At 31.1% G+C, this 72089-nt stretch overlaps 1 protein-coding gene across 2 annotated transcripts; it reads left to right on the top strand.

The window, feature by feature from the left end:
• Positions 1 to 28515: 28515 nt before the first annotated feature.
• On the top strand, positions 28516 to 57844 carry NST1_4 (Stress response protein nst1; the record flags this gene model as incomplete). 2 transcript variants are annotated; one of them, XM_051214613.1, is made up of 4 exons in its annotated part: positions 28516 to 29807; positions 51139 to 51241; positions 52672 to 53931; positions 55915 to 57844. In XM_051214613.1, the coding sequence occupies exons 1-4, from the start codon at positions 28918 to 28920 to the stop codon at positions 56857 to 56859; spliced, it is 3198 nt and encodes a 1065-aa protein (XP_051067796.1). In that variant the 5' UTR covers positions 28516 to 28917. The 2 variants fall into 2 exon arrangements, with proteins under 2 accessions (XP_051067796.1, XP_035585560.1); XM_035730887.2 differs by having other exon boundaries at positions 52669 to 53931; positions 55915 to 56859.
• Between the last annotated feature and the right edge of the window lie 14245 nt (positions 57845 to 72089).

Genomic DNA, 72089 nt, shown 5'->3' with positions numbered 1-72089 from the left:
TGTTTCAAGAAACATTTGTTGAGGAAAAATGTTACATTTTTAACTTGGTACAGTTTGTAATATGATACAGTGTATTTGCAAATGTTATATGTTACTGCAATTGTCATAAACAACATTGGCCAAATAACTTTACTTTATTGGTTTTTTGCCTGAACCGGATACAGATATACATAATTAAATCAATAGTACTAAAGTCCGTTCAGACTATAGAGTTTTACATGACGTTTCTTAATGTATTGGGTTTATTTGATCTTAAATGTTAGTCTGTATTTGTTTTTTAAGTTACGCTTGGTGGTTTTATTGAATTTTTGCTGTCCAAGACTTCATCAGCATCGTTTCTAGCACATTTTTTTTATTTGGCACCATTAGATTAGACTTTAAAATATCTTAACACATCTTAATAAATTAATTTGGAATTATTTTATTTTTTTATGAGTTCTAACTGGATCATGTTTGTTCTTGTCCACTTTGAAACTGATGACCAACTCTAAATCCAATGAATAAATTTACTGTTTAAAAATTAACGCAATTTTTTAATTTTTAAGTACTAACAGGTTTCAGGTATCGGGTGTAAAACGAAGAACTTGCCAATTAAAGTTAACTTATGCCTTATTGTCAAAGTTATTTTTATAGATGACTCATAAGAATTGTGAAATTTTTATTATTATTGTATTTATTATAAAGTACTTGCTTGAAGTGTATAGTCTATTGATAGAGAACATATTTCCATAGTTTACGCCATGGACTAACTATAGCTGGATAACGGTTAATGGCTAATAGCCATTCATTTAATGTCAACTCTATAGTCTGGATGTTGAGCGTTCACGTAGGTGGCCTGAATGTCATTCGTTCGAATTATGGGGCGATCGCGAATGAGTACTGCTAAGTAGTCCCATACTAGGACAAAACATCTATTCAGTGCTTCATAGTTTTCAATACTTATCTGTAAGGTTATTTTGTGATGTGAACTAAAAATTTCAATAAACAAGACAAACCACACATTCTCTGGTATAAAATTAATAAACATATTTAACAGAATGTCTGTTTTATACTATTTAATAAGTTCACTAATGAATGTCTATAAAGTGTAATTTAAACTAAATCACATTATACTTCAATTACTTAAACAAGTGCTGAATATTCTGAGAATAATTTCTAATTTAAGTTGAAGTAATCAAGGGATTTAAATGGATAAAATTTATTCAATTTGAAGCAGTTTTAGCATTTAAAATAATGAAAGAGACCCATTGTGTCTGTAAAAAAAATAAGTGCAGTTTAGGTACCAAAGTTTTTTCGATGGTTTCATTTACTCAATCCATATAATCGTACAGTTAATTTATTCGCTAAATAGAGTGGTCAGTAGTGCTCATTCATGACCTCTCACGACGTATGCCAGCTCACCGGATTAGAGGTTAAGTGTCCATGCGCAAGGGTGACAGATCGTTAGTTCGATTTCCGGTTTCGGGGTCTTGGGTGCTCGCTGCTAATGGTTCCCATACTAGAAGGAAGTATAGTGGTGTTAAACAATTAAAAAATACCTAATGTGGTACTGTGTTATGAACTGTTTACGAAAATTAGTTATCGACAGGAAATTAGTTAATAATCGGCTTGTTTAGAATGGTAAGGTGAAGATAGTTGTCCTTTTGATAGATATTAAGAACAGAATGATTAAAAGTTTCAATGACTAATTCAGAGTTTTTAAAAATAATTAAAAAGATGTGGGGAAAACGATGGAAGATAGGAAGGAAGAATGATTGAGTGTTTGAACAAACTGGTTTTTGTACACAAGGTTCAGTCTTGAATCAGTGGTTAGCTATGACGTCATTCGCATACCTATTAAGCCTACTTTTCTGACTATATGGATGATTTAAACAAGAAGATTTCGAAGTACGGTGACCAAAATTGACTTAATGTTCCAAGCTCGAGATTTTGACTGACTTTTGTATTTCGTTAGGTAATCAGTGAGAGTAATGTTTGAAGATACCCTTCAAAAGTGCTCGTTTAGTAAGGTCAAATAACCTTCTCCATATGAACAGGTAAATCTGTAGGCGTACATTGATTTAATCCAAATCGAGATTTCATCCTTCAACAACTACGAATTATAGCCTGAACAGAGAAGATAATATGAAATTAATGGGAATAAAATATTTTTCTCGGAGACCTCGAAAATTAGTTTTCCAGTGTTTCTGCTGCAGCATCTCCTTTAAAATTAATGTTTACAAGTAGAGTCCTTTTTATGAAACAGACACACTTTCATGCTGCTGCTTCGGCCTCAGGTCATTTTGGGCCAATCTAGGTGTATATACATTGTTAATCATTATATACCGAGGTTTATTAAGTCCTATATTAACTGTATCCTCAGTAGAAATTCGTCTAGTCGTCATGCATAAAGATAGATTAGTTTACTTGTTCGCTTCAGCGGGACACAAATTTGAAAATTCGTGTACCAGCCGTTCTATGCTGGCTTCCTATATATTGATATTTCTAGTCAACTATCAGATCTTCTTTTTACTAAAACACTTAAGAAGTGGAATTCCGAATGCGACTATGATTCCACTGTGAACTTAATTGATTAATAGATTTTTAACTTGTCCAGGATGTCGCTGAAACTGATTTTTTATTAAACATGACGAATCTATCATCGAAATATCTCTTGGATAAACAGAAACCGTCAAATGTTGGTTCAAGAATACTGTTTGCGTGTTTGACAATGAGAGAGTTGGCTGAAAGTGGACCAGGTGGTGACCCCATTGCTACGCCGTCCGTTTGTCCATAGATCTCTTCATTTAATTTAAATTTGAAGTCGAAAGTACTTCAAAGTGGTACTTTCAAATGGCGTATGGGAACACCAACATCAATTTCATTGTTTCCATTATGATCATACAGCAGTCTGATTATTTCCGTGAAAGGTACATTTGTAAAATTAGAAGTAATATCTAATGGGCTTATCTTCCTTTTTATGTTAACATCTGATATAGAATCAATAAAATGAAACAAATCTGTAGTGACGTACTTATTGAGTTGATTTTTTATTAGCCATATAATTTTAGCTAGCCATTCGGCATTAGCATGATATGCCAAGTTTTTCGTACCTAATATAAAGCGTTGAAGAGCGTCTTTTATGTGTAGTTTAAAGAGGCCATATAATCATGGAACAACGGATCCAGTTGTGCTAAGACTCCAATAATAATCGATTCATCTCTCATCTTCTTAAGGATTTTAATTAATTTCTACTCAACTTGTTCAGTAACATTTTTGGAGTTTTTTCTTGAAGGAATTATTCGGTATTAAATAAAATAAATGATGCTTTTAAAATACAGTCCTTTTGATTCGTCATAAAAATACCAGTGCCTTTATCTAGACGACTTAAGACTATATCTTCGTTTCACAATGGATCGAACAGCTGATATTTATGTTTCTTTAGTTATTAACCCTATATTAATTACAATTATTCACAATAATTGTTTTAAGTTATTTAAATTCTTTGTTGTATACAGAGATAAAGTATTTTGTCTGATGAATCAGGTTTTCAAACTGGATTTTAGTGCTAAATTCATTGATATTTAACGAAGTATTTTGAACCTAGTGACAATGCTTGTTACTGAATTATCAATAAAGTGATATTATAATGATTAAAGACACACTTATCAGGTTTCAAACTCTTCAGCAACTTAAAATTCATGTCTTCTAAACGTTTCTTTGATACTATATTTACGTATTCTTTAAATCAGTTACGTTCATCTTCTGTTATTTCATTTAACAGATACGATCTTAGCGAAATATTTCATTTAATTTCTGATAATGTTTACTTGATTTTATCTAGGCAGTTCACTATAAGATGTTTCGAAGGACGATGATTAGAGTAGTAAGTATTCGACGAAGAAATTTCTAGCATGGTCTTGCATTTTTTCATTTGTCTATACAGCTTTTGAAAATGTGTTTCTGTAATTTGCCAAGGCAAGCTTGACAGAAGATTGTAGAAAACTATTAAATCCCTTTACCATCACAGGATCCTTGGATATTTCCGAATAACGAAAGAGACTTATTATATCACTGAAGAAGAATAAAGAGTAAATAAAATAATTATAACTGCGATTGTGCAGCATAAGTGAAATGTTGAAATGAAGTGTGGTAAAAGTTGATACTCAGAAATGATCTATTTCTTATTAGAATACGGCCTGTGTTATTTTGCAATACATATTGGTGATTAACATTAATCAATTTCTTGAAATAAAATTTGCGTTCAGAAAGTGTAATAATCAGTACATATTCGTAACTTCTTTTGTTCAGTATTGTAAACAACTTTTCCTCCTCTCCTTCTCTGTAATAAGTGTTGTTTGAATCTCTGGACGCTTTACAAATATAATTTCTTTTTGTGACTTCTTCTATACTCTTAGTGTTCAACTATTTTGAAACTGCCCAATAAAGCTGAACAATCAGCTTCTAGAGATTGTTATTCCTCCACTTATGCAGTACTATTGTTGACTGTCACATAAAACACTTTGTTGCTTATTTTATATGGTAATGGTTCATAGGTTTTGCTGGTTAAAGAAAAAAAAGTTTCATAACATTCACTTATACTTGATATATCCAGCCAGTGTATATCGTATCTTTTCTGTGAATATAAAAATTGATGGAACAAATTTAGTATGAGTAATATTGTTTAGAAGCTTCCCATTATATTTTACAGTATTTACTGTTTAACACGAGACAATACAATAGACCACTGCTTAATTTGATTTCAAGTTGAAGTGGCTAAAAGTTTACTCCATCCTACATGGACTGCTTCCTTCCTGATACCAATATTCACAACACCTTTATGTTATGGATCAGAATCCGTTTTTGTTAAATTTATCAGCCTTGTTAGAACTGCAGTCACATGTATTCTAAACTAGTCAATAATATAGGATATTGACATTAAATCGGAATTTTTTAGTGACATAGTAAATTATTTACTCGATGCATGGGTAATTAGGTAATTCAAAAAGGTACACGTATTGCAATTTATTATCGCATTTCTTTTCTGAATCTAGGGTATATGATAAATATTTTAGGTTATGTAATTTCAACTATTCATTGATCGGACACATAATTTTGAATCGAAAATTGGATTAGCCAAACACAAATGATAACTGTGTCAAATGTTAATTATTACCAAATTATGAAGTATCTAGTAATCTTCATAATTACTTTATAATTGACCCAATGAATTGATCAATGTTTTTGCATGCATTCAGGCTTATCTGTATATCAGTGTAGAATAACTTATCTTGTGATAATCGATCATTGTCGATCTTTTATACATTTTAAACAACCTAAAACCTTTTTATCACTTAAACAATCGACAATATTCCGTTATGCAATCCTTCCCCATACTTACTTACTTACTTACGCCTGTTACTCCCAATGGAGCATAGGCCGCTGACCAGCATTCTCCAACCCACTCTGTTCTGGGCCTTCTTTTCTAGTTCCATCCAATTCTTGTTCATTTTTCTCATGTCTATTTCCATTTCTCGGCGTAATGTGTGCTTTGGTCCTCCTCTTTTCCTTTGACCTTCAGGATTCCATGTGAGGGCTTGTCTTGTGACGCAGTTGGGTGCTTTCCTCAATGTGTGTCCTATCCACTTCCAGCGCTTCTTCCTGATTTCTTCCTCCGCTGGGATCTGGTTTGTTCTCTCCCATAGTACGTTGTTGCTAATAGTGTCCGGCCAATGGATCTGAAGTATTTTGCGTAGACAATTGTTGATAAACACCTGTATTTTCTGGATGATGGCTTTTGTAGTTCTCCAGGTGTCTGCCCCATACAGTAGAACTGTCTTGACATTTGTATTGAAAATCCTGACCTTGGTGTTGGTTGACAGACAGTTGTTTTGAGTTCCAGATGTTCCTCAGTTGTAAATATGCTGCTCTTGCTTTGCCGATCCGCGCCTTCACATCTGCATCAGATCCACCCTGTTCATCAATGATGCTGCCCAAATACGTAAAGGTTTTTACATCTTCCAAATCTTCTCCGTCAGTTGTGATTGGATCGGTGGATGTTGTGTTGTATCGGAGAACCTTGCTTTTCCCTTTGTGTATATTGAGACCTACTGCTGCTGAGGCTGCTGCTACACTGGTCGTTTTCTCATGCATTTGTTGTTGCGATTGCAATAGGAGAGCCAGGTCATCTGTGAAGTCTAGATCATCTAACTGCATCTTAGATGTCCACTGTATCCCGTGTTTCCTTTCAGATGTTGACGTCTTCATGATCCAGTCGATCACCAGGAGAAAGAGAAAGGGTGAGAGTAAGCAACCTTGCCTAACACCGGTCTTCACTTCGAACGACTTTGTCAACTGTCCTCCATGCACAATTTTGCAGTGTAATCCATCATATGAGTTCTGTATGATATTGACTATCTTCTGAGGCACGCCGTAGTGTCGAAGAAGTTTCCTTCCCCATACATTTGGAATATTTACAAACTAACCTAGTGAAATAGGATTATTTGTGTTACTAGATATGAGAGCTTATATTTTTGTCTTTTATTTAAAGTGTCAACTGGGATTCGGACAGCCACTTTCCTTCTTCACAATAATAAAGTTTTCGATCATAATTTATCGAGTTATTAACTAAGTAATGAATAAATTTTATTTTTTTATCTAAGTAGATGAACTTAGAAGCAATATTTGGACGAATTGAACAATACTGTTAATCTTTTTATCTAATTATTAGACATTTTGTACTAAATCTTCTCGTAATCTATGGATTACCCTCAGAAAAATTATTATCTAATTCATTTGAAACGTCATTTTATTCTGATCTAATTTTAATTATCGAATTATCTTGCATTTACGCTAATGTATTGCCGTTTGCTATCTATTGTAATTGCACCGAAAATGCTCATAGTTCTAAGTTAATGTCTTCTCTCTTTTAAACTCTTACATGCATATTTTTGTCTTTACAGCCACGACAATAACGTACTTCTAGGTTGAATGCAAAGCGACCAATTACTGGACGTCACACCTAATTTGGGCAGATACAGAAAATACGATTTACAAGTTATCAGTATTAAATCGATTACAAAATCGATAGTTAAATCACTAAGTTTGGTGCCATTTAAAACTCATTTTTGTTCTCAGAGAACAAAACTGCACCAAGATTTCTGGACCTAACTCTGTTGCTATTACTGACATATTTAAAAAGAAACTGATAAAGTTCTAAGCTTTACCATCCCATCTCACTTTTGGCTTGTAAATATTTCTGTCATTTAACATTTAAAGTTAAATTGACATCAACAAATAAACTCCGAAAGTGCTATTGATTAGGCTATAAACACTTTCTTCTATATTAGATGTAGAATTTGATGTTCTAAACAAATTATCCGATATTCTATCAATTCAACCTATTTTTGTTATATCTATCTCATATTATTATACACTTTTGTCTATTGAATGAAGTATATGTTCATTTGATTAAACATTGTCATTGTAAACTCTGTTACAAATTCTATTCCTTTCATTCATACCATCATTAGTTATATCTTCTACCTAATTGATTTTACATATATTTCATATATTTTTAAACATCATCAACGTTTGGACACAATCAGACACAAAACCAAACATATACAGGTTGGATTTTTCGGGATAAAATTAACAGTATGGTCTTTGCAGTTGTATCAACTTAAGTTTGTTAATAAATATGCATTTATTCACTAAATATTCATAAAATTCATTCAGATCATGTCAACAAACTGGATATCTCCATTTAAGTTTTAGAAAAACTACATACTGAATAAGTAAATAATTTCAATGGTTGAGACCACGAGTCAAATGAAGCTCGACCACCATGGAAAACCTGGAAGCACTGGACGGCCGTTTCGTCCTAGTATGGGACTCCTCAGCAATGCTCATCCGTGATCGTGTGACCAATGGAGTTCAACCGGGTTTGTCGTGATATAGTAACTCACTGATGACAATTGTGGATGTATCGCTCAATTTAGTGGATTAGTTGAAGTTAGATATTAACACTGTTGGATGCGAGCTCAGTGGTCTAGTTGGTTAAGCACCTGGCGCGAAACTGATAGGTCCCGGGTTCGAGTCCCGCGAGGCGGGGTCGGGAATGCGCACCACTGAGGGGTCCCACAATAGGACGACAAGGCTAGTGCTTTCGCGTTTTCCATGACGTTCTAGATTCAACTGACTCACGATCTCAACTATTGAAATTACTATAATATCCACAAAACCCTTTCTGATATTAAATAAGTAATTCTTTATCGACTTATAATCATGGTCCTACAATGAAATATTTATAGTCGGTATAATAGGAAGTAAAACCAATATCAAGCAAATAATACGAATCAACAAACGATCATTTATGTATGACATCATGGAGTTGCATTAACTTCATCATTATTTAACTATTTATAATTGTTTTCAATTTCTAAAATAATTAGTTTGAACAGAAAATCACTTGAAAGAAGTGAGAGAGAGCGTTTTGCTAGAGGTTCAAACAATGAGGTATAAAGAATTAATAATTATTAAGAAGAACTTGTAAGTTCTTTAGTTCTCGTGTGCAAATATTATCTCACATAGAATGAAAATCAGGACAAGCATCAGGCCTTGTGAAGAACTTCAGACCAATTGGTCAGAATCCAGTGATTCTTATTTTCGATTTTTATTGGTAAACCATATAGTGTGGTTACCATAAAATATTTCTGATCATTTCTTCATCACTATCTTCATGTTAAGATATTATCATATACATTCTAACTTCACGTATCATTACCAAGGTTTGACTTGATAATTTTAAATATATTGAGCATTGAGTAGATTGTTCTGAATAAAAATAATATATTTGTAATAGCCCTATGAGTATAAAATTCAAGTTCATAAATTTGCTGACGTTTTGTAACATAGTGTAAGCCACTTCCTCTTCATCATCTTCATCACCGTCATTGTCAAAATAACACGAAAAGGCTTTTCCAACTATAAAGAATTGTGAATAGCTAAAGCTTTTCATATATTATTTAATCTTAATGTCCTCAATAGAAAAGAAGGCCTCACAATCCATCCGACCATCTGTCCGAGCTATCATGACTGATTATATTCACATTTCACACCATTATCGTACATAAAAATTCAACTCTATCCTTTCGCACCTCAAATATTACATTGTTTTTATCTTTTACAATACATACACACATATATACAAACATGCCTCATATAAATCACCTTAATCGAAATGACAATGACTTAGTCAAAAATTTTTTTGATTGATCGCATCCAAAATTCTTGCTTTATTGCTTTGTACAATTTAAACTTGAATTTATCTCACTTAATTATTCATTCTCTGAAGAAGTGACCTACACTAAATCACCAAACGTCAGAAAGTTCATTGTTTTTATACTCATTGGGATAATACAAATATATTATTCTTATTTATTCTAACTTCAAGTTAATACCTATAGTATAATTGTCCTAAATCACATTATATATATATATATATATATATATATATATATATATATATATAATCAATCAATATCTAAGAGTGAAAAAGTATTTCAGATCTAGATATATCACATATTGGCTTAAAATCATCATTCCATTTGGATTATTTATTAAAATTTATTCTATTGTGAATTATCCTTTCTTTTTTAAAAAAAAAGAGAAATTATTTTCATTCACTTGGTATTGTTTGGCTTGCATTTTAACATTGAGGTTTAAGACTGCATTTGATCAGTCTGTTATTGGCATATGTGCATATTGTGCATATGCCTCGAGACGCGCGCACTGGATTCCACTGCTAGCCACTATCCATCATTGTTTACAAAAAGCTTGTGAATTAAGGCAATATTGAGGCATACGCACAGTATGCACATGTGCCAGTAACAGACTGATCAAATGCAGTATTGGACCTCAATGGTAAGATACAAGCCAAACAATACGAAGTGAATTTAAATTCACCCCATAGCACAAGCAAGTGGCTATCAAGACTCAGTAGCTGAGTGGATAACGCGATGGCGTTTGAAGCGAATAGTACTAGGTTCAAGTAACAGAGTGAACATCAACTCTGAGATGCAGGTACATCCAGCTGATGAGTCCCGAATAGGACGAAACGTGCGTACTTGGATTCCACTGCTAGCCACTATCCATCATTGCTTACAAAAAGAAACTACTTACATTCACCAAATCATTATTTTGTTAAAATTAACTTTTCTTCAAAAAGAAATTGATCCATGACATTTTAAAATCATTTGCCGTCTACTTCAAAAGGTTCACAAAATTTTTCGTTTAAAATTATTAGTGATGTTTTTTTTGCTTATCCTAATATTTTTTTATTCCCACAAGATAAAGTATTACATTTCATTCGAGAAAAACAAAATAAAAACACCGAAATATTCCAAAATCTAGAGGAAATAAAAATAAGCAGAACATCTTATTTGTTATAGGCTAACTAATTGATAGAATGAAGATGTTTTCTTTTTCTGTACATTTAATAATTTCATTCTATGGTACAGTGAATAGAGGAACATAAGAAGTAAGTATAAATTAAAAGTCGAAGTACGAACATGTACAAACTATTACCGTTTGATAAAAAAAGTGGTTTGTTTTTCTTTAATTATCCGTCTAGACATAATTTATTATCCAGTTTCACGTAACAAAAAGGAAAGCATATGAAAGTATAATAATGGATTTATATAAAAGTAAACATTTAGTTCCTGATGACGTCATTCTCATAAAGGAGACTGAAGCCGTACAAATTCATTGTTTTTCTCTTTCTTCATTGAAATGCTTTGAGATGTTGAGGGAAAGCTAAATATTAGTTCCATGATTTGAGATGAACGATTTGTGAAATAATTAGTTTGGAAAAGAAATCGTGTTGAAAGACCGTCACGAAGTAATACAATAGTTCATATATATATATAAAGTTGGCAAATAAGCCTTTATGTATCCTGAAGAAGTGGCTCACACTGGGTCAGGAAACGTCAGATAATTTAATTCTTCTACTCATTGAGATATTACAACTATAATAATTTATTTACAACAATCTATCCAATGCTCAATTTATTCGAAATTATCATTCAAACCTTGGTATTTATACCTACATTTTGTAAATAGCTTTAATTCATAGACATCATTAGCCGCGGATTGACACGGATTATATTATTATTGAAACTGGGTAGCATTAGATTAATGGAGTTCAGTTTTTTTGTGAGTGGTATATTCATTGTGATCGGATTAACATGAAGCTAAATTTAGAATTGACTGGATTTGAAAATCTTGCTGATTAAAACTTGATGGCTTTGAGATTAATCCTTGATGAGGTTATATTTGCGTACAGCTGAGGAACTCTATTTGAAAACAAAACTTTTAAAAAATGTCTTCTCGTTCCTAATTATACTACAGCTAGGTTCAATCTGTGACAAACATTATCTGTAAAGTTTATCGTGTGGTCAGAGAATTTAATATAATATATGCGACTGTGTAGCCTCGAAAACAAATTCATTGTAAAGGAATCTCTCGTTATTTTTATGTAGCTTTTCGAGTTTATTCAAATCAATAACGTTTCGAAAAAATGATTGTTGACCATTAAACTTTGAAAACAATTTTCGGTCTACAATAACTTTATAATGTTATTTTTCTATCATTAAATGGAGAAAACTGATAGATCGAATGACTCCAGATGTTTCATTCATAAAAACAAATAACTAGTGTTCCTAGGTGAAATAACAATAGAGGTGGAATAATCGTATGTTAATTTAAACCTTTGAATAACTGATCATCATTATCATTATCACTGTCATCGATGATCAGAGAGAATTTAAAACTCAGTGTTGAAACTTTTGGTTGACATTTTCTCATTCTAATTTGATTTTAGAAACAGCATTAATTAATCAATAAACTTCTATTATAAATGAAGTGTTCAGTTAGTTTTATTAAAGAAAGATAACACCTTTTTTATGAAGAGCTTTAAAAATATTGTCACCTGTTCATAACACCACATTTAAGACAGATTTCCTTTTTCACAGTCGTAATCAAAATTTATTGTGTATTGATTACGCTTATTACCATCTAAACAAAGTTTCGATAATCTCCTGAATTATGAAAATTCCCAAAACTACTTTTTTTTACGAATAATTGACTTTGTTTACTATATTTGTGTACAAATCAATTTATACGCGGATCACAATTTGTAAATTACCACTGCTTATACGAAAAGATTATAACTTTTATTTCCCACTAGCTTTAAGACTGACAAATTCATTCTAACTGCCGTTGAAACTTCGGGTGTTTTAACGAAACGTTTATCAAAATTAAGTCATGATTTAAATTATTTAATTTTCAGTAGTTTTTTATACCGATCCCAGAGTGTCATTTAATGATTTTCGTCTCACCCTCTTTGACTGACTGCAGTTCGTAAAGAAACTGAGCATACCAGTACGCATGGATCAATAAACGTTTGTGGAAAGTAAATTGGTCATACATCGCACTCAACAAATCAGTATATTCAGTTTACTTTGTCGCGACCAGTTATGAACTAAATTTTTACCAAACATTTATTATCGATGAACAATTTGTTTGAAAAATATGAAATATATCATTTACGCAATTATAATACATTCAACGTTTCGGTATTATTAAGTGAATCAAATGTATTAAATAAGTAACATGACTGAAAGAATTGATAACAAAATCGATTAGGTGAATGTTTCGTTTCCATTTGATGAATTGTCCGTAATGCCAAATAATTGATTAGTTTCACTGAAATCACGAACCGATCTATGTTAAACAATCATTGAAAACCCGGAAGTACCAAACGATCGCTTCATCTTAGTTTGAACTGTTCATTTGTGCGCAAAAGTATTCAGAACCTCACACTGGCAATTATCATGTGTTCACTAGTGACTAACTTTGCGAGGAAATTCATTGAGTTCTAGTAAGAAGCCATGAGCAGTGGAGCTAAAGTGTGTCTGGTGTGAGAGAGGTATCCACCGAAGACAATAGATGATCATGCAGTATAGTAGATAATGTACACTGCTGAAGAGTTCCATACTAGGACGAAACGATGATCCAGAGCTTTCAGATTTTTAATGGTTGCTGAGGTTAGACCGATTCAACAATCTCTACAACCCCACAATAAGAGTTGATTAATTTTTGGATGTCCTCTATTTATATTCGTTTAGAAAACTGATTAATATTTAGTTCGGTTTTAACACCATCAATCCAAAACCAATCAAAATTATATATTCAGAAAAATCATAAAACAGAGAAAGAGAGTCCATCATTCAACTGTTGTTTGAAATTTCTGACTACCCAATAATTGTTTACATAGCTTCATACAGTTGATAAAGTAGGAACCTAATCTCCGATTTCGTAAACATATCGTTATCAATATAAATAGACCTGTTAGTCTAGCCGGTAAGAAGACATCGTGTGTTACAAATATTTATTGATATATCTAAAAATTCACATAATTCTGTTACACATTTATTTTGATGAGTTATTTACAAAATATTTCATCTTATTTCGCTTTTTTCGAGAAGCAAATGTAAAGCTCAATAAACTTTTAGCTTGTATTAACTGGTTTGACGTTTTTTATAGTCAAGTGAATATAACGTCAAAATGTCACATGTGATAGTACTTTGGTTTCTCATAACTCAAGTAGGATCGAGACAGTAGCAATAAAAATAGGCTATATCACATGGAAATTTCTTCCAAATTGAATGCTACTAACATCTGATTTTATACCCGTGGATACGGTCACTTTATAAATCATGACTTTGGAGATGCATATTATGAAATACTTAAAATGAATTCTAGTCATCATAATATTGACTTTAAGACAAAATTTATGATCAAAAACAGATAAATAAGTTCCATAAAGTTTTTAAAGTAGACCTGCCGCAGAGATTGAATGCAAACAGCCATCTGAGTGTTTGATATAATCAAATAGATTTTTTAACAATTTTGCGGCGAAAATATAATACATTTCACAAGAAGTTGAAAAAACGCAGCTATTTTTCTCTGTGAACATCTTTTGCCACAAGCCTCCAACCACTGATGCCACAAGTAATGATTAGACAAGTGTTTCGTCCTGTGACTCTTCAGTAGTCCTTATAGAAATTTTTTCTCAAGATAAACCTAATACTACGAAGATCTACAGTAATTATGACACCTGTACATACTTCATCAAGATCCAAACGTTTAAAATTTCAATTTTGTTCAGTTTTCATTACGCCCAGATCATTATATGAAGTCATCAGTAATAGCTATCTCATTCCCAAATTTGATAGCTCCATTACATTGTAAAAAAGTTGATTATGGAGCCACTAACTAGTAAGTACTTTCATATAACTTATTAAAATGTTTTACGGTATTTATTTATATGAACACATAAACATTGGTACAAGGAGGCACCAAATACATATGCACCACACGATAACAATGACGCCAGTAGCAGTTATCATTGATTTATGTGAGGTCGGTGATACTTTCCGGGTGCCCAAAGCGAAGTGCGATTTTCTGAAGGAGTAACATCCGGAGCCTTTGACCTAAAGGTCTGATTCACAAGAAAGTGGAGCAACACTAGGAGATGCAGTCCCATGGTAGCCGGTGACCAACTATAGGTTCATACTCCATATGTTCCTTCAGGATCCTGAAATCCATGTGCACCATTGGTTTGAAATAAGGGTTTTCCAACTCCTCTAGGTAGATCCTCCATATACACCAACCCGGTTAAAGTGTCGGACACTCTCTTTTTGTCCTCCCAATTTCGTTGTCACAACCCCGCCACGAGAAGCAATGAGTAGGACTGTCCTGGAAGTGGCTGTATACGCATGGCCATGTGAGAGAATTTCGAGATGGAGAGCGGACTCTCACTACCCTCGACCGTACCAGGGCATTTAGGGGAAAAGCCAAAGCTACTACCGCGCTTGGGTGGGCATGAACCATCAACCTTTATGGAGAGAATTGTGAACATTTTTTTTCTATAAACTTATAGAAATGAAGTTAAAAAAACTTTTGATCATTGTCTACCAAAAGGTTTTTCATATTTTCAAATTTGAAATGATCTGTACTTTTATGAACTTCAGTTTTATTAAGCTTTATTTAAACTTATTAAATTATTTAACAAATACATCACATAAATTATTTAAAATGAATAAAATTTCTAATCGATATCCAATAAATTAACTAGAAGAATATTTTTGAAACTAACTCTACAAACTATTGAAAAATTTTATAATTTCAATAGTTGAGATCATGAGTCAATTGAACCTAGACCACTATGGAAAACTTGGAAGCACTGGACGTCTGTTTCGTCCTGTTGTGAGACTCCTCAGCAGTGCGTATCCAGGTTTTCTATGGTGGTCTATCTTCAATTAACTCATGATCTAAACTATTGAAATTACCATAATATCCACAAAAGCGCCTTCAAATATATAACTGTCATTTCCTATTTCTGTTTAAGAAATATTTTAAAAGCTAATATAGAATGGATCGAAAATTGAAATATTTACACTTCAATCTTAGATTATACCCAAGGGGTAACGGTTTTTTAAATTACTGTAGTAAACAGGAAGGCGAGTGGGGACAATCGAATGTATTTGACACTAAATTACAGTGCATCTCAATAAAATCTGGGAACCATATAGTAAATAGTTAATTTGCAAAATATCAATCCAACTTCACTGTTTCTGTTGAAAACATCAATCCATTGTCTCAGATTTCATTCTTCATGTGTTTTCATACCAAATGCGTCCCGTTACCGTTCTTCCCTCATCGACCTTCTACTGAAATACATTCTATGCCTGACCACCGGTTTATACTATATGTGTGGATATAAGTAACCCACACCACAGTACCATTTCTTGAAAATTAAGTTAATAAGTATATCATAATTGGATTTATATTTGACTTATTTTATAAGATTTTATGCAATTAAGATTACTGAAAGTTTTAATAAGTCTCATCAATTTAAATCTCTTTTATATTCTATTATTTTTTAAAGATTTATTGGTGTATTCTTTTTTTCAAGTAGCGTTAATTCTTTTTATTCAGTTCTGTGAAAATTACAAATGTTAGCCCTATGAAGTATGCTCTTTCCAAACGTATATTCTAACACTGTATTTGCTTAAACATGGCAATGTAGAATTCATAACAAATTTTTGATTAAATATCTGGTTTGTTCTTTACGAGGATATTCATTTGTGGTATATGCGGTGATATGATCCTGACTTAAGATAAAATAGTTTTTGAATGTTACATGACTCGGAATTATTGTTTAGTCTTTATCACCAATTAGTTACTAGTCAAATAACACCAACTATGCAGAAAACTACTAAAATAAATAATATCCTATAAAGTTACAAATATAGGTTAATAAGCAAAGATGGATAGTTGGATGTACCTACATCTCAAGGTTAATGTTCACTCTTAGATGCAAGTACATCCAGCTGACGAGTCCCAAATAGAACGAAATGCGCGTCTTGCATTCCACTGCTAGCTACTATCCATCTTTGCTTATAAAGCTTGTGACTTAAGGCAATATCGATGCAGTCCGCACAGGATGCACATATGCCACATATGCAGTCCTAAATAACAATGGGAAGATACAAGTAAGAAACACCAAGTGAATATAGTCAGGTTACTTTATAAAAAATAAGATGATTTAAGTAATTCAATGTAATCTGTTTCCAGTGTATATAATAATAAATAGTGTTTTTAAAATAAATGAAACTAAGAAGCAAAATCAAATAATGCAAATTCACCGTGAGTTTACCTTAGAACTGTGATGTAAATATGATTACTTTATAAAAACAGGTCAATGTGTTCATAAACTTCTTTCGACTACATAACATTGCGCCCTTATTTAGTAGAGTTTTGATTTGTAATGTTTATTGTCTGTGTTTGAAATATATGTTAAAAGTAATTTATTAAGTTACTGGGAACTTCCTGTTTCTATTCGAGTATGTAAGGTTATAATGGGTTGAAAACTGGGATTTAAGAATAAAGCTTTATGTATTTGGTTCTATTGTTCGGACGTTTAATTATCGAAACAGTGAGGTGATTAAAGTCAAGAACATCATTTAGCTAGATAAGAAAATACTTATAAAACACGAAAAATAAGCAATGAATAATGATCTCAATTATATTTTCTCGAAGTTTTTCTATAACACACAGTAAGATTTATATAACGGGTTAAAGTGAAAAAATTAGACCCATTGGAACAATACAACAGGTGATTATGTTGTAGATTACTTTGCTAATAACAGATATACGAAACTTAGTAGCGTGAATGTCTTAATGATAAAACAAAAAAGAAAAAAAGCGTATGGCAAAAGTAATGCGTATTTAGTTGAGTTGTAGAGACTAGTTTAATGTAAATATAAATTGCATCGCGAAATGACTTCAGCTATATCGCCCGTCTATGTGGATAATTTAAGTTTAAAAAAGTAATAAAAGATCTAGGTGCGGGGCAGTAAAAAACAAAGAAGCGTGACTGAGAAAACTGCTTTGTAAGCTTTCCTTAGTCAAGGAAAATAAAAAGCTGTTTCAAGCTTCTTTTGAACTCGAAAACTAGGAATGATGACTTGAGTTCTTATGGATCCGCTGTTTGACGTATACTAGTCCTAAATGGGTACGGAAAATGATGGAATAAAATAAATGACACCAATTATCATTCTATTAGTTTTTCTGAATGTTCTCTATATAATGTACATAATTGCTATCAGTGACCCACAAATTTTCTTTCCTGGTATAACATTTCACATATCACTATATAAATATAACTTGATACTATCAATTAGCTTATGAGGGATCTAAATGAAACAATAATAATACGAATGATATTTACCCACATGTTTTGGTAATATTCACAATTGTAATTAATCACTGGTCAAGATCCAATTTAGAAATTCAATCCTTTTATTTCCTTCTTCAATTAATTACAACTTGCAGACTATTGTTTTAATGTGTCAATATTTTTGCCTATTCTATAGATTTATAAATTTTAATACATTGTGCTATTTTGTTTACTCCCTGTGAAATCGTTAATGTCTTTTAATTGAATATGTAGTTTATCATTTATACACAACTCAGACTAAGGTATGTTCATTTAAAATAATCAAGTATCTTCGTAAGAAATCATCCATGATATATTATTTGTTCAGCTTGCTGTTGAGCAGTATTATTTTACCATAAACAGTATCATGAAGAGTGATAACATTTGAAAGACTACCAAAACTAGGGATCACAAAATGAATTCTTAATCTTTTAAAACAGAAAAACAAGTTTTTTAAGGATGAAGACAACTGTATAGCCATTCACCTGATAAACTGGAGTCCTAATCTTATTCAGGTAGTAAATGTAGAGCTACTATTCTACCAATGAACGTTTATTTTCAGTCTTAAAGTATACACCACTGAAAAATCATACATTAATATAAAACAGTATATCATCTCCCTAGTTTTTTAATGATTTTTTCAAAATTAATGAAGGCTACGCAGAAGATTAATTCATTTCTAAGTACCAAAATAATCTTAATGATCAAAAGATTATTAATATTAACGCATAGTTTTCAAATATTATTAAAGCCTATCATTCAAGAAACAACATTTAATCAATAAGTTGAGTGGGTCATTGACTTCAGCGAAATATATAAGACAATCAGTATAGTGTTATATCTTGTGACCGCCTATTAGAGAGCAGTGACTTATCGATCGGATCAATGACACGTAAAACCGTATGAGCAGCCTAGAGTTCTAATTGGTCCCGCTTTCCACCTAGCCCAGCCAGTTAAGTTCAGAACGCAAGTCTCAGCCTCTGCAATATGAATCATGTATTTCAAACATACTCTGTTTATATACCATTCAAGCAGACCACATCGTATCATAAAATAGTAAATAACATTTGTACAATATTTGGCCAACAGGAAAATGACACGTGAAATAAATATTGACCAACAGGAAAATCATACTATTTCAAGTCCAAGGATAGCATTAGACTTAACAAGATAATTTTTGGGATATTTTTCTGAATATCCCAACATATAGACACTATTTAATAAAATATATTGTGAATTCTCTTAAATTATCTTATTATAATTGATAAAACTGTTCAATAGAAGTGAACATAGTAAAGTGTGTTATTTCTATAATTATTTTTTTAATGATTAAGTTTAGATTATGTAGTTTATTGTGTTTATATAATCCTGACTATACAATTTCTTTTGACTTATCAATTGTTGTCAAGTCTTTTATTATAAATAAATTATATGCAATTAAATACAAGTATATTATCAGAATGGGTTTTGTGGAGAGTTTTAGAAATTTCACAGGTTGAAATCATGAGTCAGTTGAAGCTAGACCACCATTGAAAACCTGGAAGCACTGGATGCCGGCTCAGTGGTTTAGTGGTTAAGTGCTCGCGCGCGAAGCCAGTAGGTCCTGGGTTCGAGCCCCGCGCGGCGCGGGATCGTGGATGCGCACCGCTGAGGAGTCCCATACCAGGACGAAACGGCCGTCTGGTGCTTCCAGGTTTTCAATGGTGGTCTAGCTTCAACTGACTCACGATTTCAACCTGTGACAAGTATATTACTTAAATTCATGTTAAAATTGTCTATATTATACTCTAAACAAAATTAACAAACTTTTGTGTGTGAAAGCTATTTATTTTACTTTTACCATCATATAAGTTATGTATTACAAAGATAAAAATGTACTCGTAACAACTTGTTTAGCTCCATAAATATTTTGACTTAAAAAACGTTTTGTAACATGATGATATGTCTAGTATAGTAAGAGTATGATGAACTCAATAAAAATGTTAGTGATTGTATTGTAAGTATTATGATATATAACATAACTAAAATATTTGAACAAAAACTCTTCTTTTCTTAACTATAGGACTTTATATTTCATCTAGTTTTGAAGATATCGAAAAATTATTTACAATATTTAATGATGAACATTATTGAACTGGAATATTGTAGTATCAAATAAATCTTACCAGCTAATATAATAATGACATGATTCAATGGAATATTCTGTTTGATAACCATAACTAGAACTAAAGGAATTGATATTATCAATAAGAACATATCGTACTGATAAAATACAAATTAGTAAATAAAACAATGACACTAGCTTCAATCACACAGCTGAAAAGGTATTAAATAAGAAACATAAAAGTAATATTTAATGGAAAAAAAACCTACTTCTTATATAAACATTTTTAACTAATCAAGAATTGTAGGAACAAAATATCAACATGATTTAATTTCACTTATTAAGGTTTGAATTTTCTTGTTGGTGATGTGATCCACCACAATAGATCAATCTCTTTTCAATTGGGTGCATTCTGAGCAGATTACATAGTTATTACTATTAAATCACATGGGTTTTTAAGTTAAATTTTAATAATGACTATTAGCGGAATCCAGGAAGCTTGGCTTGTCGGCAAACATATTGTATTCTGCCTTAAGACACGATCATAAGTTTACTGAATAAAGTTAGTAGTTTATTCAATTTCGTTTAGCAGAATTATAAACAGCTCAATTTGACTATTCATAAAATATATCTTCAATAAGTAAAAGATAGGGTAGATAAATTTCTATTTTCTCGGCTAACAGCCATTACTTATAAACGAATCTTAAATTTTTGGTCTATTTAGGTAATTTCGGCATCAAAACTTTTCAGATGCCTCCAAATATCAATAACATTTATTCGGTAATTTAGCGCTAACAATTTATTTTAACTGTTGACATTTATGTTTTTAACAATCAGTGATAAACATTATTAATAAAGTATTCAGACTAAAAATCATTAGAAGCTTACTGGTTTATATAAAATATGTATTTTAACCGACTTTTAATGTAAAATTTCATTGATAAAGACTATGATTAATTGGTTAATGATAGAAAAACACAATGAATTTTCATCATTTTGTAATGATTACGATGAATTCAGTTTACTCAATAAATTGATTGCTACGCTTATTTTGAATTATATATTTTAGGATTCTGATATTTACCAATATACTGATTAGGATCTCTGTTACTTTCATGTAGAAGTAACCATGATATCATGAATAGACAAAAATATTAATTCTGGACATCTGTATTATTCTATACATCGCAACTTCATTCTGAGTAAAGAATGTTTGCACAGTGGTATAGCATATTTCCACTCTTATTGTTTATATGTTTGTGATCGGTTAAAAAAGATCAGAATAATATAACTATAAATTGTCAAGTTATTAGTTAACTGATAACTACTAGGATTTTTATTTGTCTATACAGGCATTTCAATCCCAATCGTTAAGCATCAAACTTTAGGAATTTATACGTTAAACTGTTATTGACTAAAATATTAATTAAAAAGTGTTTTATCTCTCAAACAATTAATAATTTACCTATTGAGAAATTGTTTTCCAAAAAAAGAAACATAGATATACCACAAGAACCCTTAGCTAACTAAGAACATTTTAGTATATGAACAAGTAATTATACGATGACTTAGATGTCAGTAATGGTCACCATTAACCATCGTACATAGTAATAATATATTTTCGTATATATAAATGTAACACTGTAATCATAAACTAGGAAGGTGCTATAACCAGTGATTAACAGACATGTTAACAACATAAATACTTACTGAATAATTGACTTTTATTGGTTGTTTGAATCTTTCGATTGATGCATAGGACTGCAATTGATAAGTCTCTTATTGACAAGATGTGCATGCTGTGCAAACTGCTACGATATTGCCTTAAAGTCACAAGTATTATGAGCAAAAGTAGTACATCCAGCTGAGTCTAAAATAGAACAAAAACTGTACAATATTATCTGTAGATGAATTTAAAATATTTATACATCAGTTTACATTGATATATAAGATTTGTATTATTAATCTTATCAACAGAATACTAAACCCAATGATTAGAAGAAACTTGATTTATTCAAAAATAGTATACACTTTGTCCCTTAACTTGACTGAAATAATAACATGAAAGAATAATTGAAATTATCCACTAGCTAACTATATCTTAGATGATTAGAACCATACAATTAATGCAAAACTTGCCAACTATAAATAACATGACGGTAATAAGGTATTACATTTGTGAGTAGATAAATAATTCAATAGTTTTTCTTCTTAGTTTAAATATGCTTCTAGGAAATTATAAGTTTCAAAAGACAATAAAATTTATGTCTCTAATAATATAGAAAAGTAAAATTTTCTATTCAGTAGTTGTTATAACTTGTGACCTGTGTGCCCTGTTAATGTATAACGTAACGATACCGCCAATTAGAAAGCAGTAACTTATCGATCGGACCAATGACGCGTAAAACCCGTGCCAGCAGTCTAGAGTCCTTATCGGTTCTACTTCCTGCCTAGCCCAGCCAGTTAAGTCCAGAACACAAATCTCAGCCCCTGCGATATGAATCGTTTATTTCAAGCATACTGGGTTTACATACCAACCAGACAGACCACATCGTACCAATAAATTAAGAAACAACATTTATACAAGATTTGGCCAAATCTGGCTGTGAATGTGGGAGATAGTAATTAATAGACAGGGCATAATTCAACAATGGTAAATCGTATAATAATAGTTCATAGGTCAAAATAAGGCTCATAATAACAGGGACATGAATATCAACAGTTTAGTTATTTCATAATTTTACAATAAAAGTATACGCATAGTATTGGTCCGTAAATGGATCCCAAAAGTTACTAGTCATTATGTTTATTGGGGCATAACAGTAGTATGTAGTGTTGCGTCATACTTTAATTATTGAAAGGTTTTGAAAGATTTAACTTCATGAAAATAATTCATTATTGATGTGTTATTTAATAATTTAGTGTCTTACCATAAACTACACATATTTTGTTGAGAAATGTACCATTTCTTTTCGTTTTCTCAACGAATTTAATAATTATTTGTGGACTTTATAAATGAAACGAGATAAATGAGAATTATAGGTTTTGTTTTTCTTTACTAAATCAGTAATATCTTAAAATATATATAAAAATATAATGAAATAATTCTGACTATACATTTTTTTTCGTCTGCTAACAGTTTCTTTCATATATATATAATAGAGAAATAATACTTTATATTCGTCACGTGTAACCTGAAAAGCGTTTACATCATCTTATTTCTGTTCTATTTCATAAGCGTAACATGACGAATTTCTATGCAACTTATAGATGAAATTAGGTATTATTTTAAAAATGGTGATCTCTTATAAACTGATAATACATATTATTAGAACGAGTATTGTTAATGAATAAACTAAAATTAGGGATATGAATTACTGGATGCTTACTTAATGATCCAAGAGTGACGCTCTCTCTTCTCTATGAGCCCTGAAAATCCAGAGTTTAATGTTTTACAGAATGATGATAAATTACATTATGGGTCGAAATAATCATCCATTCAATCCTACATGCAAGTTATCTTTAAATATGTAACAGGTATACATCAATTTTACGGAATAATTGACACCTTATACAATAGATATCATTCAGTAAAGGTTATAGACATAAAACTTAATAATCCGTTGATCATAGTCATCGTAAAATGTAAATAGCAAAATTTTTAAAAATGACCCATTAGTTGAATTCAAATTCATATGATCATACGATAAGATTAATTGATGTTTTAACATCTTAGAAACTGATCGGTTCTTTTACAACTGTTTAGATTTGTTCATTTTTTAGATAAGAAGTAAGTGAAATGCTTAAAATTTCGTACTATAAAGTGCTGGTAATAAAAGTAAGCAAGAAATCAAAAAAATTCCAGTTAAACAGATTGATAACCATGATAGAGTAAACTAATACAAATGAAGCTGTCAATACATTTCATATAAATTATTCTATGCACTTGTTATTAAATTAAAATAAATTCTACATTCTACAGTCAGTTTGTAGAACATAAGTGAATGTAAATATAGGGCTAATAATAAATAAACAAGATAAAAGAAATACATGAAGTGAACAAATGTCTGAATACAAGAAAAATGTTCCCCATAATTGATTTCTTTTATTAACGTCATTGAAATTAAGTAAATAAGTGTCTGATTTTGTTTGTCAATATATTTAGTCTCCATATATTTACACTATACACCTACATATCATTTGATGCCTATTGTCTTTAAGATAAGAATGTTCTGAAATAATTAATCTCATCAAAATCTTTTCACTTATAAATTATATAAAACCTATCGTTGTTCATTGATAAGTTTCAAACATGACTAATGATATAAATTTTATCAATCAGTCCTGCACTAGTCAAGTTAGATGATGATAGCAAGCATTCATTCAAATTGAGACTAGTCAGGATTTAATTACACCTTAGTGTTGGTGTTTACACTGAAAAATAAGTTCAGTACCTTTTGATTAAAACACCCAAAATACTGTCTAATAATAGACACTGTCCAGTTTTACTAAGAACTTACGATATTATAAGGTCAATCTTAACAGGATGTATATATGTCACAATCGACTTATCGTCTCCAGGCTTTAACAACATAAACGGTCATGACTAGGTTCATTCAACATATTTTCCTCAGATTTGCAAGGAATTTCGTCAAAAATAAGTGAATCATTAGGAAAAACCATATCTGGTACAATAACATGAGAAATCTGGTAAGTTGGTTGGTTAGAAACTGTTGTCCTGCAAAGATTATAAGTCTCACTTAACTCTGAACTGCTATATGACTCTACGCTGTCTTTTGAAATCGTTGATAAAGATAAATGATCATTATAAGTGCTCAACTTAATAAAATCAGAATTACAAGACTTAATATTACTTGCAGCAAGATGAACAGTAGTATTACAAACTGACTGAATACGTCCAATATCACCACATTTAAAGCATTTAGAATTACGAAGTGCACATGAATTACATGGATGAGACTTGCCACAGGACAAACATTGATCAAATTTGTGCCCATCTTCGTGAACTGTATCGCAACTCCTCAATGAATTGTTATCTGCATAACCTTAAGTATGCACTGGATTGGGATGACGTGACGTAGTAGAATTTTTGATGTCCTGATGAATCATTTTACGAAATTTCCCTTCTTTACTGCAATCAAAATTTGTATATTTAACATAGTCTGGCAGTAGATCCTTGAGAGTTGTATAAGAAAGCGAAATGTGCTTCTCCGGTAAAGCCAGAGTTTTTAATAAGCTGTATGCTTCTTTTCCGATGAATGTGAGGAAATGTGCTACAATATTAACATCCTCATCATCTTCCTTGGTCATAGCTCAAATTTCGAACCTTTCAAAGTAATCCTCAAAAGCATCAAAATCTGAATGTATATCCAACCGTTCTATCGAAGGCTCAATCGTGACGCCAATGTGATATTTATAAGTATTTGAATTATAGTATGAACTAAGAACCCCAGAAATAACGTAATCGGATCAAGAAGTACTAGATAACCACAAACGAATGTACTGTATTTAGAATTCCAAATCCATCATTCAACAAGTACAAAGGTATCATTAGTTCATTCAAACACCACAATGTTGTATAAATTGCTTTTTGTGTGTGACGTATTTATTAATGATGATGTGCTTCATAATTAAAAAAATTATGGATGTGAAGTAAAGCGAATTACTTAATCTCCTATGGTATTGAAACATAGTTTGCAAGTGTACCGAGTTGTGGATACAATTTTAAGTGTTTTATTCAATAAATATATGTATTGATTTATGTTCTCATGAATAATATAAATAAATATATAACAAATTAGTTATGTCAGACTACACAAGTTTCACCTTCCATACAGTATCATGATTGATTAGTACATAATATGTTAACTTAAGCTGCATAATAAAGGTGAATTCTTGTAAAAACAAAGTTTAAATACTGTAGAAGGACAGTTAATATGAACAAAACTAATTTACGAAAATTCGTGAGTTGTAGCCAGTAGTCTGCGAATACTATTACACCCTAACCCTGAACCACTATATATATCAAGACAAGCTTGATTCCTTCAGTCGAAGTTATCAACTTCAGAGAATTCATAGTTTAAGGTAACCATTATGAAATGCCGTTCTAAGAAATCTGTGTACTTTTGAAAATGTTTGAATACTACTATTATTTTTCCTTAAGTTTTAAATATGATCATGTCGCAGAAAGTTTACTCATACATTTTCGCTGGTGAATTTGTTTTGTTGAAATCATAACTATTCAAATTATTCAGTCATGAAACAATCTAACACATGTGTGATGAAGGACCGATCATCTTATTTGTCGTTGTTCTGTACTCTGTTTTTGTTCTTTCTCTCTACTTGTAAATGATTACAATTACCCTAAAACGACACTGGAATCTCTCGTCGACATATTATACATCATGACATCTCAATTCTCGTATTAAGAAAATAATGTTTCCCAACTACTTCTTGACATTATGATATTCCTTATGACGAATGTCATTTCGAAACAGTTTATGGACCACGCAGTTTCAAGCAATCTACGCTTACACGTTTGTCTATTACGCGTTACATTCCTTTTATCGGGTCTGTAAATAGGATGGATTCTGGAATTATGTTCATACTAAAATTTACTAATTTATCTGTTTATAATTCCTACTATTTAACATTTTATTATTTAATAGTTGAATTCATGACTCAATTGAAGCTAGACCACCATGGAAAACCTGAAGCATTGGACGGCTGTTTCGTCCTAGTATGGGACTCATCGTGTTCAGGAATAGGAAGCTCGATATTACCGGCATCCCAGAGTTGATGTTCACTCTGAGATTCGAACCTACCACTTTTCACATCAAACTCCACCGTTTTATCCACTTAACTACTCAGTTCAGATTACCACTGTCTTTTGAAGTTAGAGGAATTTTAAATTTAAATCACACATATTGGTTGATTGGATCTTCACAATGATTTTGTAGACTGCAATTGATAGAGTCCTGGAATAGGCATCAACTCTGAGATTCAGGTATATCCAGCTTCCGAGTTGTAAATAGGACGAGACACATGTCCTGAATTCCATTGGTAACCACCATCCATCTCTGTTTAAAATGTTTCTGACTTAGTGGTAATCGCCACAGGATTCACATTCGCCAATAAGAAACTGATCGATTGAATTCTCAACCATCAACCGAAAGATCTAAACAAGCAATATATATGAATTTTCACAAATATTTGTCCATCACATTCTTAAGTCAGTACTTTAATTATTGATTGGATAAATAAAGTAAATCATTTTTTTGAAAGTCAGATGTTTTGGTGACTTAAATTTCTATTTAGGAATTCTAAATGTTGTAGGATATTAATCTGAATATTAGGAATGTGTAATTTGATTTAACATATTTGTGTTGTGAAAACTGGCTATCTGGCTGTCGATGAACTCTTATTTTAATTCATAAAAATAATTTACAAATATACAATTTTTTAATACATTCTGATGTTTTTCGTCTTAGCATTAATTATCTGTATTGTTCCTTCATCGGTTTTCCGAAGGTCATCTTTGTCATTAAAAAGGTATCTGATTTCAATCGGGAACGTATCAATGAACTACGTTGTTACGAAAAATGAAGTGAATTTGGTCTAATATAGAGTAATGACAATCACATAGATATCAACAAGAAATACTTTTTACACTGTTAACAGGTCGACCATATCGATGTAATTTCGTGGATGCGCACCGCTGAGGAGTCCCACAGTAGGAAGAAACGGCCGTCCAGTCCTACCAAGTTTTTCATGTTGATCTAGCTTTAGCCGTTTCATGAACTCAACTAATAAATTTATATGTTAAATATCTAGTACCCAACATAATGTGATCCAGAAAACGAATGTTCCAAGTATTTGTTGACATGTTAAGCGGATTTTCCTTGCCTAAGTGGTGTAGGTTTAGCACCAATACGTCTATACATTATAGAAAAAACATGAATACGGATAAAACGACATCATTACCTTTATTCCAATTATTCAACCTAGTGGTTAATTAAAACCGAAGATCAGGCTATTGGTCTTATATACTTTTGGGTGGTAAAAACGACACCTGTTTTTTCCATCTTTTGATGATCAGTTTTAGAAATTCAAAGGTTTAACTTCTGACAAGGTCGATTTTGTGAATGCTCATTTTGTGTACTTTCATGCTACGCCTTAGAAGAGGGGAGAAATAATTAACGTGCCATAGTGGTTCGCCTAATCATATATTAACAATCTGGATTCTTAATGGAAAAAAAACTGAAGGCTTGGTGGTCAAATGCATTTAATACACAGATGATAAATCGATTGAGGAAAGAGACAATTAATAACTTTTGTCCAGGGTGTTTATACCGGACATACAGAAATTCGAATTGCTTAAAACATTGGCTCGTATAGTGATTGAATGTCTATTTTCATGTCTGTTTATCACTAACCGTCTATCGGCCTAACACGTCTTTACATTAATGTCTGTCTGTACAAATAACTAAATGTACAAAACACACTCGGTGCATAATGTGACTGTCCTACTAAATGTGCATAAAAAGTAAGCATAAAAACAGATGATGAACAAGAGGGGAGGATGAGAGAAAGCAGAAAACCTAACAATCGATGGACAGACAGGAATGTTATTCCCAAAAACACATATATGCTTACAAATTAATATTAATCACTACACTTAAAACGTAGTTTTCTAAAGCAGCAATAATAGCAAATATTGCAGAAGCAAAAACCGTGGAAGACCTTTGCTTTTAGCAATCTTTCGTGGATTGTTTTAAAGAACTTTCGAATATCTTGTTTCACAATCAGTAATACGCTTACAATAACAAAAAATAATAAGTCGTATCTTTATCGGAATTCGTGAAACCAGAACATTTCATTTTCTTTGAAGATTTACTTAACAATTGGTAAACACTTAAAAGAAAAAAATTTCGTAGAGAGCAATTAGTAATATTGTTATTGCTTTCCTATGAATATATTATTCCCTTATTCTATATCAATCCCATTGCTTTCAAATTTTTATGATCATATCATGTCACAACAGAATGTTAACAATTTATCATCACCATATTCTTCTACACCCTCTGCATCATCACCATCATCATCATCATCGGCAATGCTAGCGACCAATTCAACAACATTACCACGTTCATATAATTTAGCTATGGAAATTTTACATACATTAGCTGCACGACAATATAATCAACAGTTGTTAACATCTGATCAGAAAAATTCAATAAACAATAAAATTTCACAAAAATTACCATTTGAATCATTACCACTGAATTTACAAAATTTATCACTTTATTTATTAAATATGACTAATTCTTCATTGAATCCCATTCAAATGAATAATAATAATAATAATAGTAACAATAATAGTAATGATTTTTCAAATCATATCCAATCTACATTAAATAATGATTGGAATAAATGTAATGAAACATTGCCTACTACATGTCGTCAATCTAGAACTGTTATGAATACAATCGATGATGCATTATATACATCAAAAGATAATAATCTTTTAAATTCATACGAAAGATTAGCTGCATGGTCTTCTACACTTTCTAATGCATCACCATGTGCTATTGCAGCATTTCAAAATGCTTTAGCTCAATTAACACTAATGGGTTTATCGTCTTCGTCAACTGCGACAACAACATCTACAACAGTAACCAGTACAAATACTGTAGACTCACAAAATTTATTAGTAGATAAAATATCAAATTTAAATGAATCTGTAAATTCAGTGTTAAATTTATCTAATGATGAAGTAAATAATCATTATTGTAAAAATAATAACTGTGATATACCATTATCCACATCGAATTCAACTGTAATAAATCAAGCAACTATGTAAGTTTTTCTTTACTTGTGAATACAAATGAATTGTATTTTGTAACAATTGTATAAGAATTTCCTATAAACCGATGTATTTTATAAATTATTCATATATGATTCGTTACATGAGGCTTTATTCATGGATTAATATTATTTGAGTGCCATTAACAAATGGTTTGCTTCTATCATAGTGCTCCTACAGCCCTGTTCATCCTTGACCATGCAATAATCGAGTTTTTGACATCAAAGTCATGAATTCTACCTGAATTTTGTGCTGATGATGTCGTTCAGAAGAACGATGGAAGCTCTACGACCAAACTATCCAGCTCAGAGAACGAAATTCCATCAAAATCATGCGATGATCTCCTAGTCTTCAAACTAACAAGCTTAAATCCAGCGGTTCAGATTCTCAATATAATCCTGTCTAGCTAATTCTAATTAATACGCTTGTTTCTTTGTTATCAAAGAGTACAATTATTCCATCTTATAGACAAGAAGTCACTCAGATATATTCAGACACTTTACTTCGACTTATTGTTTTAGTATCTAGTTCACTCGGCTAACTTCTGTAGTTATCATCAGTTACTGTAGAAAAAAATAACAAATATTTCATAAGTAGTCTGATATTTATCTATTGTTAACAGAGTTTCTAATGTTTTAATGTAAATATACTCATATTAAAGACAAAAATATCTAAAACCTAAGCCAAACATACAATTATTCCGTATAGATTATGCGACGTACTTAAGTCAGAATTTTACCGGAGCATATTTGTATACAATATTTTTTTTAAATGACGAAATTTAACCTTGTAAAAAATGACAAAAATCTCTATAAGATTTAACATAACGGTAACGTATACGCATGCACCAGTGGTGTGAGTAAAAGTCACATTCCACAACCATGATAACAATCATTGGACAAGCTCACCTGATGTTAAAAATTTGACAGATTTCTGTTTTTTTCGTATTCTTTCGTAAAGTTCAGAAAATTACGACTCATAATAACAAACATTATTATTATTATTACTTAAATATGTCTGTCCCATTACAATTATTAAATATAAGTGTTGTGTTGGTGTTTACAGAAGTCGTTGCATTCCAGTTCCTCTTTATGAAATTCACTCGATGAATTCTAGTTGTAACACTACCTTGCAAACAAGTCCAGTACATTAAATCTGTACTTGGTGCATGAATTATATTATTTACTGTTTATATTATTTTTCGTTAAATTAGTTATAATAATAATATAATAATATGAAATAACTCAATTGTAACGGAAATTAAGAACTGGTTGGTAAAAGATTTTCAACATATCACTCTTATAGTACTCTAAAATGATGATTTCTCTTGAATAGACTGACATGATTTATTAATTGAAAGTTATTAATGGTAATAAAGAAATATCAGTTTCTTGATTTCATAAAATATCTTTGTATGACGCATTGGATGTATTGAAAGGCCTCTAATGATTATAGTTTCCTATATGAGCTGAATTCTCGTTGTTAGTCTAACTTCATTAAGATTAAATACTTACTTGAATCATATCAGCAAGAAGAAGGTTTATCAGTATATAAAATTCCTTTATACTCAAATTACCTAAAGTATCATAACTTGGGAAGGTTTAATTCAATCAATTTACTGTTTTTAATCCTAGTTTATAGTTATTAAATAAGGTATATACTTAACTGACTGTAAGAACTCTAAGTTTCACTACATACGTAAGATTTTATTAAATTGACTGAATTTTGATAAACAGTCATAAGTTATTTAGTTACTTCTTTAGACAACAATTCACTTCAGTTTTAACAGAAAATTTGTATTTCTAACTTACACTTGACATGACTAAGATTGTAACACATAAACTTATATTTGCTAAATGAGCAAAGTACTCTTTAAAACTAGTCAATTTATTCGTTTTAATATTTTTTAAAATTTTTTAAATGCTTTGATGATCTTCATGTTCATGAATCGAAATCTTCTTTTATTGATTACCAAAAATAAAGATGAAAAAATCTGGTTCATTTAACAGATTTGTATAAATATATAGTGTGCAGAACAAAAAATGAAACACAATTAATTAATTAACAATCTTTTGTGACATATATATATATTCCCCACAATATACACCCTCGCCGTATATACACGCACTTCTGATTATGACTTAATTCACATTCATTGTTATTACGTCTAAACATTAAGAAAAATATTATTTGCATGGAATGATGTTAATTTGAAAAATAATATTTTTATCATCTATGTATAAATGTCATAACATCTGCCTATTTACTTGTCTATTCTATTCATTTCATACCGCTGATTGTTATCAATCGTTTGTAAACATCATTTATTGTTAGTCACCTTTTCAGAAAAAATTCTGACCTCTGTATATATATATATATATATATATATATATATATATATATATATATTTAGTGAACAGGATGTGACAAGAAATTTTTTCAAACATCTCAATCAGATTTTGTAATGGCAAAGTATTTTCATTGAGTATGTTTATCTCATTTTATATAAAAGTAAACTTGTATAAATTTTCTCGCATTCATTATCTCTAGTAATTCGTAAAGTCGACATATATACAGATATATAGATATGGAAGCGGTTACCAAGACAACATGTATACACAGATAAATTTTGAACTTCACGTTTTTCATTTAGACCATTTTTTGCTACATCACTTATTTTATTTTAGTGAATTCATAAGACGATTATGGTCCATTATCAAAAATGTGATTTAAAATAATTACTGTGTATCTGTATGACATATCCTTTCATATAATAACCCTTTATTTATGCATGGAAATAATGAAGTTTCATAATTTGTCAGAGTGAATCAGTAGGGCAAGTAGTTATTACTTAATAATGTGGAGTTTTGGTGCATTCGTGTAAGGTCCTACCTTTTAATCTCCGGGTCACAAATATGAATCTTTTTTCTATGAGACTAGTTTAAAACCTGATTAGTATACATTTTTCCTAGATAAAGTTTTTATGTGAGCCAAGCACACGAAATAATTATTAGTTACTGTGCTACATTTTTGGTTAAGCAAGATCACTATAGTTTATAAAAAAAATATGCTAAAATATAAACCATCCAAGAATCGTGACAATTCATTTTCAATAAAATAAATGCTATTGAACTACACTAGGAAAATTTTAAAATGTCTGACAGACTAATTCAAAGGTACAAACAGTTATAGGCTACAAAGACGGTTATAGTGGTGAATATAAAGCATTTTTGAAGTATATTTCATGCTAGGTGACACTCATCATCAAGGTGGTTTGAAATCTTGAAGAAACTAGTATACGCCGTGAAATTCGAATGACAGTCTTTAAAATCTAGAAGGCTGTTTTACAAGTGATCAATATGAATTGAGTACTCGTTCAGCTAGCCATGTAGTAACACTTAGTTAGTAATTCTAAGTTTTTCTTGGTGAGATAAGATTTATTAGTTCAAAGATTATGCCAAGCTTACTTAAAAATATATATCCTTTTAATTTCAATAATGAAATTCGACATCTATATTCAACATCTTGCGACGGCTTATTTGTGATACTGTTGAAAACCAAGAACCACTAGCTAACAGCTTCCTTATAATATGGAACTTCACGAAATTACTTACACAGGACCATAAAAGGAGCCAAACCCAAGGCCTTCAATTCTCTCAGCCAGTACACAGCTGTTAGGTCAACATGTTGGCGTTCAGTGATCCTGCTCACTAGAAAGAAACAGCTCTTTAGTAATCCTAATTTTTCAATGGCACTTCAAAATGGTCAAACTATGCTGAATGTCATCATTAGAGAGATTAGGTCAACGTTTTGCCTTCACAATATCTAGTCAATAAGTTTTAAGAATTTAAAAGACGTTATTCTGTGGATCTATTCATTTCATTTCTTGAACTATATATATATATATATATATATATATATATATATATATTGACGAAACATGACTGATCGACAAACCAATCTTAAATACTGGTTGAGAATTAAATTATAAATTATAAATCAGGAGGACAAACAATAATCAATAAAGTATAGTAAATAGTTTGTCATTTCATTAAAAACGTAGTACAAAACTTCATTATTTACAAAGAAAGATTTTAACATTCGCGCTGGTTAACATATTGATCCGTTACATACATATTTATTGATTACCAATATTTTTGATTATAGGAAAAAAGAACGAACGAAAATGATTGTACAAATGTTTATGTTTTTTAAAATTTTACTGGGCGCCTTTAATATGTACACATATATATTTAATGCGAAAATGCACAAAGCATAAATTTATTACTAATGCCTATATAACTGTCTATCACTAACAGTCTTTCGTATTGGTGCTATTCGTATTAAAAGAAGTTATAGTATTTTTTTACGGTGTAACAAAAATCAATTTCAACATTTCCATCCTCTTGTCTATCCTTCTTCAAAATAATGTACAGTAATTTTCGTGTGTTTATCTGTGTACACTTATATATTAGCATGTCTATATCTTTTTTATTACAGTTCTAAATCCCTTACTACACAATGTATATAAATTGATATATGCTAATGTATACAGTACATTGTGTACTGTAAATACACACACCATAACCTCTATACTTATATAACAAATAATGACAAATTGTATTATTATTAGTACTGTATCCTAGTCAATCATTTTCATCACTTTACCCGGATAAAAACAAAGTAAAAACTATTAATAAAGACTTAATAAAATTAATGGAAATGCTCATCCCCTTTCAATAAAAATTGTTTGTAATCATTTCATAAAGTACACATTATTTGAAAGAACTTTCTTCTCATTATTATTTATTGAAACATCTTAGAGATTTTAGATTATTAATTTGTTTGGCGAGACTATGATTTATGGACGAGTCATTTAGGTAGAAGATAACAGTTTTTAGATCTTGGCGCGAAATTCACTCATCCATTTGGCTAAATAGAGTTTTGGCACTATAGTTGATGTCAATTCGTGATGAAAACCCTAAATTTAATTCCTAACCTTAACCATCAACTGTAAATCATAATTCTAATTTCTCACACTGGTTCATAATCTTCATTTGGTCCTAGTTATTAGGTGGACACTCTCAAGGCCACTCTAGTGTCCACAAAGGTCGTCCATAAATTATAGTCTCAACATTTGTTTTTTCCTAATAATGGTAACATTTTAACTTGTCGTTTTGCGGGACAAACAAAATAACAGCGTTTTTCTATTATCAATAATAATAATTAATATACCATTTATAACAACTGGATGTTCTTATCGGTTGATATATCTATGAGTGTGTGTTTGTGTGACCCGATAATGAGTGTAATTTGGATAATAACATTCATAACTAATTAATAATGAATATATAGAGTTGATGAAAATTACAAGAAATTTGGGAATAACTTTACACCATTTCAGGACTTTGCTTGAATGCCCGCTGATAACGTTTATACTACAATATGACTAATCACTTGGAAACCTTAGAAAGCGTACATTAGTACTTCATCATTGAACAAGGCTGATAATAAACACTTGGAATTAATCATCATGATCAGGTTCCCATATGTGTAATAATTTTCAATTTGATAAAAATGTATCTGAGCTCTTGACACATCTCAAATGATCAACTGTAGATAATCAGTATACGATTAAGGAGATTGTTGAGTTTTTGATTGAGATCATGTACTGATCAATGTTAGACCACCATCAAAAATCTGGAAGCATTGGACCGCCGTTTGGTCCTAGTATGGGACTCCTCGGCAGTGAGCATCCACGGCCCCGCACGCGGGCTCTAACACTGATCCATTCATAATATCAATCTAAATCCGACACTCTCCACAATCTTATGGTGATAATGATTATTTTCTCACTAGTAATTGGTTTCAACATGGACTTTCTGGAGTTCAAGTGAGAAGTCGTGACCAGTGGAGTTCATCCGTGTCTGTTGTGAGACAGTTACTTACTGAAGAATATAGTGATATGACAAGAAAAGTCGAAATTCAATTGATTTACTAATTATGAGTTTTGTTCCAGATTACTTCCGTTCTGATTCAATGTGATTATCATCCAGTGTAGTATTTGGTTTCTTTTCTCGTATGACATTTTTTTCTGTATAATATACGATATTCTTGTATTCCATTGACATGAACTATGCTCAGTATGTGATAACTGAATATCTTTATATATGTGATCTCATCCTAATTATTAATCAAATTGTGTGTACAATCAATATATAAATGAGTGTGCTTTCGACTAGGTCGTCGTCCTACGTAGATCTTCACTTATACCAATCTTTGTGTTCTTACTCTCGCGTCGTGGGAATTGTAGAGGTTCCTCGTTTCGAGTATAAGTGATAAGAGTTTCTGACACAAAAATCAGCGACAACCAGATATAAAAAGTAGCATACAACCAACAAGTTGTAACACATAGTGGACAGTTGCACAATATCATGGATTGGTTGAAGTTAAACTTTAACACCGTTAGATGTCATCTCAGTGATCTAGCGGTCCCATACTAAGACGAGACAGCCGTCCAGTGCTTCCAGATTTTCAGTGGTGATTTAACATTGATCAGTCTGTAAATTATTTCCTTATACTTCCTAAGTAAACTACAACTTTTGATTGTAATTACAATATTAAAAATAATGATTGTTTTATTGATTTGGGAGATTAGCGGAAAATTCCGTAAATTTAAGTTGTTTTTAGTTATAGACTAACAATAGCTGAGGAGTCATCAGATGGCTGTTTTGTAATGTAACTGGAACATCTGAAGGGCCCAATTTTATTTCGATATGAAGTTGAACATTGTATTGTCATTATGCAGTCAACTAAAAGCTGATTCTTTGCAAAAGACATCAATCATATATATATATATATATATATATATATATATATTTATTTATTTATTTATTTATTTACTGACTGCTGTAAAGGCATGTGAACAATTATGCGACCAAAAATGCTAGAAAACCTTCATACCGTTTCTAAAAATATGAATCTTTAAACTGTCTATTTATCCCGAACACATTTATAAATCACTCATTTGAAGTAAGCGTTTTTATTCATCGAATCGAAGACCACTGAAATAAAAATCAACTATATCCACACATAGATTGTAAAGGAATTTTCACATAATTTATAGCTGAATTTTTCCCCAATATTATCTTTTAACATAATAATTAAAATTTTAGCGCTAAATTAGTCAAGTTTCTAGAAAACACTTCTTTAAATGGATAACTCGGTAAATTAATTGTCTAGAAAATGTTTCTTTTTATTGATTATAATAGTGTTTTGTACCGCCTTGTTTAAAATTTGATTGTTAAATGTCTACATGTAGAAGTAATGAAATGTGCCATTTTCAAGTTCTGTCTTGTTTTTTTTACATCATTTTGCTAGCGGTTAGTCAGTGTTGATTAGAACAAAATATCGTTAGTAGTGTTGCCACTGACAATAAAGTATGTACGTACGTGTAAGTAGGTGTGCATGTGTGCACATCTGTTCCTATATGTAAATAATATAAATATGTATTACAATAATGATTTACATTTTAGATAGTCAAAATTATTGGAATCTTTCACAATGTTTAACGTGTCCAAGTTAGTACAAGACAATAACGACTAGTTGATACTCAATGTACATTCATACCAATACATATATGTACATGTATACCAGTCTGAAACTCAATCTTCAAAAAAAAATGTTACTATTACCAAATCAATAAGTGACAACATGTTTTCGACTGTTTCTGTCTCTCTGTTTTTAATTTTCTTTAAATATCATATTAATGGATGTAAACAATCTAAATTATTGGCACAACCGAAATCATATAATGGCCAGTTTGTATATATATATATATATATATATATATATATATATATATATATATCTTGTGAATAGATTTAACGTGCACTGGACTATACCTCAGTAATTAGTATAGATAATGTTTTCCTTAATTAAAATAAACTGAAATTTACTCTATGATAGCATTATTTTAATTTAATGCCAGGGGATCATGTTTATGCCAAACAAGAAGCGGAACGATAATTTGATCATTTCTCAATGAATCAATTTTTTAAATATCCAATTATTTTGTATCGACTGTTATCAACTGAGAAATAGGCTAACCAAAAAGGTTTTTAAAAAAATCATTTGTTTACTCCATCACAATCACTAGAAACTAACATTGTTTTAGAAATGTAATTTATATTTATCAATTACTGAAGTTGTAATTCTGTTTCAACATTTAATGACCAATAGTTCTATTAACAAACATTTAACAGTTTAACCAAAATTTATAGTTTTTGACATCTGAAAAACTATTGATGTTCTGGATTTTATTATATCAGTCAATAGAATCTAACCTTTCAAACAGTTATATTTGAATACTGAGATGAGATCCCAGAGTTTTATGATTACCTTTATATTTATTACTAAAATTAGAGATATACAAATAAGAATTAAGAAACAAAAAGTGAATGTTTTCATTGAGTTAAGAAATATTCTTAAAAATGAACATATGATACATGTTCACATACGATTGTCAGTTTATATTTTAAATATCTTTATGAACAATAAAGATATATAGTTTGGAAAGGATCTTGAAATGTTAGTATAAATACATGTTCTCCATTCTATTTAGATGCAAATAATACTTTGTACTCATATATAAGACATTTATTGCCTAACATGAAAATTGCACAAAAAGAGGCACGTCAGTTGATTAGCAATAAGTGTTAAGAGTATTCTTAAATAAACCTTAAGATAATCACCGGGTACAGTAAACATTCAATTTAACCTCACTACTATCTGTCTTCAATTGACTAACATATTATGAACAACGTAATTACTTTATTGTTTCAACTATATATCGTATTTTATTTAATCGTTGAACCTCTAGTGAATATTCAAGATTTCGCACAACTTATCATGTTTACAAATATTTTATTTATGATAATACCATTTTAGAGTTTGTGTTAAGCCGTTTAAAAAATATCGGATCAATATTTGATTTGGTTAGCAACATGTACTATTCAAGATTCTGAAATAAAAACTGTGTCAAATTTCACTTAGCTTGGTATAGGTTTTCCTTCTGATCTCTCACATTTTGGTTATATCCAGCCTACATATTTTTGTTGTTACTCGACATAGATTTTCACAACTTTAAAATTCTTTTTTTTGAAGGTGGTAATTAGAATTAGTCGACAGGAAACCCTGAGCTTGGGTTGTGTGCTATTTGGTACTCGTTAGAAAAGTATACCTGTAATGTTTAAGGAACTGTTGCTCCATAGCGGATTTAATTCCGTGTCACTTTACCGATAAAATTCAATCAGCGCTAAAGAAGGGCTTAACATGTATGGCATTTTTCACAACTCAGTGATAAATCAGTTGCAAATCCTTGTTTATTACTTGTTATCCTCTACTGTTCACCATTATTCTTTCCTGGACTTTCGAGAAAAGTTTTTACTGTGTTTTGGAGTGTACTGAGACAGTTAGTAAGGTCTATGATGAATCTTTTGATGTGACAATGAATAAGAGTATGTACAGACATTTGAAATCTTATAAACAATTGGCAAGTGTTTCTTCATTTGAGATGCCAACTATCCACTCCATTCACATTTTTCTCCTTGTATATCTTATGGTAGAACTAGACGCGATTACTCACAAATCCATGCACGCGGAAAAATTTTTGACCCCCTATGGTAAACTATCAAACATATATAATGTGACAAACAGCTTGTCAGGCCTAATCCAGCCAAAAAATTACACTTTTGAAAATGCAGTTTATTCACTCTTCTATTGCATACTGAGATTTCCAATATTGTATTAAACATGTACTATTGTAAAAACAGTTGTTACTAATACAGAAAAAAAATACCATAATATTGGTTTCGTTGATAACATCATATGACCGTGGTTCCTTTGACCTTTATCACACTCATAAATCTTATTCTTGATTAATACATTTTTACATAAACCAGTTTTAATATTTAAAGAGAATAATAAATTTCACTACATTTTCATTAAGTAGATTAAATGAAAATGGTTTTAGCCACAAAGCTTAACCTTATTATCTAAGTCTATTAACATTCTTATTTGATTATATGTAACGGGCATTGAAGAGGTGGATACTTGATTCGAGTTTCAGAGTGGTCATCAATCCAGAACCCAAATACATTCAGTTGATGAGCCGCTGATAGGACGAAACTCGCCTTCTCGATTTAACGTCTAGGAACAATTTTTACTAATTCCTGAATTCCGGAGAAGTACAAAATATCCCATTTAAATATGTCATCTTTTACTCATATTTTGTCTTATTGATAATATAGTTTATTGTTTTGGTGGATAGCTTTAAAGACCATTCACGACCGAACATATGGTATTATCCTTCATTCTCTTTCAAACATCAAGTATAATGCCATTTCATACTTTTATCCATTCGAACTCATTTTTTCCTATTGAATTACACCTTGTATATTTAGGATTCCACTAGAATTGATGTTATTCTTTTCCTTTTGTACCTCATTTTGTCATTGGCCTCTCGTGCTACTCTGATCTAACTTGTAGTAACTTGGTAATGTAAGATTGTATACTTACTTTGATCAAATATTTTGATTACATTTCTAATCTGTAATAAATAGGTGTATATATGATTAAAAAGACTACGCATTAAACAGATTAAGTAATTCACTTCTAAGTAGCAAGTGGTCATGTTGTTTCATGATCTCTTTTAAATGAATGGAATTTAAGAATTTGTATTCGTTTTATTTAAAAAAAGTATTATAGATAAATAGTTTTAAAGGATTTCCATTTTATAAAGGTTAAGTATGGATTGAAATTGGCGACCACGAATTGTCGTTTATTGGTGAAAATCACTACCTACACATTTTTTATGAATCATTTAGTTAAAAACTATAAAAGAAAAAAACGTGATTTTTCAAATACTTATAAGGTCATTAAATAATCTGACCATTAAAACATTATTAGTTTACGAAACCGTAAAAACATGAAAATATTCAAACAGATAACATGTTAATCAATAGGGTAATTATAATATTAAGTTAAAGAAAACCCATATTGATCATTCTAAAACGTTCATAGTTTTTACTTTGAAGAAAGTATTTATGTAAATAGAATTTTCAAAATAAACTATGTCTCCTAACTAATCTCTTTACAAATAAACATAGTCAATAACATTTCAACAATAACTAAGATTAGTGAATGTACTGAACACTTAATATCGTATAAAATCATTCTCATTAGGCTTAACACTAATCAATTAAATTATAGTCTGATGAAAGAATATGAATTTGTGTTGTATAAAAGTTATCATTTCAACCCTGAAGTTCACCCTGCTTCACTTTGTTTCAAAATCGTTTATAACATGCATGAATTTCTTGCTGGAATACGAAGATCTACTGGTCATTCAAACATAAAGATAGTTTCATATATATAGTGTTACCTATGAACCCAAGTAAATTTATATTTTACGATAATGATCTAAAGTAGAAAGACAGATTTTTTCCAATATGTTATTTTCATTCTTGTTTCCCGTAGATCATGTCTTAACTTTAAAATTTTTTTCGACTAATTTTTAGTATTTCCCCTCATAACATAATAATTTTCCATTTAATTAATTTTCCGCATGTACAACAAGTATAAATACGCTGAGATGATGGTGACTAGCAGTGGATTCCAGGACGCACGTACACCCGGCTGATAAGTCCCAAATAGACGAAACTCGCATCCTGGATTCCACTACCAGCCAACATCATTTCAGCTTATAATGCTGATGATTAAAGGCAATATACAGGCAATCCGCACATGCTGCACATATGCTAATAAGAGACTGATCAATTGCAGTCTCAAAATTCAATGGGAAGATTCAAACAACCAGTACAAAAATTAATTAAACTATAAATACAGCTGTACAGCTTCAGCAAATTACATTGCTGAAAAGAAAAGTTACCTTTCCTGAATGCTTTTATTTGGCCTACTGAGGAAATGAGTTTGTATTTTAAGGGGAAATTTCATGAATCTTTCATCCTGATATTTTAATAAATATCAATAAATTACCATCATTTGAGGAGGTCAAACATAAATACTTCAGAACTTATACAACCCAGGACTTGGGATATGTATGCGCCGATTAAACTTATATACCACGTAAGCATGGTGAGATGAAGTAGTCAAGATAATTTGTAGATAAGTAGAAGAAGCAACACCAATAGTAACAGTAGAAGCAGTGGTAGTGTAGTGAACAAAGTCACAAGTGAGGACAACCAAATATATTATGACACAACATTACAGAACATATTGATAAAATTTGAGGACTACATAGCAATACTTCGTTTGAAAAACACCCATCAATTGTCTCAGACTTTATTGTTCCATCATTATCAAACCTATCACTCTCTGTCCTCGTTTTCTTCTCTTCCATTTTCTCAACCTTCGGCCTCCAAGCATTCCACTTTGGATTGATGGTATGTATTACTTATATCTGTCGACATCCGGAGCATACACCTCAGTAACTGAAGTAGTAGTATCAGTAGAGACTGAATATCGATACGAATTTCAAATCAAATAATATAAAATTTAGAATTTTGTAATTTGTATTCAGTTATTTCAATCAAATTTTATTTCTAAGACTTTTAACAGTAATCATTACGTTCGTTAAAGACTTTCTATTTCACGTTACATAGAGATTTATTTACTTTATTTCTGATTTCTTTAAATCTTCTATAATTATTACACGATTTAGAGTATTAATTTTGGATTTAGATTATTGTCACTTTACTCTTCTATGTTTCCTATATTTAGCCTTAAATGATACAAATCTTACGTAAATTCTTCTTATACATAACTATTACGAAATCCATCTTATCAGTATATAAACTTCATAAATCTACTTCCTTATCCTGTTCTTCATTTCAGATCACATCTTCAAGTGGCATAATACATGTTTAATTGCTTATGTATATATATATATATATATTGTTTCATACCATTTTATAATTCAGTGTTGTACTGTCATGCGAATACCGTCATAAGGCGTTAAAGAGATTATATGAAATGAAATGAATATATATTATTCTGCTTTAAGTGATATCTCGACCTTTAACTGATTCATTTTAGTCCATAGTTCTCTTATGAACGATATAAGTAGTAAGAAACAATTTACATCAATCACATTTAGATTTGTAATAGCCTTTCTAACAATTCAATACAAAGTGGAAATCAATATATAGCGGATTATTGCTATTTGGATAGTAGAAAGTTTTTTCACTATGCTCGTACCAGAAACAGGATTCTTTATTTTCAAATAAATACAAATTCGCATTATTAACGTAATCATGTCTCAGACACCGATAACCTTTCAATACGTATTGTTTTGTTTTTTTAAAGAAAATTAGTTTATCATCATTGTACTAAAACAAATAAATCGTTCAGATTCTGGTTACTAGGATACTTTTGACTTTTGTGATTCATTTATTTCAGTAGAAGTTTTGGAAACAAGACAAGAAATAAGACAAGACAAAAAAACAAACAGATAAACAATTAGTAGCACGTTAATCATTATTCAATTAACAAAATATAGATCTAGTCGATCTCAGTAATATTTACACTTTTCATAAAAAATTCAACTTGTATAACTCTTTCGGAATACATATCAATATTCCATTAAAGCATTGTCATATTCAGTTTAGACTAAAATTTAAATTATTAAGAGTGTTTGTTTTCTTTTGAGAAAGAACGTTTTGCAACATATAGCTGACATTCATTCATTATGACTTATCTAATAACGAAGATTTTTTTTTTATGATATTTCAAACGGAAAATTCATTCTCAGAAGGGGTTTTATGGAAATTTTAATAGTTACAATAGTTGAAATCATGATTCAGTTGAAGCTAGACTACCATGGAAAACCTGGAAGTCGGCCCAGTGGTCTAATGGTTAAGCGCTAGCGTGCGAGACTGATAGGTCCTGGGTTCGAATCTCGCGGGGGGCGGGATCGTGGGTGCGCTGTGCTGAGGAGTCCCATACTAAGACGAAACAGCCGTCCAGTTCTTCCAGGTTTTATATGGTGGTCTAGCTTCAATTGACTCATGATTTCAACTTTGGTAAATTCATTCCACAATAACAAGATAATCAGATGACAAGGTCGTATTAAAATGAATTTCAATCCTGAAATTTACGTATGAAAAGGAAAAAAATATAATAAAACACACGACAAGTTATCACAATGTCAGAAACTGATTATTAACTAAAGTGGTTAAAATGAAATATTTAAACGAGAATAATATTTTTTCTCAATTATATCTTTAGCAGTAAAAATTATATATATATATACATTGTGATAACTTGTGGTGTGTTTTATTATATTTTTTCCTTTTCATACGTAAATTTCAGGATATATATATATATTAGTTAAACACTAACACCGTTAGGTGCCGGCTCGGTAGTCTAGAGGTTAAGCGTTAAAGTACCAGACCGAACGTCCTGAGTTCCAGTCACACGTGCAGATCTGTGGGTACGCACTGATTAGGAGTCCCATACCAGAACAAAACGGCCCTTCTTACTCCCAGGTTTTCGATGGTAGTCTAGTTTGTATTGACTTGTGAATTCAACTGTTAAAATACAAATTGATAGGCAGATGATGTAATATTTCTTATTATTCCTAATAATTTATAAACTTTGTTTCCTCTGGTTTAAATCCAGCTCACATTTCGAAATATTTATACTTATCACTAATAGATGCACCTGTCATTTTATTATCAATTTTTAATTTTTAATTCCTTATAGTTTATTGTGTGATCCATTTGATTGTTATTGAGGATTTATAATATTATTTGTTTGACGTATCTTTATTGTCTATATATATGCATGGAGGATTTAGTGTTGATTAGGGTCAATTCTGATGAAGATCTCGTTAAAACTGTTCATTTGAAATATTTTTTGTTATTATTATTACAATAAGAATATTGATTATTTCAATTCAGTTAACTACAAAGTCTCCTCTCCCTATTTTTTTCTTTTGTCTGTCTAATTGTTTGTTTACCTATTTACCCATCTCTTGGCAAATTTTGATGCGTTTTTATATTTTCAAATTCATTTCTGAATAGTTGATTCAATATGGTAATAAATATCTATTCAATCAGTTGAAGAAAAATAGAAAATTCATCAGATGTAACAAATAGTTTTTAGAAAAACTAGTTTTGCTTTCTGATAACTTTTTATCAAGAGTAAATCAATTAGTTATAATCTAATTGTACACATTACCCAACTTCAGTCACGTCATCATACAGTACGATTACCGTCAAACTTCATTACTGGATAATAATTTTTAATTTCCAACATAATAGGTCAATGAGACTGTTTAAATCTTCAAGAAAGCAAGTTCAATGGTTAGATGATTATTAATTACAATGATGATTGACATGTTAATCAAATAAATTAAATTAATGTAAATTTAGAAAGCTTTTTATATATATATATATATATATATATCAATAGTAGTTTCTCAGCCTCAGTTGTAATCTCACCACATAGATGATTTACAGATATATATGGCATACCTTAAATTCCTTTTTATTTATCTGATAACAAAAAATAATCTGGTGATGTAGGTGAAATATTTTTCGAGAAAATCCTTCATAATAATAATACTAGTGATACTAATCACAATAGTATAAAATAACAAAAATACCAGTATTTTATTTCGAAGTTATTTGGTATACATCCTAATGGAGTTATAGTATCAACCAATCAGAATCGACATTTTCAGGATTACATCATCTTTAACTATCTGTTTATCTATAAGAATATTTTTGGGAAAAAAAGTGGGATTTATATTGTAAGATGGGAGAAATATTTTGTTTGAATACAATACTTCCCATTGTATATTCACTTTTATAAAAGAATATTTTCAAATAATAAAAATGAAATTCGGTTGAAAGAAAAATTACTTTAATAAACTTTTTAATCTTTTTTTTGAAATTAAACAAAATCATCTTGTCGGTCACTGAAATACAAAAATCTTGTAATTAAACTGTGTATCACTTATGCATTCCGTCATAATAGGACTTTTTTATAATTTCTATATCTTTTAAAAAAGAAATTTAGAAGAAGTCACCAAATTAGAAGTGTTGCATAGTTTGTTTCTATGAGACATATTTTCTTACTTTTGTAAACAGATAAAATTCTTTAGTAGCTGATCACTAAATGTTAGAGTGGGACTTTCATTATAGATCTCATTTCAAGCTTCTAGAGTTATCTGCATCTAACTTTTATGAACATATCAGTGTAAGGCTACCAAACATACAGGATGTTAAACACACATACATAGACAGTGAAGGCTTGAAATGGAACCTCTCTCACTGAATGAACAGAAACATGGCCGAAAATGATGGATGCGATTCACCTAATGAAGACTGAAAACGTTATGGATAATCATAAACAAAATATGTTGAATCATCAAGTAAAAAAGAAAGAACTCGCTTAAAGCCGTTAGGACTATCTCAACTGGGAGTTATTGCCCTATGTCAAATAAAAAGATTATACCTCACATTCACCCAATCACATTATATAACATGAAAATCACTTGAATGGTTCAACTAATAACCATTCGGTCAAACAATAGCAAAAAGATGCATCTTTATTTTGTTAAGCTTTTGTTTGCAATTTGAAGCCTACAATCGTTCAGTTTTCAAAATTTAAATGAAATCGAACATAATTTAGGATATATGCATGAAGTCACATTCTAGTTGGTGTAGTAAAACAATGGTTGCGTTATGTAACGAAAAATAGTGGGATTTAATTAAGAAGAGCAATTGTGATGTTGAATGTAATATTTAGGAATGAATGTGTTGTACAGTTGAGCTTTGATAAGGAAAAAAATATAACAACATGGACTATTGTCTCGATTTAACTCCCTAACCTTTGAAACTCCAAACTCTGTTTTCATCGTCGATGACACTGTTCTACACCAATGAATTAGTTTAATCATTGGATAGATTGTATTTGAAGCAGCTTTCTAATCACAATCCCTGAAATATTAACACACTTAAGAGAGTGAGGAATTAAGGTAAGAGATTCTGTGGTAGAACTTTTTCTTTTATTTCCACTTCTTTCTTACTTACCAAAGTATATTTATGAAAAACCTGCAGTAGTTCTTCTCTCAGCTTGTTCTTTTAAAAGAGTTGTTATTTGTGTTCAGTAATTTTTTTTCAACCGATGACACAAAATCCTTTTGAAATTCATTAAAATACTTTTTTTAAAAATTCCCCAGTTATACAGTGTGACGAATTTTTGCTAAATATCTTAGTGTTTCATGCAAGTTATACGCAGCTGCATTCCTGTCTAGGAGAAAGATGGATAAGTTGGCTTAGTAAAACAATCAATTAAATGACCTTGACATGGTTTCATTTTGTCCTAGGTTATTTATAATATATATAGATGAACTCCTTGGCGGTTGATACATTCAACGGTTTTCGTTCTCAAAATATGAACTTCTTGATGATTATGGTGAATAGATTTGAAAGAAAAATATATGGGTGAATAAATGAGTAAAATGTGTGCAAAAATAGATAAGTATATAAGGTATTAATGAAAAAATAGTATTATAGTAATAGTGTGATAATTAATCCGCCAGTATTGCATATTTCACCCCTAGAAAATAGTTTATAAGATTATTTCAATGATAGAAAATATGAGGTGATCCGAAGAAACATTTTTTCACTGTATCTTATCGTTTTTAAAAATTATCATCAATGTGTTGTTGAATTTTTATTACAAAATGATGCAAAACATCAAAGCGCGTCTATTCGTCACAATAATAAATAAAATAGAATTATAGACATAGATTCTCAGATTTTACCAAGATATTCTGTAATGTTGTGTTATAATGCATTTGGTTGTCCTGGCATATGTTCTCGTTCACTAAAATAGCTCAGTTGACTGAAAAAAGAGAAAGAAAATTTACTAAAATCGATTCGATGGTTGAACTGATAATTTTTGCTAACGAGACCAATATCCAAACTTCGATTGGATACATACAAAAAAATGGAACCAATAGATAGTTGACTATATATATATATATACCAAGGAATCCATACAGTAATTTATCTATAAAATGTTCCATTGCAGTTGTAAAACTGCCATTTCACAAATAAATAAGAAGATTGAAGATAGCATAATGGAATAATCCCATATTGTTTATTTATTTTTATATTGTAAGATCTATCTAACTCAATAATAAAAAATATTTTATTATGTGTAATGAAATTATTTACTTTAGAATAATATTTTTCCATTAATTTTCCGTTTTAAAAAATTAGTATTCATATTTTCAGCTTATATTTAGTTAGAGAGCAGTTTTTTGGATATTATAGTTGGTTAATAGCTGAATTCATGAGTAAACTGAGGCCACAGCACCATGGAAAACCTGAAAGCACTGGACGGCCCTCTTGTCTTCATATACGACTCCTCAGCAGTGCGCATCCATGATCCCGTAACCAGTGGAGTTCAACTGGGTCTGCCGTGAGGTAGTAACTCACTGAAAGCAATGGTGGACGGTGGCATAACTTTTTGGACTGGTTGAAGTTAGACATTAACACCGCTGGATGTCGGTTCAATAGTCTAGTGGTTAAACATTCGCTCGCAAGACTGATAGGTCCTGGGTTCGAATCTCCTACGGCGGTTTAGCTTCAATTGACTCATGAATTCAACTATTAAATTATACTTAATTGTTTTAAATAGTTGTGTGAAAATTTAACTGTAATTTATATGTATGAAAATTCTTAACAAGTATATGTATGATCAGATTGTTCAAAGTGTATTGAACTAATGTATATTACATAGTTCTGATAACCTTCCTCTCCTTTTTAAACTATCCAAATTTATCAAAGAGGTTAATTGCCTCAAATTAAAAAAAAATCTATATTTCTATTATAATTAAACTGAATATTTACCATAAATTATTTTCAATTCTACTGAAAGTGTTTTTATGTAGTTTACATTGTTTTCTATCTTCTCAACTTCAGTTCATCTATTCATCTGTTTATAAATTAATAATAATTAAATGGTCTGATATTGTAGTTGATATTCATTTGTGAAAATTAACATTCAAGAATAAAACGTTTAATATTTTTAAAAGATCCTATATTTTTCTTTGGTTTCAGTTTCATACGTTCACTGAATGTTCAAGGTTTAAAGTTCAATAAAGTACTTAATTGATGAAAAAGGATATTTGAATTCGGCTGTTAGTTAGAATAATGTGATCAAATTAAACAACTACACATTTTTTTAAATTAACAATATTATTCGAATGTAAACATGGTTTGCTTTATAAGAATTGAACATTGTGTATAGAAAGACAATCCAATATTATAACATTTCGTAATACTAATCAGACTGTGAATACAGTGTATATTTGAATAAACGTGAAATAATCTACTGTAGGCGAATATATGCCCTGTAAGCAAGAAAAAAGTTTAGATAAAAGGATTATCACTAATTAAATTTTTCGATTGATAGGAATCAAACTATTTGGTTAAAGTGTTTTAGTAATTAATCGTTAGATTATGGTCAACTCCAATTATAATTAGACAACGTTGCCTATTATATCCTTACAGATTTAGAAAAAAATTCATTTAGCACAATTAACCATAACCATTTACTTTTAGTGGCGTAAAAGAAAAGGATGTAAATTTGTCTGACAACTGACATTGTTTTTTGTTAACTTTTATTAGATTTACAACAGCTTTAAAGAAACTGATAATTTTATCCGGTAATTTCCAGCAAGTGTCTATAGATGAATAAATTTATTTTATTTTGTATAAATTCTGTTAATTTGTTGACTTGCAAATGTTAGATCACTTGTTACTGAAATTAAAACGTTTATTAAGCACAATCATAAACAACACAATAGGTCTTCAATTTAAGCTCTTAGATACTAACTTTTTAGTCACTTATTTCTCCTCAGACGTTTTCTGCTCCTGGAACAATAAATAGAAAATTGAAAGCAGGATAAATAGAAGTATCATTTCAAAAGTCAGATTATTCAAAAAAGAACTGCGTATTTATAGAGGATTCTAGAGATTGACGGGAAACATACTGTTATTCGGAAAGGAAATTTAACCACTGTCCAATAAGGATAAGGAATTCCCACGGAGAGCTGACTGATAGGAGTATTTTCAGCACGATTCCTACTTCGGGAGATGTTTCTAAGGGACGATAAAAGGACATGAATGACCAATAACTATCCCATTCACCTGTAAAACAATTCAATGCCATTTTATAAAACAATATATCATAACTTCTTCAAGATGTATAGCTTTATCAGTTTTGTTCGAATAGCAACATTAGGGTCACAATGTGTTTACATTTCATGGCCTATGATAACCAAACACAATATGATTTAATTCATTTACTTCAAATTATATCAACAGCTGATCATTGTCTTGTATTCAAAGATAATTTGAAATACTTATACGGTAGTAAATGTAGTGGTTTGTTTGAAATCAAAACTTGCAATAATTACAAACATTTTTCTAATAAATCACAAAATGATAAATCTGAAAATATTTTGCTAACGTTGGGCTACTAATGAGTAGTTAAAGTCGTTTTACAAAATTAATTTGCGACGATGTTGTTTTCACGTTTTAACATGTTAGGATAACCGTTGTCAAAAAGTTAGAGCATTTATTTACAATTGGCGAAAAAAAAATCAAGTAAAGTGTTGCAAAAATTAACTAAATGTAGTTGTTTTATCTCAAGGTACCTAAACTTGTATAGATTTCAGTGATATTCTGATTGATTTTCAGTCTATTTTACACAATTATCAGACTATAAATACCAACTATTATATTCGGTATTAAATTCAAAATTAAGGATGGAAATAGTAAAAATAAAATAAAATTTTACAATAAGGTAATATTCGTTTGAAAAAAAGGCAAGACTACAATTTATGGACGGACCAATCAGATTTAGGATAACAGGTCTCGTGTTTTGGCGCAAAATTCAGCCACACATTCGGTTAAAGAGCATTTTGACATTTTAGCTGATGTCAGTTCGTAGTGAAAACACTGAATCTAATTCCTAATCCTAACCATTAATTTTACATCATATCCCTATTTTTTCAAACAAGTTTGTGACCCTCATCTAGTCCTAGTTAGTAGATGAACATTCTCAAAACCAATTTGGCGTCGCCGAAAGGTCGTTCATAAATTAGTCTCACCCATAAACCGATATATTCGGTTTTTGTTTTCATTGTATATTTAACAGTAATTATTGTAGAATCCACTGGTTCACTTGTATTATATAATTGTATTTTAACAATTTTAGGTATAAAAAGTCGGAAGACGGCTCAAAAATAATTATTCGTCAAACTGCTGATGCAGATGAACACTTTTTTAAAGCATTACGAGGACTAAAAGTTGATGTTTCCGTAAGTGTTCAATTATCAAAAGAAATTTCATAAGATTTTAAATAAATTCATTGTTATGTATATTTAAAATGATTTATGTTGATTAATAATGCCAGTTAAATAGCCAGTTACAATAAAAAGTCTACTGAAAAACTCATTTCTTTCACATCATCACATTTTAGTGATTGATCGATGTAACTACATTTTATTGACAAATTATGGGCTGAAAAAAGTTGTATCACATTGGAATGAATGTAGTAATTTACCAAAAATAAAGTGTTCAATTTCATCTAAGATGTAAAAGTAACATGTTTAGTTTGCCCGCGCAATAAATTGACTTTTAGGTTTAGTGACTTTATTTTATTTAAAAAAATATACGTGTCAGTAACTGAACAATCGTCTTGTATCTCTGGAAAAAACTTCCCATTTTGTTTTAGACAATGTAATTTATTGTGGAACTAATTCATTTGACTTATATTCCTGACTTTTTTCAGTTGTGTTTGTTTTTAACATACACACTTTATCGAGTAACATGTTAGAACTTTTTATCAGAGTACGAAATTTTCTAGTTGCAATCTGATTACCAGTCAATTTACGCATATGAATACACTAGTTTTACTTATATTCAGTATCATATTATAAGTTAATATATAGAACAAGTATTGAGACAAGTGTTATGATAATTTACAATGCATACGACCAATCAAATAGTTTATATCTTACATAGGAACTCTAATAATGTTCTTCATTCAACCGGTTTTTCACTGAAATCTACTACGGTAAGGTTGTCAATTGTGGTTTACTTCTCAGAAAACTGTTCATATCGGAACGAAAATTGACTAGGGCTATTTCTTACTCTCCATGTAGATGTATCAAATGAAAGTAAAAGAGATATCCAATAAAAAAATAGTTTAATTACTTTTAAATCTATTTCAGATATTTCTTTTTACAAATATTCCCCACATTAAACCATTAGATTTGTTGGTGGAAAAATATGACAATTAATGTTCGGGTAAACTATTTCAGATTAAAAACAAGACAATTAATTCTGGAAGTATTATAAGAACTGGAATTTTTCCAGATTATTGCTGTGAATTAAGAGGATCTTTTTTTAGTATTTCTATGATAGAACAGTATAATTTTACGGATGAATATCAAAGTTTATATCTTATTAATTCCAATAATTATCTGAAGGATGAAGCGGTGACCTCCCAGATTTCTTGCAACTGTCAATAATAAATGTCAGTACAGTTGAACATGAAAAAGTTTCCCAGCATCAAAAAGTATTAACTATTCACTTTTTGAAAAGTTTTAAACAAATTAAGTCATCCAATGAATACCAGCTTTCAGTAATCTTATCTACAAATTATTCAAAATGTGAAATTATTTTAAAAATAAATCTAATAAACATTTGTCTAAATAAATACCATTTTTAATATTTGTTTTAGCAGACTAACCTTAAATCACCTAATCTACAGAAACAATCAAGTATTTCTGAAAAATCCAATAATACATCAACTGTTTCTTTATCTACTCCAACTTCAATTCAGTCATTTGATTTTGGAGAAGAAAAAATGCAACAGTGGTCTCTGAATGTAGGAGAAAAACATGAAGGAGATAAAAAGCGTTCAGCTGCAGAATTAGCTGTAGATGAGCATTTCGAAAAGTCTCTAGCAGCATTTCGTGCTTCTGCATCAAAAAAGCAGAATGGTCGTATTATCTGTGAAGATCATTTAAAATCACAAGCATCTATAACACATTCCTCAAATCAGAACTTGATAAGCAGCTTGACATTGAAGAGTTCTGATCCGTATTTACATCATGATAAATCTAATATTCATTGTAATAAGTTTCAACATAAATCTTTACAAACAGAGCCTAGAAGTGAGCCTTATAACGTAAATTCAATACTTCACTATAGTACTACTAAACCTACATCAAATCCTAATTTGGCAGTAACGTGTGAAAATACTCTATTCTCACCGTCGAACATTTCAAGACAATTAACCAGCACTGATGAGTTACATGATGATGTTGAAAGTGATGGTTCAATTCAAGTTCATAGTCCAAATATTACTACCACCACTGCCGTTAATCGATTCAAAATAAAATTCGCCTCATCTTCTACATCATTACCACCATTATTTCCTATTAACTCATTTAAACCTAAAAAGAATTGGCTAGCTCAATATGACTGGAGATATCAGCAACCAGAGACAACAACCATTAGTCCAACTACACCAAACACTAACCAATCTATTTTCGATTCATCTGGATCATCCCCATCATCGATCAATATTGCTAGTGAAAGTATGGAAGATGTCCAACATATTTCGAATGTATCCATGCCAAAACTACACATAATATCTGAATTACGTAACATTAACACTCCGGATCATGGTAATCATGGTTTGTCTACAGAAGAAGCTCCAGATTTAAGAAATGACTCCGACTGTATCTTTTCATATTCTTCATACTCGTCACCTTCTTCACGTTCCTCTTCTTGTTCTGTTAATAATCCTTCTGAATGTTGTACTACAAATAGTACTGAAGGTGAACTCCAACAATCTGGTAGTACACTGACAAAATCCAAACTTTCATTTCCAAAATTCGGTACAATTTCGTTAGTTGAGAAAGATGATTATTATGAAAATGAATCAAAAGAAAAATCAGTCAATCGAAAATATTTTGTCGACAATAGCTTCAGAAAAGTAAGTTACAATTAAATTTATTCAATCTGCTTATAACTTAATTTATGTATTAGTTTTATTCAAAGTGTTTTGTCATGTTCTATTGACTATTCATGAACATTTACTATAATTTACTTTTTTGTACACATAGTGTAAGCTATATTGACTAATATAACCATAAAATTACGATACTGTTATGAGGCTCAGTTTTTCCCGTCCACACAAATGGAATGCTAATATACCTTAGACGAATATCTAAAATAGATTTCCTCACAATGTCTATTCTACAGGACTCCAACACTTGACTAGCCTGACTAGAACATGAGTATATTTCCACACCAAAAACCAACAACAATCACAATAATTATATGGGTAGTTTAACCCCTATCAGACTATCTACTAGTCTAACTAAGCAAACAACCAATCATTATTATTCTCCCCCACACATCAGATACAATTTTGGTGGAGTTTTGTTCTCTGAGCTGACCAAACCATCCAGCTCAGAGAACAAAACTCCACCAAAATCATCCACCTGAGCTACAAATCTTCACCATCTCAAGATACAATTTTATTTATTTATTTATCAAGGAATAACTAAACGGCTGATAATAGTTATTTTAAACACATAGTTCCCTTTATTATCTTAAAGAGAGCACGAACGAATATTAATGCAGAATAATATGAATTCATTTTATTTTGTTAGGTTCTCATCAGCTGCTTACAACCTAAAATATTTGAAAATCAGGGTTATTTCAGTTATTGACATATTTATAAATAAGAGGGTGATTAAAGGTGAATATATGCGTCATGATGTAGCACATATTTCAATAGAGTTAATAAGGTCATAAAAATAAGTAAAGTTATCACCTTATTAACTCAAATGGAATCTTCGCTACATCACAGTACACACATATTCATCTCTAATCACCTTCGGATTTATAAGTATATCATTATCTGCATTAACTTTGATTTTTAAAATATTATAGGTTGCAAGTAATTGATGAGAACCTGACAAGATAAAATGAACTCATATTATTCTGCACTAATCTTCATTCTTGCTCTCTTTAAGATAATAAAGTTACTAAGCTATATATTTTTACAATTGATTGATCACTCGTAAGTGTATGTCAGATTCTTCATGGTGAGGACATTTTGGTAAACGTATAATATACTAATGACCTTGGACGACTTATCAACCGGTCAGGAAAAGGGTGGTTAGCTACAAAACAATTAACAATACAAACCAATGAAATAAAAGTGGAATAACAACTCTCATAGGAATAATTAAGCCTAACATGTCAAATTATCCCTTGTATTTAAAACAAAAACCAAGTTTACATATATACATGCATATTAGGAGTCAAGGTAGTATTGTTACGGTTATAACCCTATAGAATGTTCGTCAAAAACTGATATCAGTTATAATGCGAAAAGATTAGGGTCAGGTAATAAAAGTGGAACTGGAGTTTCGCGAGTTAGGTTCACAAATCAGGGTCAGGTCTTTCATTACAAACTGATATCAGGTATAGTGAAGTGATTTGCCACCATTCTGTTTACACACTTGAGAAACCTGAGGCTTCGATTTAGAGTAAGAGTGTGAAGAGGAGAATATTATCTGGCTTTACTCACTACTCGATTGGACAATGAATGATATCAAGTACTTTAATATACAATCTGTCTTGGTAACAGTTATGTTTTGTAACCTAAAATTTACTTTTTGGTTTCATAATAGCTGTTTTATTTCAAGCATTTTAAGAACCAAGTATTGCCAATGTTTACTTCATTATTCATGAAACACATGTTATATATCACTGCACTTCAAATTTCACACAAAATATGTGAGGCGCTACCTTAATCCTGATTGGTTAACGCAAGGCTGTGAGCATATTATACTATGACTGATATTTTTATTTACTTAATGTTAACTATACACTACACCTCATTTTAAATAAAAATAGGTTACTTTCTTAATTTTTCTATTTTTCATAATTTCTTGATCACTAGAAAGTTAAAAATGAAGGTGTTGAGAACAAAACGCATATTACGTCAGTAAATAGTAACGGTACTATACCAACAACAATAAATAATAATCATCATGATAATAATTCCCTCGAATCTAATCTTGATTTCAATAGACGATTATCCAATTCCATTTCATCATCTCCAACAATGAATGTTGAAATTGAAGAACCAATTGATGAGAAGCACTCGACAGGTATATTTTTAAATAATGGATCTAATTACAGTCTAGATTCAACAATTTCTTCAGCTATCATGAATAAGAATGAAATAAGTTCATCCGACATTGAAAACGGTCATATTCAGAATACTTATAATAATAACAACAACAAATCAAAAGATGAAGTTAGTAAAAAGTGTACAATTGTTCAGAAATCACAACAACATCATATTCAAAATTTTAATAATCAACATCATAATCAACAACAACATATAACTAACGAAATGAATGATGCTGAAGACACTTCACACAATTTATGGAGTTTACGTAAACGTGTATCGTCTGATGTTAGTCCTTGGTCTACGTTGAAACGATCTAGATCCGTATTAACTTCGACAAGTTTAAGTAATGATAAAGTTTCAATGAATACTATTTCATCAAATGAATTTTGTTCCGAAGAAGTTTATCAATTAGATAATGATGACTGCGTAATGTATAATACAAATGACAGAGGTTTTGTTCATAGTAAATCTATGGATAGCAAGTTAAATCCATTTGATAACATTGATTCAAATTTAAAATTTTCAAAATGTCATCTATCTACTTGCAAATCAATAAATAATAATGAATTATTAACTGAACAGAAAAAAACTTGCAGTGAACCGAATGTGCCAGTTAGTAGATCAAGTATTAAAGATAAGAAATCACTAGCTGGTTCATTATCATATCCATCATTCCATCAACTTGAGAGCTGTCACCAAAATTTTTAAGAATATCAAATTATTCCTTATACAATTGTATGACCAATTAAGCATATATATTGAAGATCTCTGATGATCATCACTTAAAGATAGAGAATCTTTACTAACCGGTGGGCTTACAAACATAAAATATACTTCAATTAACATGTAACCATTGTTTCTGATTTAATTTATTCTTTTGTTTAAATATAAGCTGTTTATTATCGATTTCAGGTCAGTGTTCACTTCTAGTACTATTATTTGTTTTAATCTTTAAATCTCTCGACAAGATTTATAATTTATACATAAATTAATCTTTCTCTTTTCATATTCATCTTTTCCTGGTTAGAACACAGTATATTTAAATACATACATATTACAGAAAATATTTTAGGTGAATCAGTACTTTATATACATACATATATAGTCTTTCGTTTTCTTGTTCAGTATTTTTAGTGATAATATTCTTTATAAACCACTCCTACTACTATCACTTATATAAATTGGCAAAATGTAACTTTACACCAAGTGTGCATTAATTATATATATGGACCGGCATTCAAGTCATTTTGTTTATTAAATCAAGACTAATTATTCCTCAGTTATTTAAATAATTCTACAACTAATTGCACAACATGTAACACTGAACATTCACTGTTACATATAACTTTCTATTTAAGAAGTCAATGAAAAATGTAATGAAATAAATGAAATTTGATGTTAAATACCAGAAATAAAATGTTTAACAAAATGAATAGATCAACTTCCTTGATTTTTATTTATTTATAAAAGTGCCTTCATTTACTATTGATCCCTACAGTAAAAACATAAATATTATATTAACAAGTCAGTTTCATATCGTTAGAAACCTCTGCCTATCTTCTGTCATGTAAACAGAATAATTCAAATTTGTCTAAATAAATTTGTACAGAACAGTTACATAGTTGTCAATAAAAGTTTGGGCATTATTCAGGTTTATCTCTAAATATGTATTTCAAGATATTTTCAATAATCATTGAAATAAAAGTAATCAACTATATATCATTTACGTTTTATCTACTCTTCATTGAATAATCAAGAAAAGGAGGTTCAAAAGAAATATCAACCTCCATGCTAATGAATAAACTTGTAAGGTGGAGGTCTCGTCAATGACTTATCACTAACGAACATTAATATTTAGTCACTTCTTGACCATTAAATAATTCATAAAGCGTTAAAAATGAGACATTATAAACCAGACATTCTGTAAGGATTAATGTAATGTAATTTAAATACAATATCAAATAATAATCTTAGAATTAAGTGCAATTTCAGTATGAGGAAATCTTGAAAGGGAGATTTATTTATTGTTATGAGTTTTGTAATAAGGTATCTGGTTAAATATGGTAAGTTTTTAATTCACTGATGGAGATGTTCATTTTATAACTCTTAATCTCACTACGGGATTTGAATCGACAACTGCATCTCTATGCTAAGGTGGTGTGGCAACTCGAACTGATGTACGTACGTACGAAGTTCTACGTTGTACTGACTGACTGACTGACTGACTGAATCTCACTTTACCTCTTAATCCTGGATCGTAACATTAAACCACAATCGTAAGTGTAACTTTAAATCCTAAACTCTATAGTTTTACCTTAAGTTGATAGTTCACATTTTCTGTTCTTTGATTCGTTCCATGTTTCAAGAATTTGTCAGGGTCATTTCAACAGTTATCCAAGATTGCCCTTATAGTTTGACTTTAATAGGATTCCTAAACTTATATGACCATTATTTGCAGCTTATATTGGCTTTACGTTTTGAAGAAATGTTTTGGAAATATTCCACTACTATTTAGCAACAAACAAACTTATTTTCGCCTGTGTCACTTGCGTGCCAATGTGAAAAATTATTATCTTTCTAAAGGTAAATTATGCGTGAACATTGGCACTCCGTTAGGAAGTAAAACGAAATCTTGGTAACAAGATTCTATCTCAAATCGTAAGTTAAGTAGATCACGAATCAAGAAGAAAATAGATGGAAACAGTTCATTTCTTTAGAAGTATAAGAGTAGGTTGGGATTACTTATCTACCTAAACACCAGGCGTGTTCAGGAATGACATTCACAAATTGGAATATAAGAATATCTCTAATATTTGGCCACTTTTTGCCAATTAATAAAAACCAGTACCAATAACGATATTAACATGAAATAATGGAAGTTCACAGAATTTTTTATTTCGGTGTGCTAGTTAACGTGTAACAGTAAATAATCCCTCAGAACAAATAGCTTGTAAGCATTTGACAATGATATCTACCCTATTACTTTTGTTAATTGTCCTAAACTCTCAGCTAAATAGAATCACATGTAACACATTCTTCATTGTTTGTTGTGAGCTAGTTAAGGTTTGAAACCGAGTGAAAGATATGCTGTTAAATATTGGACAACAATAAATGAAGCACACAGAACATCATCACGAGAGATTCGTTTTCAGAGTGTGAATCACATGATTAAATTAAGAGTTTTGGATAAGTGTTTCCCATATTATTGCGTACATTCATTTCCTACAATACTAAGAGAAGGAATACATTAACGTCACTTTCATCTCATTGAAGCAATTCAAAATACCATCGAACTGAGAGTTAGAGGCGAAGCCAGATATCTACGATATTTACTTCAATTCTCATTTTGGGTTAAAGCTTCAGTGTATTGAATATCCAGCTAGCGTTATCACTACGCAGTAGTCTTGCTTATACTGAAAGAGACGTGAAAATGTAAGACTTTCTTTCATTTTTTCTCACTATTTCTATTCAATTGATCAGGCGAAATTCCTTACACGTCATTGTATCATATCATGCGGAACTAAAGATCTAATCTGTAATTACAAACGTAGATATTTTAAACACCAGACAGACGCTTATGATATACAAAATAGCGTTTAAGAGGGTGTACTCCCACCTGTTTATATTACTGTTACACTGATCATGACAATATAGTGAGGGTTGTTCGCAGTTTCAAACTCAATTTGCGGAAAATAGCCTAGGCTTGTACTCAAATTGAGTCTCTTTATCATCGTTTGGTTATGGGATTTAATACAGATACGTTAAATGAGCATAACTGTACATTCATTTTGTAATACAATATTTAACTGAACATGTGACTGTCAAATGCATTAGTTCAACTTTATTGATTAACTTGTGCTCAGTTGTGTGATTAATTCAAATGCCACATATGTGAATCTCCCCAATATTTCTTTGTCTATTTGTCTGTTTATATATCTTATTGTTCATCACGTACTGTTATTTTGTTTCTCCGTAAATAATTGAGATGCGTAGATTAGTTGGCATTTTGAACAGTTTGTATTCATTTCAAATACAATACAGATTTAACCAGTCTAATTCATTCCTGGATTTATTCCACTACAATACGATTCCTGTTGATTTTGATTGGTAGTGTCAGTATCAATCCAATTCAGTTAGAGAGGTCTAAATCTGGTGTTAACTTAATACTACTATTTTCCTAGTCCAGTTTTGTTCCTCCTAGCTAGTTGTTCCTTATTATTTATTACTACTGTACATGCCAGTGAATCCAACTACTAAAATATTTACTCAAGGACAAATATATTCTAGATTTTACTTCTTTCATTTATCTGTAACAGCTCAGGTTGGTTGGTTAAGAGTTGACCCCAAACAACCAAGCTTATGCCGAAACAGTATTGTTCAAGTATTCATTCACTTCCTTATTTTTTATAAGCGTTATATTCCCTATTATCTTGAATGTTGAGAGCCTTTGTTTGTCTGAACAGATAATCCCACGCTCCACTGTGACTGCGCGAAGATCGAAATAAAGACATATTCACTACTTCTCTGGTTTCTTCTATCAATAGCACGAGGGCTACCTTAAGGCACGAAATATCCTCATTCACCAATTATGATGATAACGAATAGGACACGTCTCTTAAGATACCTAAACGACTCCCTTTAGAGTGAAGATAAATGTTTTCTTCGATGTGACGAGATTAAAGTCAGTGTCGAGTTACATTTATCGACCTAGGCCAGGGCCAATGTGCACTAGGATTAAGAGTTTAAATTAGCTACGTAGTTCCATATAAAATACACCTAATCAGACTTTTTTCGGCCTTGTGCACAATACTTAGGTGACCGAGTACAAGTCCAGAGGGATAACTAAGACCATAATTTTCAACAAAGACAATGACAGAAATAACAACAAGTCGTCAGTTTGTAACAGTAGGAGGTTTTCAGTAGTGTTTAAGTGGGATACATATTATGAGTACCTTATGAAATGAGTATTTATTGAGAATGTAAAAATATTTAAGCTTGTAGCGGTAAATAAATCCCCAAAATAGACAGCTCTGTAAGTTTTCGACATTGGATACTGACCACATTAGTCTTAATGGATCCACCCAACTGAAGGCGCTCGGTCATGCATCCGCACCAGATCACGAGTAGGAACGCCGTGCTCAACATCCCTTGCAATCACTAGCCAGATTAGATCGGACGATTCTCTATATATTAAAAGCCTATCAAATATATCTTCGAACCTCCTCGCTTCTGCCTTTCGATTTCTCTTGGTGGGTACGATTCATATTAGGTGTTACTGGTTAAAGCGTTGTCAAACTCCGAATACCTGTGGCATCTTCAAGCTTAAGCTCCACCAGAACTAGCGTTTAGAAGTGAGTTAAAATACTATTTTTCTTCATTCTTTTTCTGTTATAAAACCGTAGAATAATATTACAGAGCCATTGAAATATCATCGTGACTCAACCAAGTAATTGTTAAAGCCGGACCGTCCAGATGTTAGAGATTGATCCCTGAACGTCGAATAGTCCACCATAATTCATGAAGATGAAGGATGACTAACGAAGGTTGACAAGTCGAAAACAGTGACTGCCAGCGAAGTAGCATGATCGAACTATTTATTTTTTCATTCTTTTTTACTAAATAAGTAATATTACCCCCATAAGCTTCTGTCGCTTTTTTAAGGGTGCTCGGGAAGTCAAATGGGCTGGCCACAAGGTTAGCTTGTATCAAGCTAGTTGGCTATTAAATCCCGACATTTCAATGATGGGTTACGTAGACTAGGCATTTATGTAGTGCGATGGTCCCTAACCATATGATTCTCGAAGCTGAACATATAATTACTGAGAAGGTTGATATTCAAAACGTATCACTTGGAGGTCAGTAATGGTGAACGTGTGAACAATTGTGAAAGTGGAATGGCCTAGTCTTGTCCCTATTCGCATTAAATGTAAAATTTTATCTCCAGCTCAAGGACGTTCTTTAGAATAGCTAAATATTATATTGCTGGTGGATACGATGGGATGAATGAGGGTAGATTATGGTACGACTTCTACTTAAGATCTTATAGATTAGGTAAATTTTACAATGTTAGGATAAGGTCTATTATTATAGTACCATTAATACAGAGATAGACCATAATTCTACGGTCACACTAATTCTGCTCATTTCAAATGAATGGAGACTATTGGTTGGACGAAAAATGATCTCATTACACTGGTCAAAGTGTGAAATTCATAGTTTTAGATAACTAAGCCAACAGATAAAGCACAAATAAAATGGTTTAATAGCAATACATAATATTTCTAGTATAAGCTACATAGTAGTCAGCACAGTGATTTTTCCTAAGGTTGAGAACATGTATTTTCCGGTCACCAGCTACACATGAACAATAAGGTTCAAAAAGCTGCCTTTTAGGTCTATTCAGATCTTCCATTTGAAGTTTTCCCGAAATTTCAGGAAAGCTGGACATGTGTCGCGAAATCTCAGTCCACGACAAATAATCCAAAGACAATTACGGTAACTAATTGCTCGTTCACTGTTCGTTTCTTGGTTTGCAAAGGTTATTTGATGCTATACCAGCAAATAAACATTTTAAAGAATTATCCTAAAAGGGTTCTGAGGGTACACTCACGTTATCTTTACCAGCGTATATACAGTTATTCATTGTGATCTTAAAAATCATCTCAGTTAAAATTAAGTAAACAGGCATATTTGATCTCTGCTCATACATTTTTGTTCAATAGTGAACCGGAATAAGGGCTAATTTTCATGTTTGAGATATGAAGATAAAGTCAAACTACGGAAAATTAATACGTATAAAAGGGATCTAGTTTCGGTTGAAATTCAATATTTGAAAATGACAATAATGTACGGACATTGGATTTAATCAAGCTATTCACCTTTGCGGTTTACCCTTATGGGACATAAACCACCGACAGGCAATCAACGACCCACTCTGTCTTCCATTCTTCTTTCCAGATGTTTCAGGTTCTATTCATTCTTAACATCGATTGCTACAACTCCCAGAGCAATTTATTCTATGATTTGCCTCTTCTCCTCCAGCATTAAGGATTCGAATATACTGTACTTCTTGATATAAACAGAATCTTGCCTCTTCCAAACACCGGGCATTTCAGTGGTAAGATATAGTGACAGGTACACCAATTACCCTCAAGTAACTGCAACATCACAGCTATCGCCACTAAGAAGGACTTATATATCACTATATTACACCCTAGATACATCTCAACATGTTATTCTGAAAGGTAGAAAGCATACAACATCACAGGGCAGATACCCTTGCATTTGAAGCAAACCTGTGACATCAACTGATCGGTTCACATTTTTAACTTCTACTTCCGTTATTCGTCACCCACTTGAGTGGTACAAACAGTAATTTTGGAATTCTTAAAGACTAAGCTTTATGTTTTGTAAAGTATATCACTTGCCTCGCATGATAATTTACGAAACGTCTATCTCTCTATCAAAGCTTTTCACTGTGTATTTAAGTGTCTACTTAAAGGCTTAGTTTACGACAAACCAATTTTTCAATTTGGACATTGGATACTGAAAACGCGCGTTCACTTAAGTATTAACATGAGTAACTGTGATGAACACATAAAAAACCTGCGTGAACAAATAGATTCTCCATGCAACAAAATCTGTGCTGACTGCCATAATGCTCTAACTAAATATGCATCTTTATCTTATGGAGTTTTTCTTTGTGAACTATGTGGTGGTGAGTCTCATTGAATATAATTGGTGGTAATTTGTCATTTTTCTGTCTAGTTTCGCACCAAACACTGAATGGAAACATAAAACGGATTTCTACAGATGAAGAAAATAGCCTTATTTGGTCAGATGATAGTGTGTCGCGTTTGAAGAAGTTTGGAGGGAACAAAGCTATTAACCAAAATCTAGAAGCATCACTACCAGTGTATTTCCGTCGTCCATGGCCCGGTGTTGAATGTCCTATTTTTTTAAGAGAGGCGTTCATAAAATCAAAATACATTCATGAAGAGTTTACCAGCGATGCTATAGCAAGAGGGGCTCAAAGTCAATTTGCGTGTTCTTTTAAGTCAGGTGTACTATTGAAAAAGTTGCGTGACTCCACTACATTTTGTGAGCGCTTTTTTGAACTGTCCGTTGAAGGCAATTATTTCCGTTATTACATTAAACCGTCCGATTCACAACCTAAACAATCACTGGATCTAGAAAGACTTAATTTTACATTCATCCCATCTAAGGATTATGGTCTCCCACCACATACTGCACTTATTCAGTTCGTTCAAGACTGCTCAACAAGACACATGTTTATACGATCCGAAGATAGTAGAACCATAATCAATTGGTACAATGCAATACGTTTAGGCAAGTACCACCGTCTATGCCTTGGTCTCAGTGGTATGGGTGTCACACTGTCACCAGCTGAACTGAGTAAAAGGCTAACTAGAGACGTTGATATGGCTGGTTGGCTCTCTAAAACGGGACCACGCAAGAACGATGCCTGGCGTCGCCGGTGGTGCATGATTTTGAATCGTCATTTCTTATATACCGATAACCCATTAAGCCCATTCGCCAAAGGAGAGTTATTTATTGGTTCCAACAAAGAAGGCTACTCTGTAACAAATACCACTCCTGATGGTTGGAACCGTCATAATGGGTACCCATTAACTATTCACACGTCAGCACGTCCTTTCGTATTTGTTGCTGACAAAAAAGAAGAACAGGAAAAATGGTTAGAAATTATTCAAAAGATTATGAATATACCATTGACACTTGCAGAACACAAACAGGCAGCTATGGTGACTAAAAAGCGTACTAATGCGTTGGACTTCCTCAAAACTTCTTAAATTTCCCGGTGGTTCCTTGTCTATTAGCATATTAATTAATTAGCTACCATCATGAAAAATTCTCCAAGTCAAATACAATATCCAAAATATATTTTATTAGCCTATGTAAATAACCGAATGCATCCTACAAAAGTTTCAAATCCATTTTGTTTATGTACTGTTGTGGCCTCGTTCAAAACCTCTTGCCTTCTTCACAGATTATCTATTCTGTTACGAAAGTTATATATGCATATCATCTCAAACATGTATAACATCAAATAACGTATGATTTAAATGTCTGAATTGTTTATTAAATTAGAAAAACAGTTATTCTTCATTTTGGCACTTGTAAAATAGCTTATGGGATGGATTTCTTACTTGTTTTTTACATCTTCTATTTGCATTTTGTGTGATCTTAATTCTGTTTTCAAATTTATTATATGTAACACTGCTGGTAAATAAATTTCTTTCCTTCAAAACCAAAACAGTCATTTGTGGCTTATTTCTGCAAACAAGAGGTTTTTAACCCATAAACATGTGTGACCCTCTTTATCAATGTAAAACTTAGAACCCGCGATCGAATGCGACGTTTTAGGGACTTACATAAATTATCATTTGGTTGACCTTTGAAAGATTTAAAATAATCTTTTTGTGGGTGAGGAATGGAAGACCAGGCTATCTAATTAAGTGTTTATGAGAACTGGAAATGGGTTGTTGCCGATGTTTAAATTTTTATTATCAATACAAACCATATCACCGTGAGGAGTGCTAATATATGGAAACTCACAAATATTAATAATAGGGAATAAACGATAATTAAGAGGTTTTTTATAGGTATTATTGCAGGAAACAACCCACAGTTGTCGAGATACAACGGAGTTATATTCATTTAACAACTACATTACGTCCAACTAAAACCTGTCCGAATCAAAAGTAATGACTAAAACTATAGTATACTATAATGTTGTTTTTTAACTTACAGTCCAGAAAATATATTTCTCTAAACATCTCGTAATAAAAGCTCTCCAAAACGGTACGAGGCATAGAAGCATACTTTAAGAATAAGCATATATCGAACCGTACAATTTAACTGTCGATGGCTGCTACATAATGTTTCCTCCAAGTTATACAAAACTGAGGGCTTTATATTTATTGGTACGTTGCTTTAAAACTTTATACTGTTGTTGCTACCTTGACGTGGTGGTCTGGCTTGCCTATCGTGATGAACCAATTGAGCCAAACTGGCTGGAACAGTCGTTCTTCAAGGTTCCACCATGCCAGACAGGTCGGTTGAAGGGCGGTAAAACTAAAAGGTCGAAGGCGAAGTCGTACTGCTGATTGTACAGACGTGTGACGTCAGTAAGATGTTTTCTTCAGACAACAAACATAGCAAGGATGCTGTCTTTCGACAAGGAGGGGTGGGGTTAGAAAAGATCGACCCTAAAAATGCCCATCTTGCCTTATCCTACGGATATCCGTCTCCGGTGATAAGGTCTCAACAAGTACGGAGCTAACACGAAAACTTCCTACAAAAAGGTCGTGTGTGGTTGGCTTCAAGCAGTTGTCCCTTAGGTATTGCGATCACGACCTCAGGTCATTTATATCATCCTTAATCCAATTTTCTTTTTAGGTACCACCAGAAGAACCCTTCCGCAGTGTGGGCAACTGGGAAGTGATAACCGCCCTCATACTTCTAAGAGCACTCAAGAACATTTTCCTTTGACCTTCACCCGCCACTTTCACCACTCTTTTTTAACAGAACAGTAGTACGTGGATCATCTAGAAAATGTTCAGATATTTACATATCTTGGCATATGCATCGTTTTTCTAATCTGACCTTTGAATTTTGTCGTTTTTTCTAAGAGTGATGATGCTACTTATTTACTTCGTACAAGTTATATGTTACGAGTTTACATTGCAGCCATACATTTGTAGTCAATCCACGAGGAGACTACAAAAGACTTCTGAACTAGTCTTCTTTACTTAAGCAAAAGAACTCTGTCACTCGATGTAAAAGCCTTGTATTTCTGTATCAAAGTATGAAAATATTCTTCGAGCTTACTTCTCTTAATTATATAAGTATTGTTTGCTTACATGGTTAACAAACAAATAAGGCTAAAAAAGTCAAACGTTTGACTATGAAAATATGTACTTCGTCGCTAACTGAATAGCATTCTCCGAAAAAAATCAAAACTCGTCCCATTATTTTGAAGAAAAAGACATAAATTCTAATCGTATTTCTCTCCCAAAAGATACTTAGAGAACCCCCAGATTTACAAAGCAAATTGGATGAAAAACACAAGCGATTGTAAAAGTAAGATTTATATAAATCAGCATAATTAGCGATAAATATGTACTGAAGATGGTATTGTAGATAATGACATGGTAAACGATAACAATAACAAAGAAATTTTTACACTGAGCCGTGTTCTGCTTCTCAACTCTTCCGAAAACTGTATAGTCGATCCAAACCTAACTAACGACAAATAAGAAACAAGCCTCCAAGCAAATTTCTAAATTTTAACGGGACTCTGGAAGAAAAATGTTTGTCTCTCAACAGGTTAATTGCGTATTTCACTCAATTAAGCATAAAACAGCGACAATTAAGCCTTTGTGTTTTAAAAGGGGAGTATTGTCAATCTCTGATACACTGATTTCAGCTAATAGTAACTGCTGATCATCAGCTGTGAAGTCCCTCTTGTCTTCTAAGCCCTCGTTGCGAGCTTTTTTCTAGGAAAATGGCAGTTACCAACAATAAACAAACCTTTTGAAGCAAACTGCTGTTTTCATTAAGAATCTAACGTTCATTTGAACGCGTCGATAGATGGCCCTTCAACAACGTATTAAGGTAGGGAGTTCCACCGATTGGTTATCGAATAAGAAAGTTGATAGTCAGTCGAAAAGTATTTGGTACTGGGCTCGTGAACTGTTCAGAAATGTCCTCATAAATTCTCTGTTTTTAAAGACAAAAACTTTATCCATGAGAAAAATCTTGTAGTTTTGCTTATCAAGTTCTGTTAACCTTCACTAGAAGATTGTTGCTCAGATTTCACAGCCGATAAGGCAAAATAATATACTTACCTCCAGAATGGTCACTTTGTGAGACCTTAAGTGAACAAATGTCCGGAAAAGTTGAAGGATGATGTTCATCTTATTGGGAACAAATATGTAGTTGCAAGAAGATGGTTTCAGTTTGAAATAGCGCTCTTCATTTTATTATCCTATTTTCAGTTTAGTTAACTTACCACAGAGTAAGGAATTCAATAATTTTAACGTTTACCAATTACTGGGTAAGTAGCTAGTATAGAAATAATGATAAATATTAAAAGAGAATAAATCTATATTCACACAAATTTGAGAGTAGAGATAAAATTAAGGGACCAACATAGTGTTAATAATTCCGGTATTGACAAAATGAAACTCAAATTCACCAATTCGAATGGTTAGCTTTGCTAAAAGTTCAAAGTTCAAATATGAGGTGTAAAAAATAAGAGTCCTAATCACTAAAGACTGTAATAATGTCCCAGTTTATTAGTTTCAAGTTAGACAGTAGGTAGCCAATAACGAATGTTTGATGTAATCCGTCAAAGTATGTAGTAGCTGAGTGTGTGCAAACTGGTATTGACCAAATGACTAACCATTTTACCATATCTACCAGCTTCCATCCTCAGCATGAACAATGATTAAAAAACATGTATGACAAATATAGACAACTAACTCCCGTAATTTAATTTCGAATATCATGCTTCTCTAACACAAATTACTATGAGGTAGATTAAAGTACAACGCACACTAAATTAGATAGAAAGATGGATATCACGCCCTTGTCATAAGTGTTATAAGTTACCGAAACCCACTTAAAATTTGTGTATCTGTGCCGTGCTAGTATGAACAAAACAAATATTCAATGTCCCGGTATTTGAGTAATTTTTGATGATTTTCATGTCTTCGAAATAATCCATATCTGAGTTTTTTGTTTTCAAGGTCCTACTCATCTCAACTTCAGTGCTAGTGTTTATAGGGTGATCAAATTTTCTATGAGCGATAACCAATCCAATTAAGTTTTCTACTTTAGAGTGTTACCACATGATTTCTGCTGAAATGTTGACATCAGTGTTCTGTTTTATTGTTTTAAATTTGTGTACTTAATTTTCTTAGTTTCTGATATATTCAGCCATAGTCTACAAACTGAAACGATCAATAACCAATATCATTTAGAATGAACAACTTGCAGATCCTTGACACTACCCAGTACGTTACAGAACTATAATTTCAAAATACCTCCATCCACCCAGCATTAAAGCACGGTGTACAAGATATAAAGTCACTTAGACTAATCGCCAAATTGCGAATTAATCAGTGGAATTCACTCGACACTAATGGCCACTACTCAATTATCAGTCAGTGTAAATATCTTAGTCCTCTTCGAAGTCATTCTTACCCCTAATAGTTCAACAACAAGTTCCATAACTGTGAAAGTGGACGAACTGAGTTCGATTGGTACACTGAGTGAAGTCCCCCGAAGACTATATGAACGCTTTTTTAACAAGTGTTACCTTGTATGATACTTAAGTTCAAAATCTACTCCCTGATTACTCCAATCCATCTAATATTTTTATTTCTTTCCAAGGACGAACTTCTATTACATCTCAAAAGTTTTTGTCATCAGAAGATAATATAAACTGGGAGAATAATAGAAATCAAGTTGTACGGCATAATGTTTTGCGCTTCACGACTTATTAACAGTCACGCATTTATTATAAATATAAAGAAAAAATAACTTAAGCTTTACTATTTAGAGGAGCTTTCTAGCCATTTAGTCATAAACCTAGAGTTCTAGATTTGTAATTCCCAACCTCTGTCAACATGCAGGATATAAGAAACTGCAAACGTTAAGACTCTACTATTCATGTATATGATTATTTAAAAAAAAGTTCAATCATAACAGATCATTTCTAATAATAATAAGAATCAATTAGGTAGTCTTGCTGTAAAATAATTGAAAGGTTTGGGAAATTAGCACATAAAAACTACATACTTTAAGGGTTTTGATTGCTCTGTGTTATGAAGAGTAAAATGTTATTAAATAAAATTATTTGGACCAAACTATTCTAACCACTTCTTCAAGAATACTCTTTTTAGTTTGATGTTTGTATGTTGTTTTTATTATCAGTCACTTCTGGATTTGAAAGCACTGATCATAGAGATTTACTAGATAATTTGTTATATATATAAATGTGAAATATATGTATTCACCGGTGACAGCATAATCAAATCGATTAGTGAACTTTGCTGACCTGTAATTTATCAAAATTGTCAGCTAAAAAAGTTGTATATATGTATTGAGTGAAATAACATAAGTATTTTGTTAATACTCATTTATAAAGCTTCATATCAGAAGGGGTTTTGTGGATATTATAGTAATTTCAATAGTTGAGATCACTATGGAAAACCTGAAAGCACTGGTGTTAATGTTAACGCGCGAGGCTGATAGGTCCTGGGTTTGAATCCAGCCGGCGCGATCGTGGATGTCCACTGCTGAGGAGTCCCACAATAAGACGAAAAGGCTATCCATCGTTCCAGGTTTTCCATGGTGGTCTAACTTCAATTGATTCATGATCTCAACTATTGAAATTACTATAATATCCACAAAAACCCTTCTCATATAAAACTATTCATAATGAGATTATAACTGAAGTAGTTTCTTAGCGATATAACTAGTAACATTCATTTAAAACAGGTGGTTAAAGCGGAATTAGTTTAAACAAATCAACTTCTCAGATTTAATTATTTTCCCTACAGAGCTGGTAAATTTATTTATGGATAAATAAGCCACCTATCTTCTTTTTTTTACTATAGTTTGAATCTTCTTGGGTTGTATCAGTGATAGATAGATAGATTAAATAATTTTCAAAACGTCACTTATTTATCTGTGATGTGAAGATATTATTATGAATTACCATAGTTAGATGTTAGATTTTATGAATCAGACAAAACATCAATTACTCTTGGACTATAGAATATATTTGAATTGCTTATAAATAATAATAAAAAGAAATATTAACCAACTGGTTTTATGAACTAAATACAAAATAAATATTGAAATGTTTATCTATGTAATACTGATATTGTTTATTCTTAAACAAAGTAAGATATTCATTATTTCAACCGTTAAGAGATGTTGTACTTTAGATTCAAAACAACTGTATTTTTAATAATTTATACTTAAACCACACATTAACTATTGGTTATTTTAAAATATCTATAATCAAATTATTTTGGTTACTATGGTTAAATAGTTGTTTATGAATCATGATTTTTATATGATGAATGAGCTAAATTATTGGATATTATATTGTTCAATGATTAATGGTGATTACTAGTTATTCACATCGTGATAAACTATAATGGTATTTTTTTAAATAGGAAAAATAATCAATTGAATAATTCGATCAAATATATGCTTCCTGTTTATATATTCAATTTTGTTTTATTCATTAAAATTAATCAAATGTCTAATGTACAAATCTAGTACGGTAGATTATTATTATTTCTTTTCAATGAGCCCATGTATTTGTACTATATTTCATTTGTACACGTAAATTCTGTACAAATAATCTTAATCTATCATTAATGTTTGCTATATTTGGAAGTAAATGTTAAATGTAGGTATTTCTATCATACATTTCACACTTGTTTTTATTATGTTTACTGATTAAAATGAAGGGGAATTATGAAGTACGTATACATGGATTGCACGTGTATATATATATATATATATATATATATATAGAGAGAGAGAGAGAGAGAGAGAGAGAGAATTATTCCATCAATTATCTGTTCTGCAAACATCTAACTTTTCTTTCCGTTAACTTAATTTATTTTTATTCTTTTTTAATTGATTACGATAGTATGCGATAAAAGAATGAATTTCGCTTCTAAATAAAAAAACAAATATATATGTGCTGAATTCTTTAAATTGATCAATAATCTGATGAATATTAAATGATTCTTACTTCCTGTTGGTTGTAAGTTATCTATTACACTATATCCATATACTATTATAAACCAATCAAATTTAAGGAAGTTATGATAGGAAGTTATTTGGTTAAATTATAAATAATTAAC

This window comes from Schistosoma haematobium, chromosome 2 (assembly GCF_000699445.3).
Source record: "Schistosoma haematobium chromosome 2, whole genome shotgun sequence".
NCBI classification, from domain to species: Eukaryota; Metazoa; Platyhelminthes; class Trematoda; order Strigeidida; family Schistosomatidae; genus Schistosoma; species Schistosoma haematobium.
Note: the sequence above shows the minus strand (reverse complement) of the source record. Positions and strands in the feature narration are given on the sequence as shown.